General features: G+C 43.3%; 3 protein-coding genes and 2 long non-coding RNA genes across 7 annotated transcripts; 3 read left to right on the top strand and 2 right to left on the bottom strand.

Moving 5' to 3' along the window:
* Nucleotides 1–1,237: 1,237 nt before the first annotated feature.
* Nucleotides 1,238–27,025, top strand: EGLN1 (egl-9 family hypoxia inducible factor 1). 2 transcript variants are annotated; one of them, XM_083496920.1, is made up of 5 exons: nucleotides 1,238–2,747; nucleotides 18,781–18,900; nucleotides 20,108–20,244; nucleotides 22,511–22,578; nucleotides 24,419–27,025. In XM_083496920.1, the coding sequence occupies exons 1-5, from the start codon at nucleotides 1,752–1,754 to the stop codon at nucleotides 24,481–24,483; spliced, it is 1,386 nt and encodes a 461-aa protein (XP_083353046.1). In that variant the 5' UTR covers nucleotides 1,238–1,751; the 3' UTR covers nucleotides 24,484–27,025. The 2 variants fall into 2 exon arrangements, 1 of the variants encoding a protein (XP_083353046.1); XR_014524495.1 differs by lacking the exons at nucleotides 18,781–18,900; nucleotides 20,108–20,244; nucleotides 22,511–22,578; nucleotides 24,419–27,025 and adding exons at nucleotides 6,573–7,007; nucleotides 7,263–8,520 and having other exon boundaries at nucleotides 1,294–6,158.
* On the bottom strand, nucleotides 11,475–30,495 carry LOC310704059. Its single transcript, XR_014524538.1, has 2 exons — nucleotides 30,129–30,495; nucleotides 11,475–11,719 (listed from the first exon to the last, which is right to left on the bottom strand). It is a non-coding gene; the product is annotated as an uncharacterized lncRNA (long non-coding RNA).
* Nucleotides 13,931–15,843, top strand: LOC310704064. The gene is made up of 2 exons (XR_014524544.1): nucleotides 13,931–13,995; nucleotides 14,048–15,843. It is a non-coding gene; the product is annotated as an uncharacterized lncRNA (long non-coding RNA).
* Nucleotides 30,496–35,885: 5,390 nt separating the features above from the next.
* On the bottom strand, nucleotides 35,886–43,488 carry SPRTN (SprT-like N-terminal domain). Of its 2 annotated transcripts, XR_014524494.1 has the most exons (6): nucleotides 43,080–43,488; nucleotides 41,994–42,093; nucleotides 40,984–41,112; nucleotides 38,517–38,775; nucleotides 36,993–37,898; nucleotides 35,886–36,865 (listed from the first exon to the last, which is right to left on the bottom strand). XR_014524494.1 is itself a non-coding variant. In XM_083496916.1 (5 exons), exons 1-5 carry the CDS (start codon nucleotides 43,343–43,345, stop codon nucleotides 37,183–37,185), a joined length of 1,470 nt encoding a protein of 489 aa, XP_083353042.1. In that variant the 5' UTR covers nucleotides 43,346–43,488; the 3' UTR covers nucleotides 35,886–37,182. The 2 variants fall into 2 exon arrangements, 1 of the variants encoding a protein (XP_083353042.1); XM_083496916.1 differs by having other exon boundaries at nucleotides 35,886–37,898.
* A 231-nt stretch (nucleotides 43,489–43,719) lies between these two features.
* On the top strand, nucleotides 43,720–51,221 carry EXOC8 (exocyst complex component 8; the record flags this gene model as incomplete). The annotated part of the gene is made up of 2 exons (XM_083496853.1): nucleotides 43,720–45,273; nucleotides 48,044–51,221. 2 exons carry the CDS (start codon nucleotides 43,720–43,722, stop codon nucleotides 48,650–48,652), a joined length of 2,163 nt encoding a protein of 720 aa, XP_083352979.1. The 3' UTR covers nucleotides 48,653–51,221.
* Nucleotides 51,222–60,948: the final 9,727 nt, after the last annotated feature.

The raw sequence follows: 60,948 nt of genomic DNA, 5'->3' as shown, positions 1-60,948 counted from the left end.
GAAGGTTTGCTGTAGATCCCTTAGGTGAGAGTCTCTGTCTGTAGAATTGGAACAGATGCGGCTGTAACGTAGTGCCTGGCTATATACAATGGACTGTTTGGTATGTTTGGGATGGTAGCTAGAGGCATGTAGATATGTTTGTCGGTCAGTTGGTTTGCGGTATAAGGTGGTGTCTATGCGCCCATCCTGTATTTTTATAGTAGTGTCCAAAAAATGTATTTCTTGCATAGATTGATTCATTGTAAGGTTGATTGTGGGGTGAAAATCATTAAATTTCTGGTGAAAGGTGTCCAGGGTCTGTTGACCATGTGTCCAGATGATAAAAATATCATCAATGTATCGCAGGTACAAGAGAGGTTTGAGTGGGTAGGAGTTCAGGAAACGTTGTTCTAAATCTGCCATGAAGATGTTGGCATACTGTGGGGCCATGCGGGTGCCCATTGCTGTGCCGCTGATCTGAAGAAACAGGTCATCACCGAATTTGAAGTTGTTGTGGGTAAGGACAAATTGGCAGAGTTTGGTGGCAAGGTCCGCTGTGGTTTTATCTGATATGGTGTTCCTTATGGCTTGTAAACCATCGTTGTGGGGGATGTTGGTGTACAGAGATTCCACATCCATAGTAGCTAGTATAGTGTTGTTGGGAAGATTATTTAAAGATTGTATTTTCCTCAGAAAATCTGTGGTGTCACGTACATAGCTGGGAGCATTGATGGCATATGGTTTCAGAACAGAGTCCATATAACCGGAGACACCCACTGTAACAGTGCCAATACCTGAAATGATGGGGCGTCCTGGATTTCCTGGTTTGTGTATTTTGGGTAGAAGATAGAAAGTTCCTGGTCGAGGTTCTGTTGGTGTGTTGGTGAGGATCTGTTCTTGGATGTGTGGGGGTAGCTCCTTAACAATCTTGTTTAGTTCTTTCTTGTATTCTTGTGTGGGGTCTGAGTCCAATTAAAGTAGTAGATCCGTTCAGCCCAACAGCGAAAGGACCCCTTCTGAGTGACGGCCATGTGGCCGCTCTCCCCCGGCCCTCCTCACACAAGAAAGAGGGGAAGAGAGGGTCACGCCAACCGCGCGTGGCAAGGCCTTCCCAGCCCACCTCTGCTGAGGAGGCGGCGGCGGTGGCGGCCCCCTTTCACTTTTGTCGCCCCGCCCGCCAAGCCGCCCGCCCGCCCGCTTCGGAGGCAGGCAGGCGCGCGCGCGAGGCAGCCCTCTCGGCCCCCTCCCCTCTCGCGCGGGCTGACTGGAAGTGGCGTACGTGCAGAGCGCAGCCCGTGAGTGGCGGCGCAAACTCCTCCTCCTCCGCGCTCGACTCCAGCCACAGCGAGCGAGCGAGTGAGGAGGAGGCAGGCGCGCAGGCAGGCAGGCCGAGGGGCTCGCGCCGGCACTCGGCGGCGGCTTTCCCCCCCTCAGCGCTGCAGGCTGAGGCCGGGCAGGAAAGGGCCGGGCAGTCTCGGCGGGAGAGGGGCTGCTTCCCTGCCCCGCCACCGAGGCTCGCCGCCGCTATGAGGCGGTGACAGAAGCGAGCCTCGGAGGAGGCGGCGGCGGGCAAGAGGGCGGCGGCGGCGGCGCTGGGCTTTGGTGGCTGACTGTCCTCCGCCCACCAGGAGCGGAGCGGGAGGCGGGCGAGGCAGCCGGGGGCCGCAGCGCTGACTGGGGTCGGCCATGATGAAGTGAGCCGCTCGCCTCCTTCTCCTTCCCAAGGCCGCTCGAGGAGAAGCAGGGGCGACCGAGGAGGGGGACGCGGCAACATGGCCAATGACAGCGGTGGGAGTGGCGGCGGCGGCGGCAGCAACGGCAACAGCGGCGGGGCCGGACAAGGCGGCGGCGGCGACAGTAACAGTGTCGGTGGCGGTGGCGGCGGCGGCTGCAGCGCCAGCAGCGAGCGGGACCGGCAGTACTGCGAGCTGTGCGGGAAGATGGAAAACCTGCTGCGTTGCGGGCGCTGCCGCAGCTCCTTCTACTGTAGCAAAGAGCACCAGCGCCAGGACTGGAAGAAGCACAAGCTCATCTGCCGGGGGAGCGAGCCCAGCGCGGCGGCGGCGGCTGGAGGGGGCGTTGCTCAGCACCGGAGCGGCGGCGAGCGACACCAAGGCCACGGCCCCGCTCGCTCCCCCCAGCCCTCCGCAGGAGGAGAAGGAGACGGGGCGGCCGCCGCCGCCGCCCCCAAGAAGGTAACGGCGCTCCCGGCCAAGCCGCAGCCGGACTCTACCTCGGAAGAGAAGAAGGCGGCCGTGGCGGCGGCAGTAACGAACAACCACGTTGCCAAAGTGGCGCCAGAGAGCCGAGGGCAGGAAGGGGAGGAGGGCAAGGAAGCGGCCGCGGCGGCTCCCGGAGCCGGGAAGGCGGCGCTCCTCTACCGGGATAAGTCCAACTTGAGCGCGGAGGAGTCGCGCCCCAACGGGCAGATGAAGTCCCTGGTGCCGCAGCGGCTGGCGCTGGAGTACATCGTGCCCTGCATGAACAAGCACGGCATCTGCGTGGTGGACGAATTCCTCGGCAAGGAGCTGGGCGGGCAGATCGAGCAGGAGGTGCGCGCCCTGCACCACACCGGGCACTTCACGGACGGGCAGCTGGTCAGCCAGAAGAGCGACTCCTCTCGGGACATCCGCGGCGACAAAATCACCTGGGTGGAAGGCAAGGAGCCTGGCTGCATGACCATCGGGAAGCTCATGAACAGTATGGACGATCTCATTCGCCACTGCAACGGCAAGCTGGGCAACTACAAAATCAACGGCAGGACGAAAGTGAGTGACACCCCCTCCTCCTCCCTCTCACCATCTCTAAACCTTCCACCTGCGGCAAGTTCACGACTTTCACTGGCCGGTGATGGCTCCCCCTTCCTCTTTATTGAATTCCCTAGTCACGCTTATTTTCAGGAATACAGTATTATATTTCAGAGCAGCTTAAAAGGCAAGATTCTCAAATGGTTGGTGAGTGACAATGGCGAGGGCTAGAGTCAGCGAAGGGTTCCCACATTCTTGAAGGTTGCTATCCTAATGCATAGTTAATGTTAAACTTAGCTGGATTTGCTGGCAAAACTTGTTTTTGCCTACAACTCTAGCAGCCCTATCCATATCACGTTTTCAGGTCCACAAGGGAGGAATGCTGAGAATATATAATATTACTGCGTTGATTCCCTAAGCATATAATTAATACTGTTGTGATTGTGCTACACTGGCTTGTAGCTGTGATTGTAAGGGGACCACAGTAACTTGATACTGCTTTACTAGTCAAATCAGATGGGTGTGGTCAGGGAAGAAGTAGTGTAGGATCCTTCCATTCATAAAGAGCTACTACACTCTGTCCATCAGTCCCAGCAAAGACTTACTGTATTTATAGTCAGCTTGAGAGCCTGACTGCTAACTGTGGTAGCTCTACTGCTAACTTTTAGGCTATTCGCTTCTGCCTTGCAACAAGTGGAGGTATTATAGTCAGGTGTTTTTTTAAGCACTAAAAACTATTGAAAATGATAAAAGTTTCACAGAGTCCAGTAGTCCAGGAGAATAAGTCACAAAAAGATGATATAGTAGTGTGGCGTATTGCTGGATTTGTGACACTACTGAATCAGTTTTGATTGTGCCATGTTCAAAACTGGGTGTGTATCTCCTCAGTTCCTCAGTTTGGTGTCTCTGATTAATTAGCTTTGAAATGAACCAACCTCGCATATTGTTGATGTTCCTGGAGGTTCAGTGCCTCTCCCCCTATTTATCAAGATATGTGTAGCAGAGGTGTGATAATATTTATACACTATCAGCATTTAAAATAGGATATGTTGGCCATCAAATCAAAGTTTCAGATGCCAGGAGCAATTCAGCGCTCTATAATAATGTAACACTACCCCCGATACTCCACTCATCAAAACTTCAGTGCTCAGCACCAACAGTAGTCATAAAAAGCAAACTTAGCCATGTTAATCCATAAGGGGGGGAAACTCCAAAATCCACAGTTGGTCAAGTACCTTTCTGAGGACTATCCAGAATGTCACAAAATTGTGGCAAGCTTTTGGATTCTCTAGAATTCTTAATTAGGCAAGAAATAACGTTTTTCCTTGACCCCACCCCCTGAGTTGTATAACATCTTGCCTGATGGTGAATTCTGGAGAAACCAAAAGCTTACTGCAGTTTTGTGACACTTGGCCCGCTATGGATTTTGGAGTTTAGGGATTATGTAATTTTACTAGCACAGTAATATTTCATTTTTAAAGCTAGGTATTGTGATAAGAATTAAAATCAAGATAGTCACAAAATAAAGCTATTGTTAAGAACTATGTGTTTCCTCATATAAGTGCTGTCACCATCATACATCATCACATGAACAGTATTGTGACTGGATATTATCAAATAAAACTTCTCTTCTGTGGTTCTGTCAACCTAGCTGGAGGTGGTACAACTGCCAGTAGTATCTAGGACTACTTCACAGTTGCTTTTTTCTGACCTGTAACCGATATGATAAGGTTGGGTGAGAACTGATATCTGAAACTAGTGCATGTGCCTGATAGTTCTGCTCTCTCGGCAGCATGTAGCAAAGCCCTTTAAGGGGAACCATTTTAATCAGAATTCATGTTTACTAAAAAAAAAAAAAAACCACACAACTTAACCTTGAGAATATATACTATCTAGGAAGATGTTCTGATCCCACCTACCACTCTTATAAAGAACATGCAAATAAAACTGTCATTTAACAGTTGTACCTGCATGTTCAGTATGAGACAATATGATATACTAGGCTTTAATTAAATTACAAAAAATTAGCAGAATTGTACCTTTACTAAATATCAGTGGAAACTAATTGTGCAACAGTGATATAAGGTAGCAACATACCTAGACATTACAGGGAGCTGAAATTCTTAAATCATCAGAATATCATTAAGAGAGAAAGGCTCTATAAATCCATTCAATGTCACAAGTATGCCTACTACATCTTGGGGCTGTAGAGGGGCAAAGGATCATCTCAGATTTCTTCTTGTGAATTGTGGAGCCCTTCAGTTAATGAAGCAATATTCTGAAATATCTCTATTCTAAGCATTCTGATACAGTTTCACCTTTAGTCTTCTGAAATGATTAGCAGTGCCTTTGTGGCCTGCATAATCTGTTTAAATGCTGATTCTATATTCTGTTGACAGCTGCCATAGACTTGCCCCTTTAATTTAACTTATAAATCTCTGTACAGGGACCACATTATATTTATATTTTGATACAATATCTAGCAGGCTGTTAGCAGTAAATAAATAACGTTGCAGACAGTGTTAGAAACAAATACGAAAGCTAGGAGCTAAATGGCATATTAAACCTAAGTTATGGGCACAACAACGGAATGTCTAGGCACACTTTTTTATAACAAGAATACAAAGCTGAAAATGTATGAACTGCAGCTAAAATATTGTGTTCATTTTTCACATGGTCTAGTTCTTCTCCTCCCCACCTCCCTAATATTCTTAAAAGGGCCTCTTCTCCTGTCTTCAAAGAGTAGCTGGAAGTGGAGAGGCAGAAAAAGGTCCTCCTTTCCTTCCACTTTGCAGTTTTAATCCGAAATCTTAGGTGCTGTACTGCACCCAGAACTCAGAAACTGCTTACATTAATGAAATTACCTGTCACAAAATGCGCCTAGAACAATGGGAGTTTCAAACACTGGTTGCAGATTGTGTGACTTGGGAGTAAGTCCCATTGAACTCGGTGAGACTTAATTCTGAATAGACATGTATAGGATTGAACTGTTAATGCGCTCTCCTAAATTGTGAGAGTTGAGCTATACAAGCACCCAGGCTTAAGCACATGGGAGCTGCTGAGGTAGCTATCCACAAAGTGCTAGATAAGAAGGTGCTTAACATATACAGTGTAAAACTTCCTCTGCAAAAATGTTTGCCAAAAAAATACAGCTTACTAAGCAGACTTTACTGTACTTCCTTTAAAGGCATACCAAGCATTTAAATATAATGTTAGGTTTATGGAGCAGACAGGCAGATAACTTCTTAAAAGTACTGTAGGTTAATATGTGCGTAGGGAAATGAAACAGGTGTTTCTTAAACAGGTTTAATAAAAGTGTGCTTAGTGTCACAAATGAGAGAGACCTGTGTTAACATGTTTAATATTGGGGCAGTGGATATGTAAAAAGATTCAGACATAGGTTAGTCCAGTCTTGCAGACAAGTCCGCAGAAGTGACCAGTCCTATCAAAGCAAATATGTCAAGCAGATAGGTCAAGCATGAAATTTAAAACCCCCAAAGAAGACTGGTATTAGTAAAAAAATTCTTTTGAAGGTGTGTGGCTATTTACAGGCCCCAGGATAAGCTATTAAAATAGCTTTAACTTAAAATCAGTTAGAAATATTTCTAATACAACAGTGCTTAACTGCTTGTGAACATCTTTTCAGGACACTATCGTGCAGAAATTCCATTTTTGAATATTTCCTCTGACAATATTATTTCTGTATAGCATTATGATACCTTAAAGCAGGCATGGGCAAACTCCGGCCCTCCAGATGTTTGGGACTACAATTCCCATCATCCCTGACCACTGGTCCTATTAGCTAGGGATGATGGGAATTGTAGTCCTAAACATCTGGAGGGCCAGAGTATGCCTATGCCTGCCTTAAATGGTTTTTGGCTATTCATAATGAGCAAATACCTGATTTGTGTTTGGGGAACTGAAATAAAGATGTCCTTTTAAAAAGAATAAAGGAATACAAACCAGTAAGAGCCATTTTAAAACTTTCAGGCACTTGTCACCCGTTGACTTTTCCACTTGGAACTGCTGCCAGTACCACCATTTCTCTTTGTCCTATACAAGGCTCCACATTTTGGTTAGGCTTAGTTTTCAGCCCAAAAATTGTAGTTGCCAATCCTATTCCTAACAGTGTCTGCACCTCTTGGATATTTGGAAGTTGTAGATTTTCAAGTCTAATAGACCAATGCAACAAATCTGTGTGTTCAGATGAACATGGCACTGACAGAAGGCAAGTCAACACATTCTGGGTTTGCTTAGTATATGGGGCAAGAGAATACAGTGGTGCCTCGCAAGACGAAAATAATTCGTTCCGCGAGTCTTTTCGTCTTGTGATGTTTTTCGTCTTGCGAAGCACGGTCCGTCGCAACTGCGCCTCTTCAAGCGGCTTTAAGGAAAAAGCGCAAGACGTTTTCGTCTTGCAAAGCAAGCCCATAGGGAAATTCGTCTAGCGAAGCAATGCAAAACCGAAAAACCCTTTCGTCTAGCGAGTTTTTCGTCTTGCGAGGCATTCGTCTTGCGGGGCACCACTGTACATAGTTCAGTGGTAAAGCACATGCTTTGAATGCAGAAGTTCCCAGGTACAATTTCTCAAACTAGGGCTTGAAAAGACTTCCGCCTTTAACCCTGAAGAGCTGCTGTTAGTCAGTGTAAGCCAGCTTTCTCGAACCGAGGTGCTCTCCAGGTGTTTTGAACTATAACTCCCATTATCCCAGTCCATTGACTGTGCTGGCTGGTGCTGATTGGAATTGTAGTCCAAAATAACTGAAGGTCACCAGGTAGGAGAAGGTGGTGTAAACAATACTGAGCTAAATGATCTGACGCTATGTAAGGCATTTTACTTGGGCCAAACCAAAATATTACCCTTGTACTACTACTGGGGTTATTTGATCTGGATCACTGTGGCTGCCTGCATTTATCACATCTTGCTGTGAGCTTGCAGTTTTATTGTGTTGACTCTGTCATTTATTGTCACTTCCTAACCTCTGTTTTAGATATACGCAGGAAACACCTCCTTGTTTTAGTTAAATAGGTATAAAGCTAATAAAACTAAATGGTCTTGAAAGGAATTAAAAAATGTCTTCCTGTGCCCAGTTTGATTTGTTAGGTTATAGATTGGAATCTTAAATAAAGTTAAAAGACCTTTTTGCAAGCAGGCTACTCTGAGCCCAATTCTGTAACAGGTCATTGCTGATGAGGTTAGACCACAGGTTTTGGGTTTTTTTGACATGGAAAGCCTTTTAATTGTCATGGCATGCAACTTCAGTGGGTAGTACTGTGGTCCAGATATTGAACAGTGTCGAATTTGAATTACTGCATGTTTTCTTTAATTAGTATTCTAGTAAATGTGGTTGACTTTCAGCGCAATGAAAGTATCAGTTTGTACTAGAGCTTTGTTTGCATTATTGTCTCCATTTCTCCACTAGTTGGTTAACATTTACCCCAAAGTAAAATTAAAATTTAAAAAATCATTAAAGATGTTATTATTGCTTAGAATTCTAGAGTTGGAAGGGACCCTAGGGTCATTGAGTCCACCCCCTGCAAGGCAGGAATCTTAACTAAAGCTTGTTAATTGAAATTAAAATCCTATTGGTTGCTTGTGAAGGAAGTTGTCATTTAGCCTTGTAAAGAAAAACAAACAAAACAGAAACCTCACAAGTTGATAAGAGCAGCTTGAGCTAATAAAACTTCATATAACTTGCTCAATAAAATGTTAACTAATATTGATATTGGTTGACTAGTTTGCTGCAGGTTTGCTGCAGGTATGGACTTGGGGCTGTGGAGGTGAGGATTAATCTAAAATAGTGGCTGAGGTTGCACACAAAAATATTCTGCTGCTGCTGCTGCTACTACTACTACTACCACCACTACTACTACTACTATTTGATTTGATTTTGATTTCTTGCTTTCCCATCCCCATAAGATTGAAGGGCTGATTACAACAATGTAAAAATAAAAAGATTTACGGTAAATCATATAAGACAATTTACAATCAGAAGAACAGGGTGGGTCCTAAAAATATCTCTCAGGTGTCAAAGGCCATAGTAGAGAGATGTATATTCAGCCTATAATGAACGTTGTATAATAAATGTGCCAGATGTACCTCTGTGGGAAGATAATTCTGCAACTTAAGGGCTGCCGCAGAGAATGTACTCTCCTCAGACACGCATCACCCCACATTTCTCAGCGTGGTTTTACTTATTTTACTTACATTTAGTAAACAAAACTTTTTAAAGTACCCATGTTAATTTTTCATATCAATATACAATATGTAATTGACTAGAAATGTGGGGGGGATATTATACTACATAGATTTTTAATTGGAATACATATATTCTTGTGGGCCCTCTGTCTGACCAAGGGGTTTGGTTATTGACAACATAGTTCACCTTGGGAAGAGACCTCTGAAATCTCTATGATTTGCCTCATTATTCAGACCCCACACAGAGTTGCTGCATACCCAGGCATGTGCATCCTTGCAGTTCTTTAAATAGAAGAAAAAAGCAATGGTAATGAAAACTATTGATATGCTAATAAATTTTAGCAGCCCATAGAACAGCCCAAAAAAGGCTGGCACCTTCATTAAACACCTTTAGGCACCAGGTGAAAACCTTCCTCTTTAACCAGGCCTTTGGTTGATTGACATCTGATGCCCTTTTAAAATATGTTGTGGAAGGGAGGATTATTATCTTTGTTTTTATAATGTATTTCTCTTTTCTATATTGTGATTTTATGTTGTGAACTGCCCTGAGATCTGTGGGTATAGGATGGTATACAAAATTAATTAATTAATTTATAATTACATGATATATTGATTCCACAGCCTGGAAATGGTGAAGATTGTCTAATTGTATTTGCAGTTGATATCCAATTATTGTTACTAATTAACATATTTCCACAGAAAAAAGAAAGCACTTGGGGGAAAACACCTCACATGCTCCCTAGAACACTTTATCATTTTGTATTACTGAACTTCATTGGTGGTTTGAACTTTGTAGAACAACTGCTCTTCATCCCTTGTTCTGTGAACAAGTTATGCCACTCTGCTGATAAAATGTAGACATATAAGCACTGTTTCTTATTCCATTTCAAACTTGGGCTCCCATTCAGAAAGTAAAATCATATTTATTTGAGAGAGAGAGAGAAAGATTGGAAATGAAACTCTAATTGAGTGACAGTGCTGAGTAATTCTTATAAAAAGAATTAGATTATTATTTGTAAAGCATCTGAAACTTTATATAAACAAAATAAAACAGTACCATCTCTATCTGCAGACTTGAAATCTAAATGTACGCATGATTCAAAAGGAAATATGGAAGGGAAAACAGCCAAATTGTGCACTAATTCTTCATAAGTTACATAATACGTAATAAATATAACATTAGAAAATGACAATGGTGCCTAAAATTAATGTTTGTTTCTCAGACCATAGATGATAAGAATAGCAAAGAAGTAGTTCCTGTGATTATTTGTCAGTAATTTGCTTCATTATCAACCTCTTTTTGTTAAAAAGGATGCAGGAATTGCCCTCCATTGCATAGCCTTGATTTGATAAAAGCCAGAAATGGAACATAAGGAATGTTGCTGTCTTAAGAATGAAGAATGTTGGCAGAGGAAGCCATAGAGGAGCTTTGGGTATTGCTTGTACACTGCTAACCTGGCTTTAATCAGAAATGTTTTCTGAAGTTCAAACAGTTGGGATACGAGAATGTGGTTTAAAGGAAAAGGATAGTGTTAGCCTGCCAGCTAAAAGATACATCTTTTGTTCTTGCTTTAAGCCTTATTTAATCTTGGAGACCAGCCATATGTATAGATTCAGTGCTGTATAGTGGGATAAAACTTGACAATTGTTGGCAGTGTTTAGACTATGCTCAGCCACAGAGATTGCTGCTTGGGCACTCTGCTCCACCAGTCTTCCATTAGTTTTGCATGCCCTTTGTTGACATTCCTCAGTGAGTCTATAAATGGGATCTAGCCTGAGTGTTTTAGGATTTAAGATTAACTGTATTGAAAACATAAATACAACATGGACTGCTGACTTACAGCTTTGAAGTTTGTATAAACTTTAAGCATATGCCCATCTAAATCTAGTGCTCTTTTCTATATGGTAACTGTTGATTTGAAATAGCCCATATTTGGCAGATGTTTAGTTAGTAAAAAGCCGGCCAAAAAAGCAACAAATAAAGGTGTGAGTTTCCCCTTCCCCCAAATGTATACAGTGGTACCTCAGGTTACATACGCTTCAGGTTACATACGCTTCAGGTTACATACGCTTCAGGTTACAGACTCTGCTAACCCAGAAATAGTACCTCGGGTTAAGAACTTTGCTTCAGGATGAGAACAGAAATCGTGCTCCAGCGGCGCGGCAGCAGCAGGAGGCTCCATTAGCTAAAGTGGTGCTTCAGGTTATGAACAGTTTCATGTTAAGAACGGACCTCCAGAACGAATTAAGTACTTAACCTGTACTTAAGTACCACTGTACTTCTCTGTTTAACTGAAACAGTAGGAGAACCTCCTTCAGTGGGCATTCAGGACCAGGATTCCTATATTTGTCAAAGTGCTGAAAAAGATTCAAGAGTTGTAGCCACTGTTAGCCATATTCAGAATAAACGAAGTGAAATCAGTGAATGTGACTAACTTAAATCCCCTTATTTCAGTGGATATATTCTGATTTTGTTGAATACAAACCACAGTTGTGTTACAGTTTAGAAGGTATTTGTGCAGTTTAATTATGACAAAATTATGGCACTATAAAGGCTTGATGGATTTATTGTGGCACAAGCTTTTAGGGGTTCCCTAACTACAAAGAGCAGACCATGTTAGAGCATTCCTAGCTCAGCTGAGGAGCCACCCTTTTTTGAATGAAAAGGGGCTTCTGTGGACTTCCATAGACAGGTAGGGCAAAACATCCACTCTGTTATCAAATCCAATTTTAGAATCAGTGACTTGCCATTTGATATTTTTTCTTTTCCCTTCACCAGTGATGTTGACAGATCCTGAATAGTATAAATTGAAACAAAAAATTACAAATACTACATGGTTGGTTCTTTTTTCCTAAATAACCAGGATCCCAACAGGAGTAGCATTATGGGGGGACAAATCTACTCATGAAACTGCCAGTGTGAAAAGAAGATAGTTTTCTCTACAGTAAAAAATGAGCAGCTTTATTATGCAGAGATCATAGGTAATCTTAGAGCACAGATTGGTCTACAATGCTAAGCAGATGTTAATTTTCAGGACCTTATAAACTATATGTGCATATCCTTGAGTTCACGAAGTGCTTTTGATTTAGTGGAGGCATCTGCTAAAGGAAGAGGAGGGGGCACTATTTTTGCTGGTTCTTTCCCTTACACCATGGGTAGGCAAACCAAGGCCAGGGGGCCGGATCCAGCCCAATTGCCTTCTAAATCCGGCTCGCAGATGGTCGGGGAATCAGCATGTTTTTACATGAGTAGAATGTGTCCTTTTATTTAAAATGCTTCTCTGGGTTGGTTGTGGGGCCTGCCTGGTGTTTTTACATGAGTAGAATGTGTGCTTTTATTTAAAATGCATCTCTGGGTTATTTGTAGGACATAGGAATTTGTTCATTCCCCCCCCCTCAAAATATAGTCCGGCCCACCACAAGGTCTGAAAGACGGTTGACCGGCCCCCTGCTGAAAAGGTTTGCTGACCCCTGCCTTACATGGTCAGTGCCCTGCCCCCACCCCCACCCCCAACTAGAGTTGGGAGAACAGGTTGGAAGTAGGTGCTGCAGGGGAAAAGGAAATCAGCAATAATTGCCTCCACTCTTCTGTTAGTTGATGTATCTGCTGGATCAAAAGCCCTTCCATGAGCACAAGGAAATTAGTTGTTTTACTTTATACATTGCCTTGCCCTTGACACTGTATTTTTCTTCCATATCACCTTTGTGCTTCTCATGGAAAATAAAACTTATGTTTGTGAGAGGGATTGAAATGTAATTGAGGGTTAGCGAGAATTACCCCCAAAGTAATCACAATCGGTGACATCCAGGAATGTCTCCCTTCTTGCACAAGGAGATTCTTTTTGCACAACAGGTCTTCCGTTTTTTCCTCTTTCTCCCCTCCTTTGTGCACCCCCAAAATCTGCCCCAGAGCACAGGGGTCATGGAGGGAAGAAGAAGCTGTGTTGTACAAACAGATGCCTGTTCATGATCCCAAATAAGGAAGCAGTTTAACAAAGGATTTTTACTGTACTATATGCCAAACTGTTTCGGCTTTTCAGCTGTCTTGTTCACTCTGTCTTGTTCTTCTCTCCTAGATTATCATCCACTCCTGTGTGCTAAGGGTTTCCATGCATGCAAGGGCCTCCTTCTTCTCACCTCACCCTGCAGCCCCCAGTGCTTCCAAAATCTGCTCCATAGGTTCAGAAAACTCTTGAACAGATTGGGCTGTTGAGGGGGGACAGCTGGGGGAGGAAGAGCAGGTCTCATTGCACAAGTGGAAGTCCAATCACAAAATGTTTGTTATCATCCAAAACGTTCTCTATGGAGGCAAACACTGAGCACATCTTCTCTCATCCAAAGACTTGACTTACGTCCAGTTGACACAGATTTTGGCAGAAAATAGAGCACTTCTTAATCAATGTTCTCATTTTAAAAAATCTTCTGTCTTTGTTAGAGTAGAGGCTAATCTTTCATACCCCTTTTAATGCAGCATGGATTTTTCAAATCTAAGGCTTTTTTTGTTATACTTAAAGTCTAGTTTTTAAACCCTTCCAAGTATTTTTGAGGGAATTTAGAATATATTGAAAGTCTGAAAAAGCTCTACCATTTGAAAACACTGCTATTAATTTGATTTGTAATGACCACAAATAAGACTTCTTCTTCCTGAAGGAGTAAATCAAGGGAGAGGAGAGGAAAGTATGAGTATTTTGATTCCCACTGTTGGATAGAATCCAGAACATTGTGTTCTCTGTCTTCCAATGCCACAGTTCGCAGGAGAGCTTAATTAGTACTTGCCCTATTTTTAAAGCTGTCAAAAATATAGTCTCTGGGGCAAGAGAGGTGCTATCCTGCATGTTAACCAATAATTAGAAGCCATACGGGGGGTTTTTCTGGAAATATTTAAAGAGGGTTTTATATTTAAATTTCTATAGGACCTTTCTGCATTTGTTAATGCAACATATCCCAAAGTAAGCAAAGTATAACACAGTATTATGGTGTTCATAGAAAGAGAGACCCAAATAGGGAGAAAAAGAGAAGAAAAACCAGGGCCACTTTGCCCTCTCGCTGTCCCATACAGAGTGGCTTGCCGTTGATGGAGTCCAAGAGGGGGGAGGCTCTAGATGTCACTTGAGCCAGGCAGGCTGATAAAAAGAGTCTTGCTTTCTCTCCCACTCCCTTGCCATGGCAACAAAGTTCTTAAAATGGGCGTAATTCTGTATTTGGTGAGGGCCTTAAGCCATTTCTGCTGCAACAGGTATGTTCTGTGAACCAGGGGTGATACCTCCTATCAGAACTGCAAGAGAGGGTCCTAGAAGCATGAAGACAACTATTTATGCATCTAACACAGGTTTTATTAAGTCTTGAGTCCTTTTATTTTTATGTCACAATATTCTTCTTTGAGTCAATCTTCCTTGCAAATTGGTTGATAATAAAAAGTCACACAATTTAAATCACAGAAACAATGACAAGGGCTTTACAATTCATAATATTACTGAAAATAATTATTAACTTGTAATATTGAATAGAAAATGCAATTGTTTTGCAGAAAATTCATGAAGTAAGTTTACTGTCTTAGCCTCACACAGCTGGTGAAATGTCATATTGTTTAAGCCACTACTATGCTTGTTCAGTGTCTGACAGGAAAAGGCCTTGTAGCTGTTCTCTACAGGGAAGGAAACCTGCTTATTTTGACATAAAGGGTGTGTGGTACAAAATGTGGATTTTAAAGGAAGTAGAATACTTTTGTATATAGTATTTTATTCAGTTGTGCAAATTGAAAATCCCAATTTTATAAGCAACTGAAAATCATAGATGGGAGAAAGCGTGAGTTATCATATATAGTCTGCTCTATAAATGTGTTTCTCAAATTTTAAAAGCAAACTAATTTTGACACATTAGGAGCATGTGAACAGTATAAGCCAGTTTGGGCATCATAATGGTTTATCATGACAGGAATGAGCTACAGTGTGTCTTGGCCTTGCTTTCTCACCCACTCCTCTTCCCTTGCATGGTTGCATGGAGGAGACTGGAAGCTTTCACTTCCATTTTCTATTAACTGCTGTTTGATAGGTCCAGACAAAACAAGAAGGTATGATTTATCCTAACAATTCTGTGTTGAGAAATGCCAGCTACAAACCATGGTTTATGACTACAACTTAAGGTTTGCATATATCAGGAGCCGTAGTCAGGTGTAGGTTAGCAATAAAAAACACTGGTGTCAGCGAAGTTAACTCCTTATTCAAAGAAACCAAAAACAGTGAAAGCCTAGTGATCTCAGCTACTCTTCCCAGTAGGTCTTGCCCCAGGGAGGCAGCTGCGAAGACTGAAGGTCCCCACTTTTCCACAGCTGCCTAAGTCCCCTCCTCTGCAGGGTTTTTCCCAAGCAATTGGAGATTGTGTCTGCCCACACCTAATCTCTCCTCTGCTCTTTTCATTTCTCTGCATGTTCTAGTTGACCAGGTCTAGGAAGCTGGTCACAGCAGGAGAGGGAGACTCCCTGGATTCTTCAGCAGCCTGCCTCACCCCTGTCTCCTGCCCCCTAACCTCCAGCTTCTACATCAGGACTGCTTTCTGCCCCAGCTTCTTCCTTCTCACTAAACCCTTTTGCCTGTTCAGCTTCCGACAGATTCTATAATACCTGCTTTAAATTGTGTTTAGTTACTCTATGTCATCTAGAATGTTTTAGGGTCATCAAGTATGCTAATAGCCCTATCCTGGGCACATTTATTGAAAGCAGGTCCAACAGAGTTCATTGAGGCTTGTAATAGTGTGATCCTATGCATGTGTACTCAGAAGTGAGTTCAGGGTTTTTTACTGCCAGGTGAACATTTATAGGATTGCAGTCTTAGCATCCATAGGATTGCTTCTTATGTCTTCTGTAGAAATGTCAATTAATCAACTTGATAGCAGGAAATCAAACTGAACCAGAATAACAATTTTAAAAAACCACAGAACTAAAAGAGGAAAGAATATTTGAAGAGTTTCCTCCCCCAAACAGGAACACCATCTGAAGAGTCTTTGGTTTCGTACAAAGTTTTTAAAAATGTTTTTATATATTGATTTTTTAAAAATTTCAAAAGCTCACAATTACACAATAAATCAACAAATAAACACTGAAAAGATCTAGGAAAAAGAGGGGTTCAGAATATGGGTAAACTTACTGCATCCAGTGGAACCAGATTGAATTAGAATGAGTTCATATAATAAAACCAATATTTGGAATGATATCTGTATTTTGGATTTGTTCAGGCCCTGTGCCTAGGAAGCATTGGACAGAGATTGGAGCCTACCTGAAGGCAAAAACCATTGTACAATATTACAAAAGATAAACAGCCTGCCTGTTGGAGGAAGGAAAAGGGAGAGGACACCATTGTAGAGAATGCCTCTCCCTCTCAGCCAGCCTCTCTAGGTGGGTGTTAAAGGCTTCAGTTGTGCTTACTTGAATTGAAGCACTGTTTCTTCACTTTTGAGCTAAAGGTCTGTATAACATCTTGTTTGTTTATTCAGCAGTGCATCTGTGATGGCTAGGCTTGCAGCACGTTGGGGAGAGAAGGGTGTAGCAGCCTGCTGACTTACTGTTCAGGTCCTGAGAATCAGAGAGACAAGTAAGCAGGCTCTTGCAGGTTGAGGAACCGCGAAGGAGCTCAGGAGCACTCAGCCCAGGCAGTAAGAACCATGCGGGGGCAGAGAATTTCACTGCAGACAGTGTTCCACCTCTGGACTGGCGCTGGGTATTCCTGCTTACCCTGATATGAGCTAGCTTTAACCGAGAAAGAGAGATAGGGGTTGTGGTGAAGAGTGCAGTGGATTTGCAGAGCTTTCCAAACTGTGTCGCGACACGTTAGTGTGTCAGCTGCAGAGTGTAGGTGTGTTGCGCGAACACTCCCTGCGCCTCTCCCGGGACTGGAAAGGGGATAGTTTAACCTCCGGCTTGCTAGTAAAACTGAATTACTGTGTCGTGAAATGATGCATGTCTCAAAAGGGTGTCACCAGCATGAAAAGTTTGAAAAGCTCTGACCTATAGATTCTGTGCTAAGGATCATTATAGGCAAGACTGAAAATAACATATGCCAGTTTTACTGGGGCCTCTACAGAAATCTGTGGTGGGATCACACTTGGAAAAACCATACAGTTCTTGCCTTATCTCCAAAAGATACATTTTTGTAGTGTTGAGAAAGTGGATAAGAGAAGTTTCTCTCATAGCACTAGAACCAAGGTTATCCAATGAAGCTGGGTGGGGGGAAATTCAGTTGATAATTTAGTTGAAAAATCCTTTTCTATTCCCAGTCATGTGTTTTGCTTGTAATGATGCTGTCAATGAAACTGGAGGATTTGATAATTTTATCAGGGCCAGAGTCTATGGACTTCTATCCAATAGGATGTTAAGCAAGGCTAAAATTTTATTAAGTGTCTCCTGTGGTCTGCAGGTTTACTTGGAGTAGGCCCTCTTAACCTGCTAAAATTGCTTGGTCTCTTGTTTTTACTCTCAGATATTGATTATTTAAATAATTTATTTAAATAATATTATTTAAGGTGTGGGTCTAGTTTTGAAAGTCAGGCAAGCTCTTCTAGTTTACATCTTGCGGTGTATTCTTCAATTACTATTGTACTAGTTTCCTTTGGATTTGTGTTTAATACATCCTGTGCTTGCTCCTATAATCACCTGTCTCTTCTAGATTTTTTTAAATAGTCTTTTTGTAGCAGCTGCTCATTCCAGCACTTCCTCTTTAGCATGTAGTGAATTCTTGCCCATCTACTTTCAAGCTGTTTCCTTGTTATTAACCTTTAACCTTTTCAGCTTGTTTTGTTATAGCTAGCAAAAAAGAGTGGAAATAAAAGCATTATGAAATATTCACCCCGCCTATTTTAAATCTAGTGGGATATTTAATTCTTATCACAAAGAATTGGACATTTGGGGGGGGGGGATACAGTAGAAAAGGGCTAGTGTTTTGTATTCAACAGTGTATTAACTACAGCAAAATTACTTAAATCTAACAGGGCTACATGCATTCTACATGACTCTAAAGCAAGATATTTACTGACCCCTAGGAAATAGCTTTGTTGACTGTTCATTTGATCTTGTATTCTAGTAAACATGATGGTCAACCATTTCTGAAACGGTAAGAAGGTGCACTTATCTCCAGGTTTATCTCTACAATGACTCCTTAACCCTTTTGTGTATTTGGGACATAACAGAAAACAAAAACAACAGAAGAGTGTAAAACGTGTTTTCCTTTATGGTCTCTGGATTTTCAAAGGGTCAGGTATTTCAGCACCTTCCCCCTCTAAATAAACAGGTACTGGAATCAGCCTGCCAGTTTTAAATGAATGAGGAATGGGTTGCTAATTTATAACCACTTTCTAGAGCAGGGGTCTGCAACCTAAGGCCCATGGGCCACAAGCAGCCCACGGGGGTCGTTTAACTGGCCCCCAAGCTGCCCCCGAACTGAGCCGCCCACTCGGCGAGTCCCCGCACGCAGTGCTAAACCAGCGCAGTGCAGGGACTCACTTCCGTGGTGCCGGAAATCGTATCTGTTCAGATGCAGACACCGGAAATCACATGCTCATGGAGCCCATGGAGGGCTCTCCGCTGGAGTGAACCGGCCCAGGCGAGGTAAACCTTGCTGACCCATTCTAGAGCTTCCTACTTGGTGCTTCCCCTTCCCAGGGCTTTGGAATGCTAATCATTAGACATGACATGAGGTTTAATTGCATAAAGCAGGAGTTGTGAATGTGGTTCTTGCAGGTGCATGTTCTCAGAGAGGCCTTTCCTGGCACCCTCAAAGTCCTCTCCCTGAAGTTTGGCTTGAAAGAAGCATACTATTGTAGCCAACAATCTGTTCTTATGCTAGTTTTGTTCTATTTTTATTACAGGCAATGGTGGCTTGTTATCCAGGCAATGGAACAGGATATGTGCGCCATGTTGATAATCCAAATGGAGATGGAAGATGTGTCACATGTATATATTACCTTAATAAAGACTGGGATGCCAAGGTAATTCTATTTTAGAGAGAGTTTTTTTACATGTTTGAATAACATGTCATGCCTTTTAAAGCAATATCTTGTACACCTAGTAAACATATCCTTTGAAGTTGCATCCGATCCTATATCCAGGGCACCTCACCTAGTGTTTGGTCTCCCTTCCACTCCAGCTAGGATCTAAAAACATACTTTCCTTAGAAAACTGTCAAAAATCACACTAGTCATGCTGAAAGTTTTAAATGCACCTCAAGTAGCTCTTTGGATCCCGCTTATTGTTTTTATGGCAGTAAACTTCTGTGTAGCTTTGATGCTAATGTTAAATGTGAAACAACTCTTCTAGTTCATGTGTAAATGTGAGGAATTGCCTTCTTTAATACTAAGGTTATGAGACGCTTTCAACTTTGTTAAGAATATATTTATTTGCTATAGTGAAAATAAATTATAGATCATATATTCACTGATCTCCCTGGTCGTCTTTGGAGAAAGACTAGAATTTATTTCCTTCTTCAGGAATTTGATAGCCATTTGTTGTGGTGCTGACTCCTCATTGTTCATATTTAACTTCAAGGAACTATGAGAATGTTGGGCAAAGTATAGAAATTGGTTAGACTAGTGGCTGGTAATTTCCCCAATTGAAACTCGGCTAAGCTAGTTGCTTGTCAGAAATCCAGGGAGAGTGCTTGTTGTACCCCGGTTCTACTTCCTGTGAAAACAGAATACTGGACTAGATGGGGTCTTTAATTTAACCCAGTGGAGGAGTTCCTACATTATTCAATATTTTTAAAGGTGGTATTTATATTCATTCTGTGGACCACTCATTCAGAATTTGTATGCAGTTAACAATATCAGCACAGAGATTTTGTTTCTCATAAAACAGTAATTTTTGGTTTTGCAAATATTCTATTTTATTAATATTGATTATCTAAATATACACTAAAACACATTCATTAATGTATGTTACAAAAATCTGAGACATTTTGATTGTTTGATTTTTCAGTCTGTGCTAGTTCATTTTATAGAGCCAACTTATGAACCTCAAAAAAAAGTTTCATTAGTGCAACTTATTTTTATTTGGATCACTGTGAGAAGGAAATCTTACTGTCTGCTTTAACTATTATAGAAATAGTTGAGTTAAAAGGAAACTATATGTAGGTGCTATTAGTACATTGAAATTGCTGATAGCATCTTTGATTGTGAAGCACTGTTTATGTCTTTTAAGGTAAGTGGAGGTATTCTTCGAATATTTCCTGAAGGCAAAGCCCAGTTTGCTGACATTGAACCTAAGTTTGATAGATTGCTGTTTTTCTGGTCTGACCGCCGCAACCCTCATGAAGTGCAGCCTGCATTTGCTACAAGGTAAGATGAATGAATATATACCGGCAGACTTTAGTAAGTTTACAACAGAAATAAGAAGGAATTGGAAATCTGCAAAAAATGGATTTATCTGTCCCAGGAAGGTGACTAATATAAATGGAGCCTCAGTTATTCAGAATATATGACTTACGCTTGACAAATTTTGAGAGTTTTAACTTGCATTGATTAATGACATGCTATGTTACCATTAGTTATGGATCAACAAAAGCTAAGGTTTGTCATGATTTATAGCAGGTTAGTTAAATGGGAAAAAGTCATTGTCTTATCAATGGTGTCATGCATTGTTATAAGTTGTCGGGTTTTTTCTCTCTGAGATTTTTTTGACTGCAGGCCTATACATGGGGAGTAGACATGTCAGTTTATTTCTCAGGTTAAAAAAAATTGAATTTACGTGTCATATAAAGCAGATGAAGGCATAGAAGTTGATCACTTAGGCCAGGCATGAATTGTTAACAGGTGTGTGGGAGCTATTATTTGGGAAGACTAAAAAAGGGATAAAAATAGCTGTGTTTACAAGAGTCAATTTAATGTAGTAGTTAGAAAGTGGGACTAGGGCCTGGGAAACCAGGCTTCAAATCTTTACTTGGCCTTGAAGCTCATTTGGTGACCTTGAGCCAGCCTGATCCATGTATGCCACCTTGAGCTGCTTAGAGTAAAGGTGATGTTTGCGTATTAATAAATATGGAGATTTGGCTTTTAAACAAGTGCATGTACACCTGAGTATCAGTTGAATAAATAATTTTGTAAATGTCTCTTGAAATAAGACTTTATGTACATACACTGCAAAATTTATCACTGCATTAGATTAGATGTTTGTTTCCTGAGTGAATGGAGTTCACTTTTTTGGTACTGTACAAATGTTAAATTTATAAACCTTGTAATTAACATTCTGTTGAAGTGAAAGGGGGCAGTTCTTGGAAGTGTAGAGATGCAACTTAGTTTGATGTGTCTCCAAGGGAAAGAGCAGGTAGAGGAAGCGAAACCTCCAAGTTTCTTAGACTGTCCTTTCTGACCTAACCTGTCCTGAGCGTCTCTAAAGTGCTAGACCTATGCTCTTAGGGTTGCAGACTTCATTTCTTGCTTCCTACTGCTTCATATGTTGTGAAAATTTAAGGAGAGTTTGCTGGTATAAGATATATTAGAAGTTTATTCTTGTTGGTTTGTTTTTTAAGCAACAGCTTTGAGTTACAGTCTGATTCTAGGCATGCTTACTTGGAAGTCCCATTGAGTTCAGCAAAATTTAGTACTTGCTGGCAAGCAAGTTTGTATAGGATTGCAACCTTACCAAGTTATAAAACAAGGAAGCTGTCTAAAATCAAGGAACGTTGCTGGGGATCAAAAGCATTGGAATGCTATTGCACTCTTGTCCTGCTTTTGGGCCTTTCATAGGCATCTGATTGGCCAGTGTGAACTCTGGCCCAGATGAACCTTTGCTCTGATTCAGCAGGGGCCCTGCTGTTTTCTTAAGAATGAATTTGCTTTTCATTGGAAGGAGACATCTGTTTAGTTGGGTAAAGTCTGAAGGACCATTTTTTTCCAATAAAGCTGAAGATGTTTAGAGTTGGATGTTTCCTACTTATCAGTGCCACCAATTTATTATTAGTGCTATTATTTACCTGCCCTTCTCCCTAAGGTCCCAGGGCAGGTTACAACACTTAAAAACACAATTCAAAGCAGTTTAAAGCAACTTAACAATCACAGAAATAAGGTGGGTCCTAAAAATACTAATCTGGTGTCAAAGGCCAGGGTAAAGAGGTGTGTCTTCAGCATTCACCACAAACTGTATAATTAATATGCCAGATGCACCTCTGTGGGGAAGGAGTTCCACCACTTCAGGGCTTCCACAGAGAATGCCCTCTGCTGGGCCAGAGCTTCTAAGGGTGGTGGAACAACCAATCGGTCCCTCTCTGCCAAGCTTAACACCCAATCTACAATGCAATGAGGCTTGCTTGTTTGGTAAAGATCCTTTCTCCTGTGGTTAATATGAATCGCCTGAGCCAGTGGTCTGCCAAGAATTGAGTTGTTTTGGAAATTAGAATTTTCAGCTCAAAGTAGTAAATTACAGATTGTATTAAGTTCTGCAAATTATTACGTTACATATACACAGAATAAGTTGACAGTATGCACTGCTGTTTAGGTGGCTCAGGTATACGGTTCTGTCATGTAATTGGAGGGATCTAAGAGAGTGTTAAAATGTGTTGTTTTTTAATATAGTGTGTTACTATTTCATTCTTTTTATCTTTTAAAGGTACGCAATAACAGTGTGGTATTTTGATGCAGATGAAAGAGCCCGTGCTAAAGTAAAATACTTAACAGGTATTTGGTTTCCCTGTTTTTTATGTTTGTGTGCTCTCTAAAATCAGCTGTATATTAGTGTGCGTAGCTGTAAAAGTAACTGACAACAGCAACTTCTGAGTACAGTTGTACCTCGTTTTGCGGCTGGGATCTGTTACGGAGCCCCAGCCACTAGCCGAAAAGGACGCAGGGCAAAGTCCCGCGCATGCACACAAAGCAGTTTGCACTTCTGCGCATGCCTGAAGCACAATTTAGCACTTCTGCGCATGAGCGGCAAACCTGGAAGTAACCCATTCCAGTACTTTCAGGTTTGCTGGAATGGACGCTAGACAAGGCGGACGTTCGCGAAGGTATTACTGTACAGTGATATTATAGCTGTAGTTAATAATGAACTTCAGTAAGACCTATACAGTGGTACCTAGGGTTACTTAATTCGTTCTGGAGGTCTGTTCTTAACCTGAAACTGTTCTTAACCTGAGGTACCACTTTAGCTAATGGGGCCTCCAGCTGCTGCCACCGCGCGATTTCTGATCTCATCCTGAAGCAAAGTTCTTAACCCGAGGTATTATTTCTGGGTTAGCGGAGTCTGTAACCTGGAGTGTCTGTAACCTGGAGTGTCTGTAACCCGAGGTACCACTATCTTGAGTATCGTGAAATGGAAAGAGCCTTAATTTCATCTTATTTCTTGCCCCACCCATAGTGGCTCAGAGCTAGCAACAAGTTTAAAAGGCCACACAGGGGAAAAATAACCAACTGAAACATTATGCAAACTGAAAAAACTATTTCAGTCCTGCTTAATCATAAGGTTAAGTCACCCCAACCAAGAAAGCTTCTAGAAAACATTATTAAAACATTTGATGGATTAGGGGAATGGATTTCCATGAATGTGCAGCAAACACTATTACTGTCTTTAAACATTCTTTTATTATTTGAATTTGATGCACAAATGATACAGTCTGAGGTGGTATTTAAGATTGTGTTGAATTAGAATCTAGAACAAATGAACTGAAGAACAGATCTGTTGGATTTTTGTCATGTAAAAATGTGGAGAAAGGAAAGATGTATATATTTGACAAGCTTAATAGAGTGTTGCATTCTCCTAAATCAATTTGAGGGACGCGGGTGACGCTGAGGTCTAAACCACTGAGCCTAGGGCTTGCTGATCTGAAGGTTGGTGGTTCAAATCCCCATGACAGGGTGAGCTCCCATTGCTTGGTCCCAGCTCCTGCCAACCTAGCAGTTCAAAAGCACGTCAAAGTGCAAGTAGATAAATAGGTACTGCTCCAGCAGGAAGCTAAATGGCGTTTCCATGCACTGCTCTGGTTTTGCCAGAAGCTGCTTAGTCATGCTGGTCACATGACCCGGAAAAACTGTCTGCGGACAAACGTCAGCTCCCTCGGCCAGTAAAGCAAGATGAGCGCCGCAACCCCAGAGTCGTTCGCAACTAGACTTTACTGTCAGGGGTCCTTTACTTTTACCTTCAGATCAATTTGACTAGCACCAGAAAGGTTGAGCATCCATTGGGGCAGATTTTGCCATACTTCCAGGAGCCTTGTAGTTTTGCTTTGGGTATATTGTTGTATACTTGTATACTTGTAGTTTTGCATTGGGTATACTGTGTGGTATGTGTATGTCTGTGTGTGAGAGAGAGGCAGGAAGGTATGTATGCGTGAGTGAGAGATGCACACATGTGTAGTTGTGTATATGTGGAGTGTGTGAGTTAGGGAGATGGTGTGGCCTGTGTGTGTGTGTGTGCGCGCGCGCATGCGCAAGAGAGTGTGGTTGGCCACCTTGCATATCTAACTTGTAATGGTATAGTATTTCTGTGTTTTTTTTTAATAACTCCCCCTTTGTCTTACAGGTGAAAAAGGTGTGGAGACTGAACTTAACAAGCCTCCTGATTCAAATGGGAAAGACCTTCTATAAAGCCTTTGATCTAGTAATTCCCTGTGCTACGTCCTGGTCCATCTCCCCCTCCCCACAACAGTCCTAGGCGCTGTCTATTAACTTTTGAATGTGAATAATGAGATAAAGGAAAATCAACGCCAAATCAACGTTTGGAATAAACAAATGAATTATGGGTTTCAGTGTTTCATCAAATGGATTTCTAATAGCTTATGCATTGTACTACATGATTGTGACTCTAGTCCTGTTAACTGCTTATGTGACGATAAGCATTGAGGAAAAAAACAGCTTACACATGAAGTGCCCTACATAGAAGTTTTCCATCCTTCATATTTTGCCATTCAATCATCCAGTTCAATGCTATTTATCATCCCCCCTTTTTTAAAATGTGGTAAAAGTTTTGAATTTTAAATAATTTTTGTATAACCAGGTACAGCTGATCAACATCGAGCAAAGCAAACATTTTTCTCCAAAATGGCATTTAACTATTTTTGTAAATTTGCTGTTCACACTGTTCTCCTACCATGTAAAACCTAATTTAAATAAGAATTGCCAGTAACTGATGATCACTCTGTCTTTACACTTAAGTCTGAAAAGGAGCACTTTAATTCCCATTTAAGAACCCAATTGTTTTATTTTCATATCTTACACTAATTTGAATTTTTTTTAAGATTGCTGCTGTATTGTGTTTGTGTTCTCTCTGAAACTTTTTTTAAAAAAACTGAAACAGATGCCTATCTTGCTGTCAATTACTTCCTTAAATTTGTGGTTTTATATGTTGTATCCAGAGAGCAAGCTTTCTGTATCTGTGTCATTTGGGTTTTCTAAGTGACTGGCTAGCACTAAGTGGACTTGACGTTATCCGTACTGTCTTTTTCATGTTGAGAACTGTGGCTGCAGTTCCGCTGGGAACTTCATCTATGAGAGCCATTTGATGTGAATGAAAATCATTCAAGAACACAGCAGTACTCATGTGCAGCTCCGGCTTTTTCCAGTGGGGCTTGTGCAGATGAAGTGCCAGGTGGACTCTGCCCATAAGTATCAAATCCCTAGAACATAAGGGCTTTCCTAGGCTTTTAGGTGTACCAACATCCTTTCTACTATTTTGATGGGAGATCTCAATCTTGACTTGTTTTCAAAAGCTTACTTTCTGCTACGTTTTTTGGTAAAGTCATGAAACTTCAGAGATTTCCCCCCAAAGCAGTAGTATCCTCATTTGCAGTTGGGTCCCTTGATCCCCTTATATACTATCAAGGGGTATATTTAATGCATTAAGACTGAAGTGCATCACTGCAGGCTTAATATGTAAATATTTTCCTACTGCTGAGAATTTTTCTCCCCAAAATAACATTGGCCTCTGATCAATACGAAAATGTTTTTGACAAGGAAAAACTAAATTACTTTTAAGTGAGGAAGCAATGGAGAATAAAATTAATTCAACCAGATATTTTGAAATTTTTTATTTTGAAGGGATTGGTTTGTGCTCAAAAGCAACCCCCTGGAGGGAAGCTTCTGAGTTCTAGCAGCCTTACAAACAGGAGCCTCCCCATTTAAAGGCTCCATATTTTATCCCTTGATTCCCTCACTTAACCAAAACAATGTGAGTGTACAGAAATATTTCTGTATGTACAACTTTGCCTATTTTAGCATCTGTATAGTTTGTACTTGTATTAGAGACCTTTTCTATGGAAAGCTCAGTAATTTTTATTAAAAAAAGGTTACTATTCATGTAAAACATGAAAAAAAAAGGATTACGTTTAGTGACAACTGACAAAAGGTGGGAAATTCAGTATTGTGATAGCATACTAAGGGAAGATCTGGCAAAAAGTCTTTGGGGTTTTTTTGTTTTCCCCACCCCCTTTAAAACGATTAGCTGTCAAAACTTTTAACAGTTTGGTTTTTCTCTTAATCCTGGTAAATCCGAAGAAAACATGTCTACTGTAAGTGCCTCTGCAAGCCTGACCAAGGAGTGCAAATTTTCTCTACTGTCTGGTCTGCAGTGCAATGCACTGTTTTAGGCCTAAGAAACACCATTTCTAACTTTTAACTGCTTTTGTATTATGTTAAATGTGTTAGACATGGACAACATAATAAGCCTTTACATTTTTTGTTTGTTTGTCCCTCTATTCAAAGTATCAACATCTTACATTTGTGCTTGTTGGGAAGATTTAAAATGTGCTTAAATCTCTCAGTTGGTTATTTTACAAAAGGTCACCAAACTGGGTCTTCTAATGTCCATTTAGAAGCTGTTCATGTCAGTTAAATCTTCAGCCTTGGGCGTTACCAAGCAGGAACCTGTTTCAGACTATTTTTAAACTGTCTTATGGCCTGTATATGTGTTTAGTCCTGGTTAAAGATAAAGCTTCATAATGCTATTTTTATTTCATGACATTAGCCAGCTGTAAAACACAAGACTTTTATCTAGCAGGCAAAGAAATTCAGAATTAATTTGCAGATTTCCTATAAAGTCATGTAACTTTTGAAAAGCAGTGTTCATTACTGAAAGAGCTCTCAAGTTGCTTGTAAAGCTAATTAATTAAAAGATGTATAAAGGTTCTTGAAACAATGTGGTGGTTATTTGTAATTATGTAATATTTTTAAAGCCTCCTACACAGCAACTAATTAGTAAACTGATATGGGGTGTGTCTGTCTGTTTTTAGCAGTCAGTGACATTGCAGCTGCAGTCAAGGGTCTCCTGTTAGTTTCATTTATAAACCCTGTTTTTAATTATCTAGCTGTGATTGTTTTTAAAGGAGAAGGGGGGGGGACAAGACTGTCAGTTGTAGCCTGGTACTAACTTGGCATTACCAATGCAAACATTTTATTTTCTGATCACGTGGAAAGGCTAGGTGTTTTTCCTTCTGAAAATAACCATCTTGAATTTTGGGTGTTTAGGTAAGCATTTAGAGCATGTCCATAGATTGAGTTTAGTGTGTCAGATGCATTGTTTCCAGACTTCAATCACTGTGGTACCACATTGCAGGAAACTTCTCCCTGTGCTAATGAGTTTTTGTCACACAGTATAAACTGTGCACGTTGCGTGGTTGCCTTCTCATGATTAGAAGCAAAGGAAAACATTTACTTGTCAGAAGATATTATGAGGACCTGCTTTTAACAGCTACCTGCTGTGCCTTCTCAGTGCTGTTTTCTGTGGGGTGATATGAACCACCCTTAAGTAAAACCTGGTTCTCTGACTCTTCTGCAATTATTATATTTTTGTCCTTTACTGTCTTTGGACACTCTTCATAACAATTTTTCTTGATGTTTATTTGCTAAAGCATCTCCCACTCATGTTGTTATTTTTTTATCATTTGGTAATCTCTGTTGATAATAAAACATCAGTAAGACATTATAAAAAAACAGTCTCAAATTAAAACCTGAGTCTTCAAGCAGCTTTTCTTTCAGTAATAATAAATGCTTGGATACCAAGTGCCTTTTAAATGAGCAGAAGACACATACGCTCTCTCATGGAGGAGTGTCGGTTTCATCACCCAGCTGCACTGCATGCTGTTTCAAAGAATCTCCTATGTGTCAGGAACAGGGTTTTCAGGGGAATGTGAGGAGCTACAGTAATATAAAGAAAAGCCTTGTTGTGTGAATGCAGTACACAAGTTCTTTGAGCTTCTGTCTCAGTACAGCATAATCTGAAGAGCACTGCAGTTTCATATTTGAGTTCTCCAAGAACTAACAGGTAGATATGATCTGTCTGAACCAGGCAATGTGTTAGCCTTTATTATATCAGCCGGTTCTAGAATTTTCCTGTCCAAATGCCCATGCGCCACGGAAAGGGAAATGCCAAAATAACCCCATCTCACTAATCCCTTGTGACCTGGATACTTGAAGGAGCACCTCTCCCCTTATGTGGCAGCCCATGCTCTTAACATCTGTGGGAGAAGGCCCTACTGTTACTGCTATCCTTAACCTCAGCACACCCCATAGTGATTTGTGGTAGGGCCTTCTTGATCGTGGCTCCCCAGTTGTATAATTCCCATATTTGGAGATACGTCCTCAGGATACCCTTATCTGTTCCTTGCAGCATATGAAGGTTAAAAAGATAGGACTGTTTCTATCTCACCCATTTATTCCTACTATCTACTTCTTCACACGCGTGTGCACACACTCCCCACCCTGTGTTTAGGCAAAGTGTGTCTGCAGCTTTGGTCTTCCTCATGGCCTTTTTGTCTTAACCACTCTCCCCTCCCAGCTCCATTGGTCTCTTGGGGATTAGCAAGCATATTGCTCTTCAAGGCCATCTTTCTTGTTTCAGCCTTGGAAAGGCTGTCGCCATGCCAGAGGGCTCTTTCCCTGTCTCCCAGGATCTTTGTAGCACAGTGTCATGTAGCAACCTGTACAGTAATTGTAGGCAGGAGATAGATTGCTGAATAACTTAAAGCAGACCAGCAAGGGTTTCTTTCTCCAAACTATGTAAACCAGGCATGGCCAAACTTGGTCCTCCAGATGTTTTGGGACTACAAATCCCATCATCCCTAGCTAACAGGACCAGTGGTCAGGGATGATGGGAATTTTAGTCCCAAAACAGTTTGGCCATGCCTGATGTAAACAATAGCAACAAGTGAAACCCTGATCTGTAATAACTCCAAGGTAGATTCTTTATACTTATGCAAGTGGGAACGGCAACAAAATGTTGCAGGATGTCATGTTGGGGATTCCAGCCATTCTGTCCCCCTCCCCTGGTTTCCCAATCAATCCATCAATCAGCATTCTGCCGCCATTGGCATGCTCAGTCCTCTTTGAACTGTTTTCGGAGTCCCTCCCCCGAAAAAAAGATTCATTGAGCTTCTGCAAACCCCAGGGATTTCCCTAAGCAAAACGTAACACCAATCTCTTCTTCATAGGTGCTACAGTTTTGCGTACACTTAGCAGTGGCACTTGTAGCTGGAAAATAGGAAAGTGAGAACGGGCAGTCCAATACATGTTGGCACCTTAGGCAAACCACAAAATGGCGTCTCTCACCCTGCTGGGAAGATCTACATCAGGAACTGGGGCGGGGGAGTTGGATAAGGATCAAGATGGGGAACCAGGTAGGAAGAGGCCAATGAGGCTCCTACTCGCCAAGAGGCTGCTATGGAGGCAGCAAATGGCGGGTTCAGAGGAGGTGGCAGATCCAGTCTCCAAGGAGCGGTTGCAGCTGTTGCTGGCACCACCACAACAGCAGCAGCGGGCAATGTGTTCCTTGGAGGTTGGTTCTGTCGCCCCAAGGCAGTCGCCTCACCTGCCTTATGGGCAGGCTGGCCCTGAGCAAGGAGTATGTTATGCAAGGCATTGAGAGAAAGGCTCATGGGTTGCAGAAGCTACTTGACTCTGCGTTCAGAACTCCTATTTTATCTTTGCTTCTCTCCCCAGATACTTTATGGGACCTGGTTCTGGTTTATAGGCCTTGGGAGTGTAGTCAAAACCAAAGTAGCCCCCATAAACCTGAAGCCTGCCTAGTGCTTATGGTGCTTATGTAACATTTGCATTCTTCCAAGAAGTCTGAGGCTGGCAGGGAGAGGTTTCCCGGGTGTGGAAGATCACAGCACTTCAGTGATGGGAAAAAGCAGCGCTTGCCAAGTTTCTCCCTGCCTTTCAGCTATTGGAGGGAAAGTTGCTGTAGATTCTGAACACACCGTGCCAGTCTTACTATTCTGGCATGCAAATTAGCTTACCTTGGGGAAAATAAACTGGTTTCCGCATTTCCTGCTGATGCATTCAGGGAGAGCCTGAATCTACGAAAATAAAAACGCTTCCTTGTGAATGGATTTTCTAGAAAGGCCATGCCAACTGTCTCATTTGCCCAGGCCTGGTTCTGGAATGTTCTTAGTATGAGTTGCCCTGGGTCAGTTCCTGTTGTATTCATCATATCCTGTGGTGGGTAAATTTTCATTTTCATTTCCCTTCTTTCTGCTGATTAAAAAAAGAGAAAGAATATGGTGGGTGACAACAACTGAAAGGAGTTCTCACAGATCATGATCGCTGCTGGCCCCCCTGACTCCCTGTTCTGTTAACTGTCACCACAGACCACCAAACCTATATCTTAAGGGAGGAGAAACCCCAAGCTGGCCAGGGAGACTGTCTTGCATATCCGCCTCCATCAAGCAGGTTTTTGGGCTGTCTAAGTTATGGGTATGAGGGGTCTTAGCCTAATAGAAGCAAAGGCTGAAGTAGTATCATAGAATTGTAGAGTTGGAAGGGACATCTCAAAAATCCTAAAGTCCTCAAATGATTCAAAATTAACAAAAGTATTCAAGTTTCTTCAAATATTTTTCTCTTACTGCTTTGGCTTGGCATTAATGGTGTCATACTTCCAAGGTGTCATACTTCCCCAACCTCATCCTCATAATGACAACTTAATGGTGAAGATAAGGCTAAAATAGAGTGACTGGTTGAAAATCATCCAGTGAGTTTTGTGGTTGAGCATGGAAACTGGAGAGTCTAGCTAATAGTTAAAACAGACCTCTATCCCTCACCTAATGGAAGAGAATCATGTTGTGGTTACCTATTTTATTCCCTTCATCATACGTTTTCAGGGCAACAAATATGTCACATAATATATTAACACAGACACTATAAAATGATACAATGATAAAAGACTGAACATCCACAGCAGTAAAAGGATGTGTCAAAAAAAAAAAAAAGTGAATGGTTAAAAGGTCAATCCCTCCCCAAGGCTTGGGTTAATGAGATGCTTCTTCAAATGTTGATGAAAGAATAATCCTCCACTTCAGAGGAGAAGTCACTTCACAGGCAGGAAGTTACCACAGAGACGGCTCTGCCCATACACCACCACTACCACCCAAACCTTCCTGGGTAATGGAATTGTCAGCAAGTTCTTCTGGTTTGACACGCATAAGAGAGTTTTTGACTCTGGCACAGGAAGCCAGAGTCAAGGCTAGAGATCAGAAGCGCAAAACAGAATAATGAGAAGGAGCTTCCTGGCTGGGACTCCATGTAGGATGCTCCATACATGAGACACAAGCGTGAAGTGGTGCAACCTCATAGTAGCCATTCTGACAGATAGAATGGGATCTTAGAGACTCTTATAGACACTTTTTACTCAGAGAGTCATATCCAGTAAACTAGCACAATGTACATATAATCTCATCTTGTTTTCACTGGGAATAACCAGTTTCGACTGCTTCCCAGATAACAAGGTGACTGAAGTATTGTAGAAATGTAGTGTTGGGAGGGACCACAAGGGTCATCCAGCCCAATCCCTTGCAATGCAGAACTCTTTCCCTCAACCTGGGGCTCGAACCCACAACCCTGAGATTAAGAGTCTCATGCTTTTAATCAGTATCATCTCCATAATCTTTTCAGCCCTCACTCTCACAATCCTGTCCTTGCATATGTTGCATAAACTAAAGAAGGCTGCTTTATACCTGCATGATATATGAATACTGCTTTTCTGATTTCCTGGAGTTGCAATTCTGCATTCTGTCAAAATGGTGTTTTTATCTCTCCTTCTTTCAATAACACACACACACACACACACACACACAGAGAGAGAGAGAGAGAGAGAGAGAGACAGACAGACAGACAGACAGACAGACAGACAGACAGACATATAGACATATACAGTATATGGTTTTATGCATTTTCATTTTAGTAATTTAGTAGTTGCTTTGGTAATTTTTATCAGATCTTTGAAATATTTCTTATATAAATGGTGAATGGGAATTATATTGTGTAGTAACTCATTTTGGATGAGAGAACAGAATGTTCGACCAGATGGACCTTCAGCCTGACCCAGAGTCTCTCGTACTGTTTATTTCTACTTAAGAAAGTTGTCAGGTAGTTTCCCTCCCATTTGCACAGAAAAGAGCTCTGTTCCTGACAAATAAGATCTATTTCTGATAGCCAAGTCATCCCGACACAAGTGCACTATATACGTTCATCTAAAACACCCCCAAAGGCTGAGAAGCTAGCTGTTTCAGTGCCTAGCAAATAGCTTGACTTTTGGAGGCTGTACAAGAGTCAAACAAGGACAATGTATTTTATCTCCCAACAATCTGCATATTCAGATTAAAAACAAAACACACAGCTCAAGATATGGTGCCTGTTGAGACAGCTCTCCCAGGTGAGAGGGAATCAGTGTAGTCAAGGGAGCTTTTTATAGCCTAGGCGCAGGCAATTCCCTCCCTCTCTCAAGGGCCACCTTTCCTTGGAGGTCCCCCTGTCAGGGGCCACATGCTAGTTATGAGCACGACCACCCACTTTTATTTCTCCCCTATCCATCTCTGTTCCTCCTTGCCCAGCAGGATGCCAGGAAAGGGACAGATCACTCTTGCCTCAGGTCTGAATTAGGCCCAGGTTCACAGGCAGCCCACTCCTGATATATAGGAAGGAAACACGATCTTATGCAGTCACATGGGCTACATGGGTACAGGGCAGTCTGAAGAACTCCCACACTGCCTCTTTGAGTAGTGGGTGCATCATGTTTAGATGCATCAGTTACTGGCTCAATACCTTGCTTTTATTTCCTTGAATTTTCTAACCTACATGTTTCTGCATGTGCACATGTTCACACATTCGAAGTTTTATATACAGTACTAATGGGAAATTCTCTTTTTGTAAAGTTCATTTTCAAATTTAAGCTCTGCCCTGGGTAGAGTACCATCTAGTGGCAGTTTAAGGAAGTCAGAAGTGTTGAGCAATGCTGCATAGCAGCAAAACTAGATAAATAATACTCTACCCTTGTTTCACTCTAGCCCTACTAAAACAGCAACATGTAAGGTTTGGAGAGTGGAGATTTCCCATTAGCAAATGCCTTTTTATAAAAGACGTGTTTATTAGAAGAGGAGTTTGGATTTGATATCCCACTTTATCACTACCCGAAGGAGTCTCAAAGCGGCTAACATTCTCCTTTCCCTTCCTCCCCCACAACAAACACTCTGTGAGGTGAGTGGGGCTGAGAGACTTCAAAGGAGTGTGTGACTAGCCCAAGGTCACCCAGCAGCTGCATGTGGAGCGGAGATGCGAACCCAGTTCCCCAGATTACGAGTCTATTGCTCTTAACCCCTACACTATTAATCTCTTATGATTAATTTGCTTACTGGACTGTTAGGAGGCCTACTGTCGGGCAAAAAGGTGGCATATATTGTAAAGAAATAAAACAATTATCCTTTTTCTTGAGTACTTCTTTCATTACCTGTTCTGGGAGACTAGACATTCCTGATACCGCATCCCCACAGTATGATCCTGAACACACAACAGGGTATCTTCCTCAATCCCACTTTTGTAAAAGCAAATTTTCCAGCCAGTCATTGGCTTTAAAAAGAGAGAAAGAACACACCACACTGCCTCCAGGTATTGCCTATTCTTGATAAGGTTTACCAACTTAGTAGGAGGTATCAGGCATTGTGCTCACACTTTCTTACTTCTGTGTAACTATTGTCCCTCCAGAGTTCCATGCTTCCTAACTCTCCTTAACCATTCATTAGACCAGAGCTTTCCCAACTGTGTGTCGCAACACATTAGTGTGTTGGCTGCAGTGTGTAGGTCTGCCATATGAACGGTCCCAAAGCTCCTACCTAGGCTGGAGAGGGGTTTACAGTGGTACCTCGCAAGACGAATGCCTCGCAAGATGAAAAACTCGCAAGACATAAGAGTTTCTCATTTTTTGAGTTGCTTCGCAAGACGAATTTCCCTATGGGCTTGCTTCGCAAGATGAAAAACGAAAACGTCTTGCGAGTTTGTTTCCTTTTTCTTAAAACCGTTAATACCCATGGTGACTTCGAGGAGCAACTCATAGCACGCGGTGTGGTAGCCTTTTTTGAGGTTTTTGAAGACTTTGGTGATTTTGAAGACTTTGGGAAACCGTGATTCGCAAGACGAAAAATTCGCAAGACAAAAAAACTCGCAGAACGAATTAATTTCGTCTTGCGAGGCACCACTGTATTAACCTCTGGTTTGCTAGTAAAACTGAATTACTGTGTCGTGAAATGATGCACGTCTAAAAAGCATGTCACCAACATGAAAAGTTTGGAAACCTCTGCATTAGACAAACCATCTTTTTTTAAAAAAAATGTGCAAGCAGCCTAGATCTTGCAAGGATTAGAACTGGAGATGCTAGCCTTTAGATCCATTGTTGCCATGTTTGCAACCGCTGGATTAGTGCTTTTAATCAGAGAATTGTGGATTTCTATAGCTCAGTCTGAATGCACAAAATTGCACAGTACTCACTAAAATCTCGTGACAAGTCTCATATGCTCTCAGACTACAAATCTTGAGTGTTTCTTGCATAACTCGTTAAACAAGAAGTGCCTGCTTTAAGTTCTGCTTAATATTTTGATTTGCACAGTCAGTATCGCAAAGGATAGCCACAGAACAGTACTTTTAAAGATAGTTGCCTATTTGGCATGTGGGATAAATGAAGGGTGAACCCTCCTCTATTGCTCTTAATTATATATTAACAGATGTTTTGGTAAAAAAACCACACAACTAGTTGCAACCATCACCCATGTTTAGTTTACTATAAAGTGCACAAAAATTAAACTTGCCTTTGCTACCGCTTGCATTCCTTGAGAAGGACAGGTTTTTGCTATGCTCCACAATTAAGTAACTGAAACACAGGAACCCTAACAGGACATAGCAATTTTAAATGAGGTCTTTTGGAGTATTTCCCTCAAAACTTGGAGATTGCACTGGGGTTTTTTTTTTTTTTTTAATTGCCCTGATAATAGTACAAGGCTTCTCAAATGTAAAGCGCTGATTAGTTCAGTGAGGGAAATCCTTTACTAACTTTTGGTTAGTACTGGGTCTGATGACTCGAAGACACTCAGGCAACATATCCCCTAAAAGTGGGGCCAAGACCACAGATCCTCACCCGCTCACTGTCAGTAGCTGCTGGACCTTCTCCTCTCCTCAGCTGTCACTCACCTATCCAGGAGCCATTTCATCAATGTATTTGCTGCTGCTTCTCCTCATTGTTGAAGGCCACTTCTCAGTCTCTTGGGCAATGACAAGAGGCATAACAGAACAGCCTGGTGAAATAACTGCTGGCTGAGCAGCAATAAGATGGTAGCTGCTGCTCCTTCTCCTCCTTGCCACTAGTACTCAGTTTCAGGAGCTCCAGTCAGTGGCGGGGTATTTGCAGGCACATGGACAGATGCTTGACCATGCTGATGACTGAGATCAGATGTCTCTTGTTACTTTCCTGATTAAGAAAAAGTCTATCACAGAACATCACATCAAATCAAATCACTGAAACAGTGTGGTCTACATCTGCAGGATACTTGTTACCAGTTGAATATATAGTCTGAATCACCACAATTAACAATGGGGTGTTAATTTTCTTTAAACACAATAATACATTAAACAATACTGAATTCCGTTAACCTGCACTGAATTTCCCAGCACCTTTAGAATTGGCAGATTTTGGAATTTCTAGCCCACTTTTATAGAACAGAACCCTGAATTTCAAGTGCTGTTTCTGAAAAGTTATTTTTATTTAAAATTTATCAGTTGGCTGTCAAATGCTCAACACAAGATACAACGTAATTGAAAGCTTCATTTACAGGCACACGTGTACCTAATAGATGAAAAGGAGACCTCCTGACTTGTGAAAAGAGATATCTGACCAAATTCAACCATTGGGGGATAAAAATGGAACATCCTAATTGTCAACAAGCAATCATGTTGACACTTGGGGCTCAGAAATGAACATAACCAGAATGGCATGAAGCAGAGGGATAATACATCCCAGATCTCTATCAACATTAGAACAGGCCATTTTTCCTGCTGAATGTATAAATTATTAGAACAAAACTGAACTCTAGGAAGTGGAGGCTTTTGAACAGCAAACTGCTCTTCTATATCACTTAAAAAGTGAGACTTGTGAGATCTCAATCTGATTCCAGAATTAGATGTATCTCATCTCTTTCAGACAGCCTGAGGATATAAACCATTATGTCACATATGGCTCCTCAAATATATGAAGGTATTTGTCCTATTTCATCTATCCCATCTTCTCTCACAAAACATTTCCCATAATCTTCAGACACATTAGCAGCATATATAACAATGAGATGGGCCAATGAACAGTTTTAGGGACAGTGCCACAATCTGGAGACTTAACCCTCCCTCCTAGAACATTTTAAAGCTCTGTGAAAACTTCTCATGAGTGCAGCTTTAACCATCTCTATTTATTATAATAAAATGTGTCGCTTCCAGGAAATTAAGTCTGATTCAAATGTAAGCAAAGGTGGAAGTATATGAATTCACACGCATTTTGTATTCCGTTGATATTAAATGGCTCAAAAACAGTAATCTGCAAAACAGGCTTAAAAGTAGTTTTTGAGATAAAACAAACAGGTATTCTGAACGAGTGAATAGGCTTTTAAAAATAAGTCAGTTAAAACCATGCATGTTTCTTTCTTTAGAACAGGCATAGGCAAACTTGGCCCTCCAGATGTTTTGGGGACTACAACTCCCATCATCCCTAGCTAACAGGACCAGTGGTCAGGGATGATGGGAGCTGTAGTCCCAAAACATCTGGAGGGCTGAGTTTGCCTATGCCTGCTTTAGAACACATGGCTATAAATGTGTGCTGTAAGTTGGTGGCATTACTAGCACTATTCCAAGCTGAAGAAAACTTCCTTCACATAGAAGAGGATGTCATAAGTCCCCTCCCCACTCCCACCAAAATATGGAAGACAATAAATACACATGAAACACTCAAGATTGATAACCCCTGAGCAAAGCACCATCTTAATGTCAGAATCATGTTAAGGTATCTTGGAGACAGGAATCTAGATGTTCATTAATTTTAGCTTCCAAAACTTCAGAACTGCAGACAGGGCAGGAAACTTTTCTGTTCTCATCACTGGCAGAAGTAGCTGGCCTTTCTGAGGCTATTGGTTCATGCTTTCTCTTCAAAGAAGGGCTGGTCAACTCTGGATCTGTTTTATGTATAAAGTATTTTTCAAAGGCAGCAGTGTCTTCCATTTTTGCCCGTTTTGTTGGTCCACCACTGGGTGTGCTGCTATTTCTATGAGATGAACTATGGGGTTTTGGAGTTGAAGTAGATGGTCCAGAAATGCTTTTTACTGGTGTCGTCTTTGAGGGTAAATCCCATGTAACATTTATAGGGCTTGACTTTGATCTTCCTCCATTAAAAGAAACATGTTTAATGGGTGAGCCATTAACATTAGTGTACGCTTTTTTGTTAGCAACTGATACTTTAGGGAGTGTAACATAGGAAGCACAGTTCTTCTTATCACCTTCAGAAGGAAATGGTGAGGATGTGCTTGCATTTTGAGGATTCGATCTTATCAAACCAGAAGGTGAATGATGCTGCGAACTGAGCAGCAATCTGTTATTATCATTGCTTGGACTTGTGGTCCTCTCTGATGGTGAAAGAGTGCTTTTTCCTCCAAGGATATATCCTTTTCCACTAAAAGGAATTAGGTTCTGCATATTGCCTCCATTAGCGTTTCCTGCAAATACATCAGAAATACACAGAACAATTACATATTTGGAAAAAATTCACCAGCAGTACTGTATTACATCTCTAGGAGCGATCATTAATCAGAGAAATATTTTTCCCCGCTTAACACTTTTAGTTATGTACCGTATTTTTCACCCTATAGGACGCACTTTTTCCCTCCAAAAATGAAGGGAAAATCTGTGTGCGTCCTATGGGGCGAATGCAGGCTTTCGCTGAAGCTTGGTGCGCACCGACCCCTCTCGCTCTCCAGGCTTCAGAAAGCTATCAGCAAGCCTGGGGAGCCCGCGGATAGCAGCCTGCTGGCTGGAGCACGGGGCGCACTGAAGCAGAGCGCCCTGCGCTTTGGGCAGATATCCGCAGCCTAGGGAGCCCTGCGGGAGTTCCCGCGGCTGGGGGGGGGGAATAATTTCCCCCCCCCCAAAAAAACTAGGTGCGTCCTATGGGCCGGTGCATCCTATAGGGCGAAAAATACTGTACTCTTCGGTTTATGCTATAAACCACCCTAAATTATTAACTGATGAAAAACAGTGTAGAAATGGTTAAGATGCTGGTAATAATAATATCATCATCATCCTCTGCTGGTAATAACTAAATGATATTCAAGTACCTTTGCCATCAGCTAGGAATTTTGATTGTGGGACCTTCTCTTTGCCTTTCTTGGTGTAGTTCTCTGGCTCCTTGACCTTGGTATATGTACCTCCACATGTCTGTTGGTGCTCAGCCCACCAGAAGTCATTTGCAGATGGTGCTCTATTCATTGCACGCTTCACATAGCCAAAATATGGCTTTTTATTTTGACATGGACCATTGCATCGCCACCAGTGCTGGCGATAGGAATCCACTTCATCATGAAACTCATGATAGATCTAAACATAACCAACAAGTTTTTCTTAATGCAGAACATTCATTTCCATTTTGCGGTGACACCAGTTTAACTCACAGCCCACCGTGAAGATTGATGGAATCAGGCCAATCAGGGCTTCCCAAGTCACTACTGGCAAGAGTTCCACATGGATATTGGAGCTGCCCCCAAACACAGAAGTAAATCAAACGGTATCTACTAACACCAGAATTCTGTGGTCTGTTTCAAATATCAGGACTGGTATGTTCAGTTCTACAGAGACACATGCTAATTTCCTGTCTTACAATATTCAGTTTGCTGTAATGTCTGAAGCAGTTGAGCAATGGTTATTGTTAACAACATTTGCATCCAAATTAGAATCTTAAACCCACTCCAAACCATATTTTTTATTTTTATTTGAAAGAAGAAGAGTTTGGATTTGATATCCCGCTTTATCACTACCCTAAGGAGTCTTAAAGCGGCTAACATTCTCCTTTCCCTTCCTCCCCCACATCAAACACTCTGTGTGGTGAGTGGGGCTGAGAGACTTCAGAGAAGTGTGACTAGCCCAAGGTCACCCAGCAGCTGCATGTGGAAGAGCAGGGAATTGAACCCGGTTCCCCCGATTATGAGTCTACCACTCTTAACCACTACACCACACTGGCTCTAAGAAATCATAAGAAAGTTATGATTGACAATAACCACAATTTTCCCAACTCACACATCACACCATGGAGGCCTTCCAAAAGCTGGTGCCCTCCAAATGTTTCAGACTACATCTCTCACTATTCCAAGCCAGACATACTAGGTAGTGTTGTCCAAAACATTTGGAGGGCACCAGGCTGGGGAAGGCTGCTGTGGTAAATGATTCATGGGGCTTAGTAAGGAGGGTTTAAAAAGTGTTTCTGTTTTGGATTTGATATATTTCATGAGGCTAGTTTGCCTGAGGATAAGTAAAAATCTCACTTGGCATCTTTTGTCAGGGGAATTGGAATGTGGAGAAAGCTGGGGCAGTTAGGGGGAGAAGAGATGGAATCGTGGGCTACTGAGGAAAAAATACATGTTGTAGCGTTTGTGAAATGCATCTGGTGAGGGAGACTGTGACTCAGTTCTGGGAGCAGTGTTCAAAACTCCCATTGTTCTAGGTGCCTTTTGTGACAGGGAATTTCATTAGCGTGAGCAGTTTCTGAACTCTGGGTGCAGTTCTGCACCTGAGATTTCAAATTTAAACTGCACAGTGGACGAAAAGGAGGACCTTTTTCTGCCTCCCCACTTCCAGCTACTCTATGAAGACTGGAGAGGAGACCCTCTTAAGAATAATAGAGAGGTGGGCAGGGGAAGGACTAGACCATGTGAAAAATGAACGTAATATTTTAGCTGCAATTCATTCATTTTCAGCTTTGTATTCTTGTTATAAAAAAAGTGCACCTGGATATTCCGTTGTTGTGCCCATGACCTAGGTTCAATGTGCCATTTAGCTCCTAGCTTTCATATCTCAGTTTCTAACACTGTTTGGGAGTGGCTGTGGGGGACAGAATGGCTGTAAGGTGCAGGAGTCTCTGGCAGCCTGCAATGCCAGGGGAGCAGCAAGAGAGCACTGCCTCACAGGGAAACCCAAGCAACACCACAGCACCGTAAGGGACTTAACTGGGGAAGAGGGCAGCAGTGTTGGTTTTTATTGTAGAAGAAAGGGCACAGTCTTGGAAGGGTATTGTACACTGGAGAAAACATATTCCCTCATTTATAATAAAAGTCGCTTGTAACCAAGATGTTCAGGGTGGCTTCCAAATGCCCTTCCCAGAGTGCCTGTGACACTGCACTTTGGTTACAACAAAGCGGGAAGTGGGAGAAGGGATCACCATTCATTAGTGATACAGAAGGAGAGAGCCTGGAGAATGCTCCTGACAGCTAAACCATGATTTGGCTGCAATGTCTGGACCAGGCCAGAGTACACATCAGAGATTCTCTATGCTAATTCAAGTTTTCTGGATTATGGCCAAAAAGTGCAGTTCACACCTTATCAAAATCAGAAGAAATCTGGTGATTAGCTTGATATATTTGATTTTATATTGCAAAAGTTAAATGTTAAAATGTTAGATGTTAAAATAATCACCGACTAGTGTGCTTGTTTGCCACAGTATCTTTTAAATCTAAACATTTAAAAGATTCATTTTATATTCCAAAATCAGTTTTACAAATCTACAAACTAGTGTTCGTTACACAGAATGCTTACTGTAATATTGGCTCCAGTTAGGCGGTTTATCCGATGCATGTGTTTGCAAAATTCCGGGCCATGGGATTCATGATCTTTGTCATTATTAGTGACAAATAACAAGGCATGAATCATTTCATGTAACAGGGTCTGAAATTAAAATTATTACACGATTACTTAAATTGCTATGTCCTAACATAAAACATTTGATTACGTACTGTTAAGTTGGCTATGATAAGAAATGGTAGTTAATTAAAAAATAAACCTTAAAATCTTCTTGCTTCCAGTTTTCCATTCTCTGGGATAAGTCAGACATGATCCCAGTTTCATAAAACCATAATTTGGGACACAGACATTTGAAGAGCTGTTTCCTCCCACACCAATACTTCCATGTGTTAAGATCAGCAGCTGACTGATGCCTCCCTGGCTGTTACAGTATGCATCTGAGGGGCACCTGTTATGCAGCAAAGAGGGCTTATTCTGTACTAGCAGTCCAACAATGGAATACTCTCCCCCTTGAAACACAGAACAGTTTTGGGCATCAGCTGAAAACACACCTATTCCACCAGACTTTTCAGGGGGAGCGGGGGTCGACCACACAGTTAAATTTTGATTGATTGCTGTGATTTTATCTTTTGGTGTGATTTTATCTGTTCCTTTTATTTTTAGGCTTCTAATTGTATCGGTTGATTTTAATTTATATTACTGCACCCTATGCTGGTATCACATAGAAATATTTTGTGAGAAATAAACACAATATTTCAAGGAGACATTCACATTATAAGCGGAAATAATGGGTAAAAAATACCACTAAAGGGCATGAGAGGATGGAGAAGTCTCTGCAAGCAGCAAGGAGCTGCTTGCTTCTCCTGTCTTTGCAGAAGTAGCTGCAATATAAGATAGCTATTTACAGCACTGGTAGACATGTTTTTTTCCCAAAACTACAAGATACATTTGACTTTGGGAATGTACATATCAGCTGCAAGAAATGCACATGTTTGGGTTCATATCTATATACAAAACAGGAATACCTCTACAAGATCCTTTCTTGGTCGCAACTTCAAAAGTGGTTCACTGAGCCGGATGGAGCACATTCCACCACGGCCTTCATAGCAGCAAACTCCAGCACACCTAGAAATACAAATAAAAAAGGCAAATTGTTTACTGAGACACAAACAATACTTGCTAAGCATTAGGTACTTTTATTAAACATTAGGTGCCCACTGCTAGTGGCTGGACTAGACCTCCTGAGAGGTAAGAAAGCAGGCACTTTCTCCAATTCTGTTACAATTCAGGTTAGAATATTTAGTTTACAAATAATGTCATCACACTGCAGCAAGTATGCTAGGAGACATAACAAGTTATTGATTTTTTAATTTGTGATACCATGCACTGCAGGAAACCTGCGGCCCTCCACATATTGTTGGATTCCAGTTTCATTCAGCATGGAGAATTGTCAGGATACAGCAATATCTGGGGGGTCACAACTCGCCCTCTCCTTTAAGAACTGCATCTCTCACAAAGGTCAGATAAAAGACAGAATACAACATGCTCCTCAAGTTGTAAACAAGCACCAGGAGCCCACACACAGTATACAAATACAGTGGTACCTCAGGTTACATATGCTTCAGGTTACATAAGCTTCAGGTTACAGACTCCACTAACCCAGAAATAGTGCTTCAGGTTAAGAACTTTGCTTCAGGATGAGAACAGAAATCGGGCTCTGGCGGCGCGGCAGCAGCTGGAGGCCCCATTAGCTAAAGTGGTGCTTCAGGTTAATAACAGTTTCAGGTTAAGTACGGACCTCCGGAACGAATTAAGTACTTAACCTGAGGTACCACTGTACAGAGAAGCTGTTTTCTGACTGTGTGCTTGTGAATACAAGGCTCATGCCACCTGGAACAAGACCAAAACTAGATCAAAGTCTCTTGAGTCAAAATGAGAGTACCCCTAAACATTTTTAGCAAACAAAAAACCACTATTATTATCATGATTTTTTATCATTTGTTACCCGCCTCCCCCCCCCCCCAGGTCCCAGAGCGAGTAACAGCCTTAAGGGCAACATTCAGGGCGATTCAGAGCCGCCTCTGCCTCGTCCCGCAGCGCCTTCCCCGTACAGCGTCATGCGCGGGCTCCACTTCACTTCCACGGCTGCCAGGCGGCCCCAGAAGAGCGTCTCGTTGAACTGCAGGAAGAGGCCTCGCACGTCGGGGCTCGGGTCCAGCAGCTCCCAGGCGCTGTCCACGACGGAGAGCGGCCGCGCCGCGGAACCGGGCGAGGCGGCAGGGGAGGCGGCGGCCACCGCCTTGGTTCCCTGAGCTTCCCCGTCCTCTGACTCCCACTCCGCCTGCAGCCGGAGGGCCAGCAAGAAGTCGCCGTCCATCTCGCCCAGGCAGGATGCCAGCCAGCCGGCGGTCGCGAACTCTTCAAACTCCAGCGCATGCGCCAAACAACTTGCCCTAGGAGGAGTACAGAAGCTCGCCTCCCTTTCCTTCCAACCCTCCACCCATCCCCATCCACTCAGGTTTCGTTACGCGCTTGCGCGGGGCCCCCCTAAGCCCGGAAGCGCCTCTCCGTGTGTAGCTCTACTCGCTGGGTCTGGTTCGCCGTTGCGCCGGCCGCTCCACGCCCTCTCTCTTCCGTCGCGCTCGCGAGGTCGTCAGCGTCCGGCGCAGGCGCTCTGGCGGCTTGGCGTTTGTCGCTGGCCTGCTTCCTCTCTGCCCCTCGCTCTGCTGTCTCGTTGCTCCGGGTTCGGACATGGCGCTGTCTGTGGGCGAGGGGGCTGCTGGCGGCGGCGGCGGCGGCGGGAGCCGTCTGAGGCGGCAGCTGGAGTCCGGCAGCTACGCGGCGGAGGAGTACGTGAAGCAGCTGTCTCAGCAGTCGGACGGCGACCGGGACTTGCAGGAGCACCGGCAGCGCATCCAGGCGCTGAGCGAGGAGACGGCGCAGAGCCTCAAGCGCAACGTCTACCAGAACTACCGGCAGTTCATCGAGACGGCGCGCGAGATCAGCTACCTGGAGAGCGAGATGTACCAGCTGAGCCACATCCTCACCGAGCAGAAGGGCATCATGGAGGCCGTCACGCAGGCCCTCCTGCAGCAGGCCAGCGCCGCCGACCGAGACGACCCGGCCCTGGGGGGCGCCCGGCGGGCCGCCGCCGACCCCCACACCAACCCCTTCCTGGCCCTCTCGGCCAAAGACAACGCTGCCAACGACGAGGGCCGCCAGCGCACCCTCACCACCCTCCTGGAGAAGGTGGAGGGCTGCCGCGACCTGCTGCCGGAGAGCCCCGGCAAGTACTTGGTCTACAACGGGGACCTCGTGGAGTATGATGCCGACCACATGGTGCAGGTCCAGAGGGTACACGCCTTCCTCATGAACGACTGCCTGCTCGTGGCGGCATGGCTCCCCAACCGGCGTGGCGCGTACCGGTACGATGCCCTTTACCCGCTGGATGGGCTGGCGGTGGTCAACGTCAAGGACAACCCGCCCATGAAGGACATGTTCAAGCTGCTCATGTTCCCCGAGAGCCGTATCTTCCAAGCGGAGAACGCCAAGATCAAGAAAGAGTGGCTGGAAGTGTTGGAGGAGACCAAGAGGAATCGGGTCCTCAGTGAGAAGCGGCGGCTGGAGCAGGAGGCCCCAGTACGTGCCCCTCCCCCTTCTCCTCCAGAAGCCACCAATCCTTTTGAGGAGGAGGATGAAGAGGAGGCAACACCAGAAGAAGAAGTGGTGGATTTGTCCCTAGAATGGATTCAGGAGCTGCCCGAGGATCTGGATGTCTGCATCGCTCAGAGAGACTTTGAAGGGGCAGTTGATTTGCTAGATAAACTGAATGAGTACCTGGGAGATAAGCCTGTGACCCAGCCAGTCAGGGAACTACGAACAAAAGTGGACGAAAGAGTCCGACAGCTCACGGATGTGCTTGTGTTTGAACTTTCTCCAGATAGGTCTCTACGGGGTGGGCCTAGAGCTACCCGCCGAGCTGTTTCTCAGCTCATCCGCTTGGGTCAATCAACCAAAGCATGTGAACTTTTCTTGAGGAACAGGGAAGCTGCAGTACACACAGCCATCCGCCAGTTGCGCATTGAAGGTGCCACTCTGCTGTATATTCACAAGCTCTGCCATGTCTTCTTCACCAGCCTGTTAGAGACTGCAAGGGAGTTCGAGACAGACTTTGCAGGCAACAGTGGATGTTATTCTGCCTTTGTTGTCTGGGCCCGATCTGCTATGAGGATGTTTGTGGATGCATTTAGCAAGCAGGTGTTTGACAGTAAGGAGAGCTTATCCACTGCTGCCGAGTGTGTGAAGGTATGAGGAAAATATAGGCCCAAATGTGGGTGTATTATGCTCAGTCATACATGCACTGGATGACCACAATTTCATTCTTATAACTACTTCAGTTTTCCAGATAATGTCATAGAATATAGGGCAAGGAGGAAACCAGTGAGTCATTTAGTCCAATTCCCAGTGCTGAAACAGGGTGTTCTGTTTGTAAAGAAGCTGTGTAAATAATTTATTGCAGTAGCTGCATTGGCTATCCTGTACTCCACATTCCCCATCACTTGGAGCCTCTCTCCCTTTTCAACTCTCTTACAATGTTAGAGTGCTTTTTGATTAATTCTAAAGGAGAGCAACACAAGCATTTCTTGCTCTTCCAGCATAAAGGAGCCCTTCCACTTTAAGATTAGGAACAAAAGAAAGGGCGAATCGTGTGGCATGACTTTACAGATTTTGTCTATCTGATCAAAGTATATTTTGCTATATTTGGGCATTGAGACTTCCGGAGTTGTTACTTGTTTTTCAGGAAAAGGCAGTCTGTACTGGATATCCAAGGTGCCTCCTTCCTACAGCCAGCAAAAACAGTGAGGAGTGTAGGTGCCCACACCCGCTTCCTGCCCTAATCATGTGGCAGTCCCAAATACACTAGGAACAGTAGTGGGCAGGCTGTTGTGGGGGATTAAAGGAGGGGGGAAACCATGTATGCCACCTTGAGCTCCTTAGAGAAAAAGGTGGAACAGAGATGCAGTAAATAAATAAATGTGTTCTGAGCAATTACTTTTACCCAAGTTTGAAGAAGTTTGCCTGGACAGAATTGCTCCACAACCCGCTCCTCCAGTGAGCTGCCCTGATTAGTGGGAAAAGGTGATCTCATGTCTTTGCTTTATCTAGGTGAAGGAGACTGTAGTGGCTGATCCTATCCTGCCAGGAAAGAGACAGCCTGGATAACCTTGTGTTACCTGCTGCTCTGTCCAATGTGATACAGCAAGGGTAGTGAACCTGTTGCCCAGGGTCTGCTTGTGACTTCCAGGTGTCTCTGGACTCTCTTTAAGCCATATCCCTTTTGCAGGCCATACCCCTTACCTGCTCTGCTCCACATCCTCCTTAAATGCTTTTGCCTGGTAGAAATGTATTACAGTGGACGCTCAGGTCGCGAACATGATCCATGCGGGAGGCACGTTTGCAACCTGCAGTGTTTGCAACCCGCAGCCCCGTGTCTGTGCACATGCAGGTCACGCTTCTGTGCATGTGCAAAGCACTGGAACCCAGAAGTAACCCGTTCCGGTACTTCCGAGTTCGGCGTGGTGTGCAATCCGAAAACACACAACCTGAAGTATCTGTAACCCAAGCTATGACTGTATTGACAATGCCTCCTGCTTGCCTGGATGGAGAGATGTGTAGAATCGCCAAGTTTTGTGTTGGGTTGCAGCTTACTATACAAATGTAAGGGTCACAGCCATTGCGCAGGCCCTTTTGTCTCTTGTCATGCACATCACTGGCATATGACACCCCCCTAAAGGTTCTTCACAAGGGGATGCAACCCTCTGGATAACAAATGTTTCCCACTCTGGGATACAGACTGCCTTTTTCTGAGGGCCAGAATGGTAAGGATTAATGCTGGGTCATATCTTCTCCATAATGTATATAGTGTTAGAAACTCGGATAGAAAATCTAGGAGCCAAATGCCTTCTGGGACCTGGATTGTGGGCACCAAAACAGAATGTCTAGTTGCCACTGGGCGGGGGGGGGGGGGGGCGATCAGCAACACTTTTTATTTAATATTTTGATAACCATGAATTAATACACAATTCACATAAGGCAGTGTTTCCCAACCTTTTTTGGGCAACGGCACACCTGTTTAATGAAAAAAATCTCGCGGCACACCACCATTACAGCCCCGTGACGTCAGCGCGCAGCGTCACGCTGGGAGGGACGCACGAAAGTGAAAGTTTTTTCCCTCCCCCTTGCCGGGGAACCTCCAAGCTTTGGGGGTGGGAGGAGGCAGCAGAGCGAGGGACAGAGGGACGGCGGCAACTGAGGCGGCGGCGGCTGTTGTGGTGGTGGCGGCGATAGCGGGCGGAGGAGGGGGCGGCGGCGGGGCTTGAGGAGCCGTCGCCGGGAGTTGCTGCTGCTGTTGTTGCTGCTGCTGCCCGGACATGCCGGCCTCCTCCTCCTCCTCCGCTGTCTCGCGCTCCTCCCTTTTGCACGCGCTGCCCCGCCGCTCGGCACCACCACCGCGGAGCCGCCCCCGGCTCGACGCGGATCCTCGCCGCCGCCGCCTCTCACCGCCCGACTCGCCCGCCTCCCTCCCACGGCACACCAGCCAACGTCTCACGGCACACTAGTGTGCCGCGGAACACCGGTTGGGAAACACTGACATAAGTGACACATTGTTAATATCACATTTTTAGCAGAATGACATGTTTAATTTGGTGTTTACAATAAAAATATTGGTACTATGCTTCAGTTTTCAAAACACTCTACTCTTTATTGTTAAACTCCTTAACATATTGTCTATCTTTAACATATACTTTGAGGCTTCAAAGCACATATATTTCAGTAATCCTCGAGTGTCTGTCAGGCGCAAAAAATGACACCCTGACTTTTTGAGGTGCTCTCAGATGGAGAATCTTTAAGGTACAAAATGTGTCTGGCGCCCTGCTCATTTCGAACCCTGAATGTATGTCGTGTTTTTCGTGCTGTTCATAATGGGGTGATAGTTATCTTATCTTTTAGAGTGTCTCTGTTGTGCAACTGCTTAAAGGTGTAGTAAAATTAATCATGTAACTTGTTATTGAAGGTGGCAAAGGAACACTGCAAGCAGCTCAGTGAGATTGGCTTGGATCTGACCTTCATCATTCATACCCTGCTAGTGAAGGATATCAAAGGGGCTTTGCAGAGCTACAAGGATATCATAATGGAGGCTACAAAACATCGTAACTCTGAAGAGATGTGGAGGAGAATGAACTTGATGACCCCTGAAGCTTTAGGAAAACTTAGAGAGGAGATGAAGAGCTGTGGTGTGACCAATTTTGATCAGTACACTGGTGATGACTGCTGGGTAAATCTTAGCTATACTGTTGTGGCTTTCACCAAACAGACCATGACCTTCTTGGAGGAAGCTCTCAAACTGTACTTCCCAGAGCTGCATATGGTTCTGCTGGAAAGTCTGGTGGAGATAATCCTTGTGGCCATCCAGCATGTTGATTACAGTTTACGCTGTGAACAGGACCCTGAGAAGAAAGCATTCATCAGGCAGAATGCATCTTTCCTTCATGAAATTGTCCTTCCTGTTGTGGAGAAGAGGTTTGAGGAAGGAGTAGGGAAACCGGCTAAGCAGCTGCAAGATCTGAGGAATACTTCAAAACTGGTGCGTGTTAATCCTGAAAGTACTACCTCTGTAGTGTGAAATGTATTCTCTCATTCTTTTAGTATAACATGTCATGTATACATGTGCACATTTTCAAACATACATTAACATTCCCTTTAACTAATTATGCCCTGGAAAAAAAAGACAAAGACAAAGGGAGAAGAATTCAAGCAAGTACTTTAGTAGACAAGCCACATCTAGTATATTTTCCTCAAAGGTCTGGTTGTGACATTTAGATAAAAGAGCTCATCTAGTGTCAAAGTGTGTTTTGGTCCAAAGGCTAATGAACTATTGAAATATAATTAGTATGATCAAGAATAGCTTCTGATAAGTATTTTACAGAAATATAAATGATGAGATACACCTAGTGCTTCTATTATATTGACCTTCAGAAAAAGAAGAATCAGTTTGAGAAACAAAAAGCAAATTTGCATAATTCCCTCTTTGATAACTTGAATTGTAAAAACTACAGCAAATGCTTCTTTTCAAAAAATTGTGGCTTAAAATTCTTCTGAAAATTAAAACTTGGCAGGAGCATGGAATTCACAGTCTTACGTGTAGCACTTCCTGTTTGCATTACTGATTCTTGGTAATGATAAATCTATAAACGTAAATGATGGCGGTCAAATACAAATGCTGTCGAAGTCAAATCCTGTCTCATTTGTGGCAGGTGAGAATTGGATTGAATGTGCAGTTGCTACACGGACTGTTGTTCCACTTGGGGATTATTTTTTGCAGTTTTGTCACAGCTCCTTGGCAACCATAGGGCCAAATCTGTTATTCAGTTTTCTAAAAAAACACCACCCAAACCTGCATTGTTAAATTAGCTGTGGGAAGTGCTGTGTCAAAAGCATGCACACAATCCCATTATGGCCCTATATACATTTTTTTTGAGGGGGGGGCTTGTTAATTGAAGGAAAGGTGTATCATCGAATCTAGGTTGATAACTGCTTATGTAATCAACAAGAATAATGACTTGAAAACAAATAAAACAGAGAATAGTTTTACATGTTGCCAAATCAGCCTGATAAAGGGAACCCCTGGAGAATTCATGATGTGAAAAACTACCCATTTGTGATCAAGTGATGAAGGGTACACCAGGGGTGAGAAGTGACCTTGTATAAATAGCAAGGAGCTTTTGAGTTACCATAAGTGAAAATTAGGGTTTGGGAGTAGAGGCACGTGCGCAGTAGACAATGAAAACCTGTAGGAACTATAACCAAGGCCTATTCCTAGCAGGCTCATCTGTAGCTCTGCACACAGTATGATTGTGTATAATGTAGGTAGAGGGTTTTAGGTTTTTATTCTTTTCAAGCATAGGTAGGTGTTTTGTCTGCAAATTTAATACTGCCTAACATATTGTGAAATCCCCACCATGTTGTACACTGGGATTGCATAATTGACACTGAACCATAGTTAATGACACTAGGGGGCATTTTTCCATGGACTATAAGAAGAAACAGCTAATGTTCTTTAAAAAGATGTGAAATAAAACGTCTGGGTTGTATGCTGAAAAGTATTAAAGGCCTTAATTCACAATTGTGGCCTTTGGAGATCTGTTCCCTCTGGTCTTGAGAACTGGTTTCACCATAAAAATGATAAAGGAAGCATAATTGTGAGAGTACAGATAGTTGGCCCCAGGGAAAAAAAGTAATATGAAAAAATTACTTCCTTGCCCAGCGTGGTAGAAACGTTTGGTCCAAATAGTTGCTTGATATGATTCAGCTCTGTGCCCTCCAGATATTTTAGACTGTAGCTCCCATCAGCCTCAGCCAGCATGGCCGTGGTGGCCAGAACAGATGTGAGTTTAGTCCAGAACATCTTGAGGACATCTGGTTGGAGAAGGGTGGCACAATGCATAGTGTTGTGGGACAAGTCACATCTTGCAAATGGTTAATTTTGCCTCTCACTGACAGTGGCTGGATGGCAACGGGGCTCAGCTGAGTGTGACTCATGTAGTGCAGTTCATCTTCCTTTGATCTCTAAAAGAGTGTGGTGTAGAAGATGCTTAGTGTGGGGATGTGAAATACATGGCCCTCTGGAAGTTGTTGAGCTACAACTCCCACAATCCATTGGTCATGCTGGTTGGGCCTGATGTGATTTGGGAGTCCAACATCATCTGGAGGGCCACACATTTCCCAACCCTGCTTGAACATATTGTCTAACATGCATTCATGGTATATGGGCAGTTATGCCAAAGGATAGTTGGTATAATTATTTGCTCTCTTTTTCTGTGTGTGTGACACACAAAACAGCTTTGCAATCTCCAGTCATTGTATGTATGATTTTTTTTTAAATACACACAAGAAAATCCCCCTCAGGACTGTTCATCCTGAAGAAACTGCCATTTAATTAACAGAGAAACTCCTCATTGGGTGTTCAGTAGACTGCGGAAGAGGGGCCCACTGAACTATGTTTCTAGAGCAGTTCTGGGTTTCTGACGAATAACAAATAGTCCTGGTGCTTAGTAACTTACGATTCTGTTTGTATCATGCCTGTGAATGTATGGAGGCCAAATTATTTATGAATGAGAATAATGCCTAAACATGCAGACTGTATTTGTATATTAACACAAATGACTGGATTAAAAAAGTGTGCCCTAACAATCTTTCAAATTGTGTTTTGTCTTCTTAAGCCTCTGTATGTGTATGAACAATGAGCATTAGACTCTGGGCTAGGAAGGCTAGAAAAAGACCTCTGCTTGGGACCTTGGAGAACTACTCCAGTCATAAAGGTAAAGGGACCCCTGACCATTAGGTCCAGTCATGGACAACTCTGGGGTTGCGGCGCTCATCTCGCTTTATTGGCCGAAGGAGCTGGCATACAGCTTCCGGGTCATGTGGCCAGCATGACTAAGCCGCTTCTGGCGAACCAGAGCAGCACACAGAAACGCCATTTAAATTCCTGCCAGAGCGGTACCTATTTATCTACTTGCACTTTGACGTGCTTTCAAACTGCTAGGTTGGCAGGAGCAGGGACCGAGCAACGGGAGCTCACCCCGTTGCAGGGATTCGAACCGCTGACCTTCTGATCGGCAAGCCCTAGGTTCTGTGGTTTAGACCACAGCACCACTCGCAAACCTAAGTGCGTCCCTTACTCCAGTCATAGTAGACTGTAATGGTCTAGGTGGAGCAATGGTATGTCTCAAGACAAGGCAGCTTCATATATAACAAAGTAGTTATGTTTATTTGTTTGCTGTGTTTTCATCCCATTTTTCAGGTAATTGTCTCTCAAAGCACTTCTCATCAAGAGAGTCGGACAGAAAGAGAAGCTGGCCATAGCTTACATGCCTCATCTAGCTTACAAACTTAAAAGAGACACAAGGATGGGGAAAGGCAGAGGAGAGAGATAATTCTTCAAGGCCAGACCAAAGTTTTGAACCGCAAGCATTCATATGCATTGGGGCCAGGTTCAGTCTAATGTTCATGGTGTTCTTGCTTGAATAGCAATTGATGGATCTTGCTCCTCTGGCTGATGGATGGGGCCAGAGCCTCTTTCCTCTTGCTTTTGCATCCCACAGTCATTCATCAGTGGGAGCACAGTGTTCTTTCTGGCAGGGAGAGGGGAAGAAAGTCATCTGCAGCTGCTCTGTCTTTGGCCAGTAGGTGGGACCAGGTTGGTTTCCCTCTTGCCATGATGGTCTTCCTTTGCTGATGACAGAGGTCAGAACTCTGCAGCCTTGTGTCAAGTAAGCCCTGATATGGAGTATTGAGCACATGGATGTGTGTGTTTTAGTATTAGGTAAGAAAGCAAGGTCATCCAAGTCTGCCTTAGTTATTAAACAAAACCCTTTTTTTGAAATTGTGCAGAGTTACACCAATTACCCTCGTTCCTGATCTGCTCCAGTGATCAGTGGTATGCCACATTAACACCGTTTGTGCTATGACTTCCATGCTATAATTAGGAGCGGGGGAAATGGCATGGGATTCTGCATATGAATGCCCATGCTCTCTCCATGCATGTTTGCTGTGCGGAGACACAGGATGGCATGAATAGAATTTTGGTTCACAAAGGGCAATAATCCTATGAAAGTGTCTATTCCTTTTGTAAAGCTATGTTTACTAATTGCAATCAGACATAATGGCTAAATAGAGCCTCCGGGATCAGAAGCAGTATACCCCTGAATAGTTGATGCTGGGGATGAACTTAAGAATGGCACTGTGGTCTTCAGGACCGTGTGCGACTGAGCATAATACACTTCCTTTCAGGCCCTTACTTTCCTCATACAGCTGTAGATAAGCTCTCCTGTCAAATACCTGATTACTTAATGCATCCACAGACGTTCTCATAGCAGGTTGTCCCTGTATGTGAGTGTCCAAAGACTAGACTTTGGTGTGACTCAGCTTGCGAATCCTTATGTTCTTAAATTATTATTATTATATATTTATTTATAACTTGCCTTTTCCACTGACAAGAAGTCAAAGCGGCTTACAGATAAAAATAAGAACAGCTAGAAACAGAGAAGAAGTCATTTTAAAAGACCTAAACATTGATAGAATTAAAATTATAGATAGGCAGACAGACAGACAGACAATACAAATACAGTGATACCTCTACTTATGTTCACCTCCGGTTATGAATCCTTTGGGATATGTGTGTGGCAAACCAGGAAGTATTGTGCTGTGTGCGCTTGCGCAGAAGTGATAAACCGTGCCACGTGCATGCGCAGAAGTGGCACCTCAGGATCCGACTGGAGCTCTGGAACGGATCCTGTGCACAACCGGAGGTACCACTGTACAATAAAACAGCCCGGCACCAGTCCTTTCATTAAAAGCAGTCAGTTTCCTAAAGCCTGATGGAGCAATAAAGTCTGAAACACAGTGAGGAGGGAGCCAGTCCAGCTTATATAGGGAGGGAGTTCACCAAGAATGTCTTCTCTTGCATCCCTGTGAGGATGGCAGAACCACGAGAAGGGCCTCCCCTGAAGTTCTCAAAGCCTGGGCAGGTTTGTATAAGGGAATATGATCTTTCAGATAGCTTGAATCTAAGCCAGGGGTCAGCAAATTTTTTCAGCAGGGGGCCAGTCCACTGTCCCTCAGACCTTGTGGGGGGCCGGACTATATTTTTCTGGGGTGTGTGTGAACAAATTCCTATGCCCCACAAATAACCCAGAGAAGCATTTTAAATAAAAGCACACATTCTACTCATGTAAAAACACTGATTCCCGGACTGTCCGCGGGCTGGATTTAGGAGGCGATTGGACCAGATCTGGCCCCCGGGCCATAGTTTGCTTACCCATGTAGGGCTTTATAGGTCATATCCAGCACTTCAAATTTTTTCTGCAAACAAACTGGTAGCCATTGGAGCTGTGGCAGCCAGGGAGTCATAAGCTCCCCATAAGTAGCACTAGTCAATAATCTGTGAGGTGGGTTGGGGAACGCTGATGTCCAAAAAGCCCCAGCACCAACATGATTCAACAAGCTGGAGGCCAGAAGCCTTCATTATTGCAATATTCACTTGATAATGAGGGCAGCCATATTGTGTGCGCCCAAGTTCTTCTTGTTGGACTATATTAATTTTATTTATGTTTCTCATTGAAGCTTGAAATAACACATTAAGTGCTTATAGAAGTAGTGCTATAACCTCCAGATGAATGAAATTAGCTGTGTCTACCATTTACATGCCCGTCACTTATTCATTTATTTGATCAGTATAATTGCTTAGAGGAGCAGTTAATTGGAAAGTGCCATGTATTTGCCTTCTCTGAGGAGAGATGGTTATTGAGTGTTTTGCTGCAGGGCATTAATTCTAATATTTTTGACAGCTTTGGAATGAAGGCGGGGAGCTTCATCCCTGAGTTATAAATGGAGAGGAAAATTGCTGTTTTTTTAACCAGTTTTTTCCTGCCTTCTAACAAAATTGGTCTTGTTTCATGTTCACCATGCAAAAGCCATACATGTTGAAACTCAGCTATCTCTGATACTGATGATCAATTATTTTTTGTTTCATAATCTGTCCCTCATTTGGTTCAGCTCATGATGGACTGATTGTGTGGATGGTTTTAAAAGGAAAGGTCTTTCTATAAATACATGAGGGAAATAATAATTCAGCTGATCTCGAATCAGCAGTTCTGATCCCGAGAAGCTGCTTTAAATGATGTTGCCTCCTCAGACCCAAATCCCATCAAGGTATACTAGCATTAAAAGGAAAAATATTTAAAGCAACATTGGTATGCCTGTTAAACCAGGCAATGTTCAGGATCTCTAGCACATTGTTCCCTGCAGCATTTGAAGGTGTGATGTGAAGGAGGTTTACTGGAGCCAAGGGCTGGTTAGGAATAATTTGATTCCCAAGGGCTCAGCTTTTGCTAGAAATGAGATGAACTAGATGGTTTAAATTACTCCTCCTCGGTAAATAGTCTGTGTCACAGTGGGCTACAAAAAGCACTGTTTTGCCAGAAGTTCTACAAAGGATGTGTTAGAGAAAATGGTATTGGGGGTGAAGATCTTACCTTGAAGAGGTGGAAGAAAAGCATCTTCAGCCCTGGGCATTGATAGCACTCACATTTTCCCTCCCCAATATTCCCCAAGTCATAAAAGATCTGTAGATATCATGTCACCATGTTTCTGAGGTTCCTTTCCTTTATTCTCTCTGACCAGTTGAAGAATATTGGGGAGAAGGCTGTGTCAGAGAGACAGAAAGACAGACAGACAGACAGACAGACAGACAGACAGACCCCACCACTGGCCCACTCAGGCTGGTCCACTATGTTTTGCTGAGATGAAGGCAGAGGCGTAGTGTGCAGGGGCAGGGGGCACTGGGCGCCATACCACGGGGGGCAGCACTTCCTGCGCCCAAGCCACGTGTCTCTCCTGGGAGTGATGCGGTGGCTGAGGCGCTTGCAGGCTCTGCACTGCTTTTTCAACTAGCGCAAAGCTGTAATCTGCCTTCCGCTTCTTCCTCAGCTGCTCTACAGCTGAGGGGAAGGTGGTGGGTGGACTCCCTGCAGGCTCCACGCTGCTTGAGAAAACAACACAGGCCTCCAGGGTGCCGGAGCAGAATGGGGCTCGGGCACTGGGATTCTTGTGTGCCCCACCCTGCCCCGCTGCCTCCTTGCACCGCCCCAGGTGCCCAAATGGCTAGCTATGCCACTGGATGAAGGACAAGACACCTCCTTCAATTCTACAGACAGAAGCTGGCTTGAAAGACAACTGAATCTTGCATCAACAATGGCTACGAAACTGCATCCTTCAATGCAAGACAACAAGTCCACACACAAGCCTGAAATTGGGGGCGGGAGGGGTGTGTGCTCAGGAGGAATGACCAGGGAATGGATGTCTCCCACAGCCCTAAGTGTGGCTACCATCTGAGGCAACAGTTTTGCTCTGCCTAATGATAGGGCCAGCACTTCCAGCCTGCCAAAGAAGAAAACTTGTTAGCTGCAATAGGCCAGAGGGAGTACATTTAAGCACCTGGACCTCCATGAAGCTTCCAGGCCACTCTTACTAAGTCTAAACGCCTAGGGGGTTCTGCTCCTGACTACAGGGTGTAGACTACCCTGTAACTCCTGCTGTAACAACAGCTGGATTCCCCACCACCAGGACTTGTGCACAGGAGTAGTGCATTTGTGAAATCTGCACGCATTTCTGTAGTTATGCTTTTATACATTGCTAAATATGGTGGGTGGAAATGATAATAAACAGAGCTGTATTACTAGACAATGAATATATGGGTATTGTGTTTAAATAAGAAAATGTGGGTAGAATTTGGTCACTATATGAATGTGTACACAAAGTGTGGGAAATATGATGAGGAGTCTTAATCACTATTATTTAAGATATTTAGATACTACAACCCATTGGTGGAAGGACAATGACTATCAAGTTGCAAAATATAGTAATTGTTTAAGCAACAACAGCAGAAAAATGGCATGAGGTGGCTGGAATTGAATACATTTCAGTCTGATGCACTTACAGTACAATTCTATATGTTCACTTGGAAATGTCCCACTGCTATTCAACAGACTTACTCCCAAGAAATTTAGGATTTCAGCCTTAAGCCCATTGCAACTGGAACAATGTTCCAAATTACCTTTCCTTGTGTTTAAACATGAAGTGATTAGATTTGTACCTTTTCGCTTTCTGAAAAACCCCAAGCCAGCATAAGTGAAGACTGCAAGCAACTAGCTAAATACAGTGTGTGTGTGTAATCACATGAGAATATGCCACCTGGTAAGGATAAAATTATATATGCAAGCTGGGACTATAAGGTTTGGCTAGACATGAGCTGTCCTATTTATAGGGCATCTGTTTTAAAGGATTGGTCCATTCCCTAAAACAACAGAAGTGCTCCTTATTTTAGACTGCACAGCAAAGCGTCCCCCATTTCCCCAGCGTTGTTGTCACCTCCCTGACTTGAGACATTGGTGCAGGACTGGCAGTAACAAATGCAACAGTGCAGTCTGTGCAGCAGGAGGCAGCATTGTCCATCGGAAATGGAGCAGCCTTGCAAGAACAATATGCCAGCGCCACCCTGCCCACCCACTATCCACAGGAAGCGAAAAAGGCACTTTGGCTCCTATTTCTGAGTGCTACTGGTAGGGATTTTTTAATTTGCTTCAAGCAGGCATTAGAATTTGCATCAGCTCATTTGAATGAAGCCAACACAGCTTTGCATTCTCCAAGCCAAATGCGACCCACCCAACCAGGTATTTGCACACAGAAAAAAAACAGCACAAAATTTATCAAGCCCTTGCTGAGCTGCAATATAGGCTGCCTTCAGGTTAGAGGAGAGGTTTTCAACCTTTTTGAATCCATGGCTCCCTTGACCAACTACAGTCATACCTCGGGTTACAGACGCTTCAGGCTGCATGTTTTTGGGTTGCGCACCGCGTCAAACCCGGAATGGGTTACTTCTGGGTTTCGATGCTCACGCATGCGCAGAAACACTAAATCATGCTTTGCATATGCACAGAAGTGCCAAATCGCGACCCGCGCATGCGCAGACACTGCGGGTTGCGAATGCTGTGGGTTGCGAACGTGCCTCCTGCATGGATCACATTCGCAACCGGAGTGTCCACTGTACATTCTTTCTGCAGCACCCCTGTAGGGCTCCAGAGCCCAGTTATGCCACCCCTTGCCTGCAGAGCGGGCAGCCTCTCACCATTCTATCAAACCTTGTGAAGTGTTCCCTCAACCTCTTCTCCTCTCCCCTCTCTTTGGGAGTCTTCTGGGCAGCCACTGCTGCCGCCCCTGGTCTCTGATCTGCCCCCTCCCTGCTCCAAAGAGAGGTGCCTCCTCCCACTGCCCCACCGGGCTTTGGGACTTGTCTGTCCATTCCCAACAGCAAGGGCTGGTGGACTGGCTGGCAGGGCTCCCTTGCCTGCCTGCTTGCTTGCTTGCTTGCTTGCTTGCTTACTCCAAGGCTGCCTCAGCTCCTGGCAACCAGCACCCCCTGGCCAGCTCCAGAGGCAGAGACATGAGAGGGAATCAGAGGAGGGAGGGAAGGAAAGAGAGACAGAGGCCAGTGTTGCCCTCCGCACCCCTGGCCACCATTCAAGGCAATGGGGGAGCTATATGCTCCGGCACAGGGGCGGAGAGCAGGCGGGGGTGTGGCTGGCACGCGTCCTGGGGGTGTGGGGTGTGTCCAGGGGGTGTGGCGCCCAGTGGGGGGGGCAGCCGCGATGGCACCCCACCAGGATCGTGCTGGGGGCGGTGCGCTCCCTCCACCCCCCTCTTGCTCCGCCAGTGATTCAAGGCACCCCAGTGTGCCACGGCACACTGGCTGAAAACCTCTGGTGAGAGTCACAAAAGTCCACGGCGCTAGGGCTGCTCTTTACCACAAGGTGGCGTCTTTGGATGGCTGTGAACTTATAGGGGCACGGTCATCTTTTGTCTGTGAGTGCTTGCAGTTCTGTGGACCCCACATTGAGAGAAGTAATAGGTACTGGTGAGTTGTTCTAATCTAAAGTATTACTTCTGGGTACTATGACCCTGTTTGATACGTTTTGATTTTGAGTATATGTTCTGTGTTTGGTTTATGTATGCTTGATACGTAAAATAAAATATATTCTTTTTGCAACCTGCTTTGAGAGTGGTGATTTGGTGATGATGATGATTTTACAATCAAGTGAGGTGTGTGTGTGTGTGTGTAAACAAATAAAATAAATTTAAAAAATGGAAGGAGAAAAGAAAGAGTTTGATCTTACTTTGCTGTGGGAAGAAAATAAATGCACTTTAATGTGGTCTCTTTCAGATTCAAATATGTATTGGTTGTTTCTGTTGACTAAGAATGCCAACACAAATGTCAAAAAAGAATTCTGAGCTGTACTTAAATATTAGCTGAAACTTCTCTGTAACGCCATCCTGCCAAGTGCCTAACTAGCTAACAAGGGTCCTGCTCCCAGCGTAATTGGCTGCCTAAATTTCCAAACTGCAAATCACGACTCAAGGGCCAATGGCAGAGGCCAAAATCCTGAAATGTTCTGTGATTGGACAACATGTGGTATCAACATTACCAAATGCTTTTAGATGAACATGGGTGAAACATGGGTAAGGCTGCTAGTTTTCATTCATTCATTATTATTTTTTGAAAAATAGTGTGCTTTTGATTGACTGAGTTTGTTCCCCAAACCTCCATTTACAGCCTGATCTTAAAACGCATTGACTCTGAAGCAAAGCAGGTCGCATTCTGTTCACTGGAATTTATTTCTTGGTAAGTAAGATTAGTGTCTTTAAGAATATCCACATCAAATCAGCTTTCCCCTGTTAATATCTAAAATATCTGTGGATCCTGGTCCAGGACATTCACTTATGGCCAGTGGATTTGTGGTGATTTAAATTGGAATGCAGGCTGCAGCTACAGCCAGTTTTATCACCTCTGAGAAGTATATTAATAGCAGATAGCCAGGAAATATCTCACTGTTTGATCTCTGACGCTTAATTAGGTTTCAGTAAGTTGCATGCGTGGCAGAATAGAAATTGAAGCTGTTTGGGCAAGCAGACAACATTAAATATCAGCCCAATAAGAACCAGTCATTCTTTGTGCTCTGCTCCTGGTAAGTGTGTGAGCAGCAGCAATAGGCAATAATGAAGGAAAGGGTGATTAAAACTTAAGCCTGGTGATTAATTGGGGAAGGATAATCAGCCAGGGCAATGTTGTTATATCCTTGCAGGTGCTCTTTTCCTGTTTCACTGTCGACATTTTAACTACGTAAGCAGATAGTTGCTTGCAACAAACATCACAAAAAACCTTATCAATGAGTGCATAGAACTTTCCTTCTTTAAATGGGCTTTGATCTTCAGCTGGTCTCACATTCCTGCAGTTTACCTAGTTTAGCACAGAGATAAACTGCGATCAAGTGCCAACACAGTCTTTCTTTCCAGCATAGGAGCAGACTTGGGGGAGCTGAGTGTACAGCAGCCTTTGGGTGCCAGTGCTGGAGCAAGCGAAAGTGTCAGGTGAGAGAAGAGGCAATAGAAGAAACAGACTGCAGCACTGCATCTAGCCTCACCTGACGGATGGGTGTAGTATATTCCTTGAGACGAAGTGGTAGAGCAGCTGCTTTTCCTGCAGAAGTCTCAGTCTCAGTCTCCAGATGAGCTAGGAATATCGTCTGCATGGAAACATAGAAAGCCACTGGCAGTCAGTGTAGACAATACTCATGGACCAGTGGTCCGACTCAGTATAAAGCAGATTCCTGAGTTCCTGTATATAGCGGTACCATGTGGTTTAGCTCCCTGGAGACTGTAACTGTAGTTTGCACTTGGGCCTTTTTCTTTTAATTTTTAATACGCAGGTCTTTCACAATATCTCTTCATCATAATGTTAATTGCTGGGCCTATTGCAGTGGAGGGGCATTCCTTATTTTGGATTATGCCATCCTGAATCCAGCCGAATTAAACAGCAGATAATCACTTTTGCGCAAGACCTCAGTATTGATATAAATTTTCAAACACAAACACACAAACACACACACACACACACACAGACACAGACACACACACAGAGTCTTTTTTGGCTATTGTGATACACAGTAACTAAGGACTGGTTACATTTCTCTGTTTGCAATATGAAGCCTCCATCTGGAGGCACCCAAGTAACCAGGAATGTAAAATTCCCACACTGCATGTAATTGAAATTTATTTATCTGGGGACTGTTGTATGTCCATGTATCTGCACAAGAGTTTCCTCCATCAATAATAGAGCACTGCGGACAATTATTGTTTAGTGCAGGTTATTTAAGCCATCCCTCAATCGGTATTTTCTGGGAGGTGTCCCAGAAAAAAGCAGGATCCATCTCTCTTCACTGTGTTAACTGTCATGAATTTTGACAGTGTAATGTACCGGAACAAAATAAATGCCGATCATGGATATAACTGGGACAAGATGCTTTT

Source organism: Podarcis liolepis (assembly GCF_965112155.1).
Source record: "Podarcis liolepis genome assembly, chromosome: 3".
NCBI classification, from domain to species: Eukaryota; Metazoa; Chordata; class Lepidosauria; order Squamata; family Lacertidae; genus Podarcis; species Podarcis liolepis.
The sequence above is the reverse complement of the archived record's forward strand: the minus strand, read 5'-3'. Positions and strand labels throughout refer to the sequence as shown.

Bases quoted from the DNA above. Each gene is read 5' to 3' on its own strand.
- EGLN1 (XM_083496920.1), top strand. From the start codon at position 1,752: ATGGCCAATGACAGCGGTGGGAGTGGCGGCGGCGGCGGCAGCAACGGC. The intron at 2,748-18,780 runs GTGAGTGACACC...TTTTTATTACAG, and splicing joins AAATCAACGGCAGGACGAAA to GCAATGGTGGCTTGTTATCC. The intron at 22,579-24,418 runs GTATTTGGTTTC...TTTGTCTTACAG, and splicing joins TAAAGTAAAATACTTAACAG to GTGAAAAAGGTGTGGAGACT.
- SPRTN (XM_083496916.1), bottom strand. From the start codon at position 43,345: ATGGACGGCGACTTCTTGCTGGCCCTCCGGCTGCAGGCGGAGTGGGAG. The intron at 41,113-41,993 runs GTATTCCTGTTT...TTTTAATTTCAG, and splicing joins CAAGAAAGGATCTTGTAGAG to ACCCTGTTACATGAAATGAT. The intron at 38,776-40,983 runs GTAAGCATTCTG...GGTTATGTTTAG, and splicing joins TAACTGGAGCCAATATTACA to ATCTATCATGAGTTTCATGA.